The following is a 72089-nucleotide window of genomic DNA, read 5'->3' on the forward strand; positions in this document are numbered from 1 at the left end:
CTTTCGTTTGATGCCCATATTGTACAAAAAAATTCTAAGGTCACCCCTGGTCCAACTTTGTGGCGATATCTCGAAACGGCGTCCACCTATGGAACTAGGGATTACTCCCTTTTAAAATACTCATTAACACCTTTCTTTTGATACCCATATTATACAAACAAATTCTAGGGTCACCCCTGGTCCACCTTTATGGCGATATCTCGAAACGGCGTCCACCTATGGAACTAAGGATTACTCCCTTTTAAAATACTCATTAACACCTTTCGTTTGATGCCCATATTGTACAAACAAATTCTAGGGTCACCCCTGGCCCACCTTTGTGGCGATATCACCAAACGGCGTCCACCTATGGAACTAAGGATTACTCCCTTGTAAAATACTCATTAACACCTTTCTTTTGATACCCATATTATACAAACAAACTCTAGAGTCACCCCTGGTCCACCTTTATGGCGATATCTCGAAAAGGCGGCCACCTATACAACAACCACCACTCCCTTTTAAAACCCTCATTAATACCTTTAATTTGATACCCATATCGTACAAACACATTCTAGAGTCACCCCTGGTCCACCTTTATGGCGATATCTCGAAACAGCGTCCACCTATGAAACTAAGGATTACTCCCTTTTAAAATACTCATTAACACCTTTCGTTTGATGCCCATATTGTACAAACAAATTCTAGGGTCACCCCTGGTCCACCTTTGTGGCGATATCTCGAAACGGCGTCCACCTATGGAACTAAGGATTACTCCCTTTTAAAATACTCATTAACACCTTTCTTTTGATACCCATATTATACAAACAAACTCTAGAGTCACCCCTGGTCCACCTTTATGGCGATATCTCGAAAAGGCGACCACCTATACAACAACCACCACTCCCTTTTAAAACCCTCATTAATACCTTTAATTTGATACCCATATCGTACAAACACATTCTAGAGTCACCCCTGGTCCACCTTTATGGCGATATCTCGAAACAGCGTCCACCTATGAAACTAAGGATTACTCCCTTTTAAAATACTCATTAACACCTTTCGTTTGATGCCCATATTGTACAAACAAATTCTAGGGTCACCCCTGGTCCACCTTTGTGGCGATATCTCGAAACGGCGTCCACCTATGGAACTAAGGATTACTCCCTTTTAAAATACTCATTAACACCTTTCTTTTGATACCCATATTATACAAACAAATTCTAGAGTCACCCCTGGTCCACCTTTATGGCGATATCTCGAAAAGGCGACCACCTATACAACAACCACCACTCCCTTTTAAAACCATCATTAATACCTTTAATTTGATACCCATATCGTACAAACACATTCTAGAGTCACCCCTGGTCCACCTTTATGGCGATATCTCGAAACAGCGTCCACCTATGAAACTAAGGATTACTCCCTTTTAAAATACTCATTAACACCTTTCGTTTGATGTCCATATTGTACAAACAAATTCTAGGGTCACCCCTGGTCCACCTTTGTGGCGATATCTCGAAACGGCGTCCACCTATGGAACTAAGGATTACTCCCTTTTAAAATACTCATTAACACCTTTCTTTTGATACCCATATTATACAAACAAATTCTAGAGTCACCCCTGGTCCACCTTTATGGCGATATCTCGAAAAGGCGACCACCTATACAACAACCACCACTCCCTTTTAAAACTCTCATTAATACCTTTAATTTGATACCCATATCGTACAAACACATTCTAGAGTCACCCCTGGTCCACCTTTATGGCGATATCTCGAAACAGCGTCCACCTATGAAACTAAGGATTACTCCCTTTTAAAATACTCATTAACACCTTTCGTTTGATGCCCATATTGTACAAACAAATTCTAGGGTCACCCCTGTTCCACCTTTGTGGCGATATCTCGAAACGGCGTCCACCTATGGAACTAAGGATTACTCCCTTTTAAAATACTCATTAACACCTCTCTTTTGATACCCATATTATACAAACAAATTCTAGGGTCACCCCTGGTCCACATTTATGGCGATATCTCGAAACGGCGTCCACCTATGGAACTAAGGATTACTCCCTTTGAAAATACTCATTAACACCTTTCATTTGATACCCATATTGTACAAACGCATTCCAGAGTCATCCCTGGTCCAAACAAATTCTAGGGTCACCCCTGGTCCACCTTTATGGCGATATCTCGAAACAGCGTCCACCTATGAAACTAAGGATTACTCCCTTTTAAAATACTCATTAACACCTTTCGTTTGATGCCCATATTGTACAAACAAATTCTAGGGTCACCCCTGGTCCACCTTTGTGGCGATATCTCGAAACGGCGTCCACCTATGGAACTAAGGATTACTCCCTTTTAAAATACTCATTAACACCTTTCTTTTGATACCCATATTATACAAACAAATTCTAGGGTCACCCCTGGTCCACCTTTATGGCGATATCTCGAAACGGCGTCCACCTATGGAACTAAGGATTACTCCCTTTTAAAATACTCATTAATACCTTTAATTTGATACCCATATCGTACAAACGCATTCTAGAGTCACCCCTGGTCCACCTTTATGGCGATATTCCGAAACGGCGTCCGCCTATAGAACTAAGGCCCACTCCCTTTTAAAATACTCATTAACACCTTTCGTTTGATGCCCATATTGTACAAACAAATTCTAGGGTCACCCCTGGGCACGTTTGTGGCGATATCTCGAAACGGCGTCCACCTATGGAACTAAGGATTACTCCCTTTTAAAATACTCACTAACACCTTTCTTTTGATACCCATATTATACAAACAAATTCTAGAGTCTCCCCTGGTCCACCTTTATGGCGATATCTCGAAAAGGCGACCACCTATACAACAACCACCACTCCCTTTTAAAACCCTCATTAATACCTTTAATTTGATACCCATATCGTACAAACACATTCTAGAGTCACCCCTGGTCCACCTTTATGGGGATATTTCGAAACGGCGTCCACCTATAGAACTAAGGCCCACTCCCTTTTAAAATACTCATTAACGCCTTTCGTTTGATGCCCATATTGTACAAACAAATTCTAGGGTCACCCCTGGTCCACCTTTATGGCGATATCTCGAAACGGCGTCCACCTATGAAACTAAGGATTACTCCCTTTTAAAATACTCATTAACACCTTTCTTTTGATACCCATATTGTACAAACAAATTCAAGGGTCACCCCTGGTCCACCTTTATGACGATATCTCGAAACGGCGTCAACCTATGGAACTAAGGATTACTCCCTTTTAAAATACTCATCAACACCTTTCATTTGATACCCATATCGTACAAACGCATTCTAGAGTCACCCCTGGTCCACCTTTATGGCGATATCTCGAAAAGGCGACCACCTATACAACAACCACCACTCCATTTTAAAACCCTCATTAATACCTTTAATTTGATACCTATATCGTACAAACACGTTCTTGAGTCACCCCTGGTCCACCTTTATGGCAATATTTCGAAAAGGCGACCACCTATACAACAACCACCACTCCCTTTTAAAAACCTCATTAATACCTTTAATTTGATACCCATGTTGTACAAACACATTCTAGAGTCACCCCTGGTCCACCTTTATGGCGATATCTCGAAACAGCGTCCACCTATGAAACTAAGGATTACTCCCTTTTAAAATACTCATTAACACCTTTCGTTTGATGCCCATATTGTACAAACAAATTCTAGGGTCACCCCTGGTCCACCTTTGTGGCGATATCTCGAAACGGCGTCCACCTATGGAACTAAGGATTACTCCCTTTGAAAATACTCATTAACACCTTTCATTTGATACCCATATTGTACAAACGCATTCCAGAGTCATCCCTGGTCCAAACAAATTCTAGGGTCACCCCTGGTCCACCTTTATGGCGATATCTCGAAACAGCGTCCACCTATGAAACTAAGGATTACACCCTTTTAAAATACTCATTAACACCTTTCGTTTGATGCCCATATTGTACAAACAAATTCTAAGGTCACCCCTGGTCCACCTTTGTGGCGATATCTCGAAACGGCGTCCACCTATGGAACTAAGGATTACTCCCTTTTAAAATACTCATTAACACCTTTCTTTTGATACCCATATTATACAAACAAATTCTAGGGTCACCCCTGGTCCACCTTTATGGCGATATCTCGAAACGGCGTCCACCTATGGAACTAAGGATTACTCCCTTTTAAAATACTCATTAACACCTTTCGTTTGATGCCCATATTGTACAAACAAATTCTAGGGTCACCCCTGGTCCACCTTTGTGGCGATATCTCGAAACGGCGTCCACCTATGGAACTAAGGATTACTCCCTTTTAAAATACTCATTAACACCTTTCTTTTGATACCCATATTATACAAACAAATTCTAGAGTCACCCCTGGTCCACCTTTATGGCGATATCTCGAAAAGGCGACCACCTATACAACAACCACCACTCCCTTTTAAAACCCTCATTAATACCTTTAATTTGATACCCATATCGTACAAACACATTCTAGAGTCACCCCTGGTCCACCTTTATGGCGATATCTCGAAACAGCGTCCACCTATGAAACTAAGGATTACTCCCTTTTAAAATACTCATTAACACCTTTCGTTTGATGTCCATATTGTACAAACAAATTCTAGGGTCACCCCTGGTCCACCTTTGTGGCGATATCTCGAAACGGCGTCCACCTATGGAACTAAGGATTACTCCTTTTTAAAATACTCATTAACACCTTTCTTTTGATACCCATATTATACAAACAAATTCTAGAGTCACCCCTGGTCCACCTTCATGGCGATATCTCGAAAAGGCGACCACCTATACAACAACCACCACTCCCTTTTAAAACTCTCATTAATATCTTTAATTTGATACCCATATCGTACAAACACATTCTAAAGTCACCCCTGGTCCACCTTTATGGGGATATTTCGAAACGGCGTCCACCTATAGAACTAAGGCCCACTCCCTTTTAAAATACTCATTAACACCTTTCGTTTGATGCCCATATTGTACAAACAAATTCTAAGGTCACCCCTGGTCCACCTTTGTGGCGATATCTCGAAACGGCGTCCACCTATGGAACTAAGGATTACTCCCTTTTAAAATACTCATTAACACCTTTCTTTTGATACCCATATTATACAAACAAATTCTAGGGTCACCCCTGGTCCACCTTTATGGCGATATCTCGAAACGGCGTCCACCTATGGAACTAAGGATTACTCCCTTTTAAAATACTCATTAACACCTTTCGTTTGATGCCCATATTGTACAAACAAATTCTAGGGTCACCCCTGGTCCACCTTTGTGGCGATATCTCGAAACGGCGTCCACCTATGGAACTAAGGATTACTCCCTTTTAAAATACTCATTAACACCTCTCTTTTGATACCCATATTATACAAACAAATTCTAGCGTCACCCCTGGTCCACATTTATGGCGATATCTCGAAACGGCGTCCACCTATGGAACTAAGGATTACTCCCTTTGAAAATACTCATTAACACCTTTCATTTGATACCCATATTGTACAAACGCATTCCAGAGTCATCCCTGGTCCAAACAAATTCTAGGGTCACCCCTGGTCCACCTTTATGGCGATATCTCGAAACGGCGTCCACCTATGGAACTAAGGATTACTCCCTTTTAAAATACTCATTAACACCTTTCTTTTGATACCCATATTATACAAACAAATTCTAGGTCACCCCTGGTCCACCTTTGTGGCGATATCTCGAAACGGCGTCCACCTATGGAACTAAGGATTACTCCCTTTGAAAATACTCATTAACACCTTTCATTTGATACCCATATTGTACAAACAAATTCTAGGGTCACCCCTGGTCCACCTTTGTGGCGATATCTCGAAACGGCGTCCACCTATGGAACTATGGATTACTCCCTTTTAAAATACTCATTAACACCTTTCTTTTGATACCCATATTATACAAACAAACTCTAGAGTCACCCCTGGTCCACCTTTATGGCGATATCTCGAAAAGGCGACCACCTATACAACAACCACCACTCCCTTTTAAAACCCTCATTAATACCTTTAATTTGATACCCATATCGTACAAACACATTCTAGAGTCACCCCTGGTCCACCTTTATGGCGATATCTCGAAACAGCGTCCACCTATGAAACTAAGGATTACTCCCTTTTAAAATACTCATTAACACCTTTCGTTTGATGCCCATATTGTACAAACAAATTCTAGGGTCACCCCTGGTCCACCTTTGTGGCGATATCTCGAAACGGCGTCCACCTATGGAACTAAGGATTACTCCCTTTTAAAATACTCATTAACACCTTTCTTTTGATACCCATATTATACAAACAAATTCTAGGGTCACCCCTGGTCCACCTTTATGGCGATATCTCGAAACGGCGTCCACCTATGGAACTAAGGATTACTCCCTGTTAAAATACTCATTAACACCTTTCGTTTGATGCCCATATTGTACAAACAAATTCTAGGGTCACCCCTGGTCCACCTTTGTGGCGATATCTCGAAACGGCGTCCACCTATGGAACTAAGGATTACTCCCTTTTAAAATACTCATTAACACCTTTCTTTTGATACCCATATTATACAAACAAATTCTAGAGTCACCCCTGGTCCACCTTTATGGCGATATCTCGAAAAGGCGACCACCTATACCAACCACCACTCCCTTTTAAATCCCTCATTAATACCTTTAATTTGATACCCATATCATACAAACACATTCTAGAGTCACCCCTGGTCCACCTTTATGGCGATATCTCGAAACAGCGTCCACCTATGAAACTAAGGATTACTCCCTTTTAAAATACTCATTAACACCTTTCGTTTGATGCCCATATTGTACAAACAAATTCTAGGGTCACCCCTGGTCCACCTTTGTGGCGATATCTCCAAACGGCGTCCACCTATGGAACTAAGGATTACTCCCTTTTAAAATACTCATTAACACCTTTCTTTTGATACCCATATCGTACAAACACATTCTAGAGTCACCCCTGGTCCACCTTTATGGCGATATCTCGAAACAGCGTCCACCTATGAAACTAAGGATTACTCCCTTTTAAAATACTCATTAACACCTTTCGTTTGATGCCCATATTGTACAAACAAATTCTAGGGTCACCCCTGGTCCACCTTTGTGGCGATATCTCGAAACGGTGTCCACCTATGGAACTAAGGATTACTCCCTTTGAAAATACTCATTAACACCTTTCATTTGATACCCCATATTGTACAAACGCATTCCAGAGTCATCCCTGGTCCAAACAAATTCTAGGGCACCCCCTGGTCCACCTTTATGGCGATATCTCGAAACAGCGTCCACCTATGAAACTAAGGATTACTCCCTTTTAAAATACTCATTAACACCTTTCGTTTGATGCCCATATTGTACAAAAAAAATTCTAAGGTCACCCCTGGTCCAACTTTGTGGCGATATCTCGAAACGGCGTCCACCTATGGAACTAGGGATTACTCCCTTTTAAAATACTCATTAACACCTTTCTTTTGATACCCATATTATACAAACAAATTCTAGGGTCACCCCTGGTCCACCTTTATGGCGATATCTCGAAACGGCGTCCACCTATGGAACTAAGGATTACTCCCTTTTAAAATACTCATTAACACCTTTCGTTTGATGCCCATATTGTACAAACAAATTCTAGGGTCACCCCTGGCCCACCTTTGTGGCGATATCACCAAACGGCGTCCACCTATGGAACTAAGGATTACTCCCTTGTAAAATACTCATTAACACCTTTCTTTTGATACCCATATTATACAAACAAACTCTAGAGTCACCCCTGGTCCCACCTTTATGGCGATATCTCGAAAAGGCGGCCACCTATACAACAACCACCACTCCCTTTTAAAACCCTCATTAATACCTTTAATTTGATACCCATATCGTACAAACACATTCTAGAGTCACCCCTGGTCCACCTTTATGGCGATATCTCGAAACAGCGTCCACCTATGAAACTAAGGATTACTCCCTTTTAAAATACTCATTAACACCTTTCGTTTGATGCCCATATTGTACAAACAAATTCTAGGGTCACCCCTGGTCCACCTTTGTGGCGATATCTCGAAACGGCGTCCACCTATGGAACTAAGGATTACTCCCTTTTAAAATACTCATTAACACCTTTCTTTTGATACCCATATTATACAAACAAACTCTAGAGTCCACCCCTGGTCCACCTTTATGGCGATATCTCGAAAAGGCGACCACCTATACAACAACCACCACTCCCTTTTAAAACCCTCATTAATACCTTTAATTTGATACCCATATCGTACAAACACATTCTAGAGTCACCCCTGGTCCACCTTTATGGCGATATCTCGAAACAGCGTCCACCTATGAAACTAAGGATTACTCCCTTTTAAAATACTCATTAACACCTTTCGTTTGATGCCCATATTGTACAAACAAATTCTAGGGTCACCCCTGGTCCACCTTTGTGGCGATATCTCGAAACGGCGTCCACCTATGGAACTAAGGATTACTCCCTTTTAAAATACTCATTAACACCTTTCTTTTGATACCCATATTATACAAACAAATTCTAGAGTCACCCCCTGGTCCACCTTTATGGCGATATCTCGAAAAGGCGACCACCTATACAACAACCACCACTCCCTTTTAAAACCATCATTAATACCTTTAATTTGATACCCATATCGTACAAACACATTCTAGAGTCACCCCTGGTCCACCTTTATGGCGATATCTCGAAACAGCGTCCACCTATGAAACTAAGGATTACTCCCTTTTAAAATACTCATTAACACCTTTCGTTTGATGTCCATATTGTACAAACAAATTCTAGGGTCACCCCTGGTCCACCTTTGTGGCGATATCTCGAAACGGCGTCCACCTATGGAACTAAGGATTACTCCCTTTTAAAATACTCATTAACACCTTTCTTTTGATACCCATATTATACAAACAAATTCTAGAGTCACCCCTGGTCCACCTTTATGGCGATATCTCGAAAAGGCGACCACCTATACAACAACCACCACTCCCTTTTAAAACTCTCATTAATACCTTTAATTTGATACCCATATCGTACAAACACATTCTAGAGTCACCCCTGGTCCACCTTTATGGCGATATCTCGAAACAGCGTCCACCTATGAAACTAAGGATTACTCCCTTTTAAAATACTCATTAACACCTTTCGTTTGATGCCCATATTGTACAAACAAATTCTAGGGTCACCCCTGTTCCACCTTTGTGGCGATATCTCGAAACGGCGTCCACCTATGGAACTAAGGATTACTCCCTTTTAAAATACTCATTAACACCTCTCTTTTGATACCCATATTATACAAACAAATTCTAGGGTCACCCCTGGTCCACATTTATGGCGATATCTCGAAACGGCGTCCACCTATGGAACTAAGGATTACTCCCTTTGAAAATACTCATTAACACCTTTCATTTGATACCCATATTGTACAAACGCATTCCAGAGTCATCCCTGGTCCAAACAAATTCTAGGGTCACCCCTGGTCCACCTTTATGGCGATATCTCGAAACAGCGTCCACCTATGAAACTAAGGATTACTCCCTTTTAAAATACTCATTAACACCTTTCGTTTGATGCCCATATTGTACAAACAAATTCTAGGGTCACCCCTGGTCCACCTTTGTGGCGATATCTCGAAACGGCGTCCACCTATGGAACTAAGGATTACTCCCTTTTAAAATACTCATTAACACCTTTCTTTTGATACCCATATTATACAAACAAATTCTAGGGTCACCCCTGGTCCACCTTTATGGCGATATCTCGAAACGGCGTCCACCTATGGAACTAAGGATTACTCCCTTTTAAAATACTCATTAATACCTTTAATTTGATACCCATATCGTACAAACGCATTCTAGAGTCACCCCTGGTCCACCTTTATGGCGATATTCCGAAACGGCGTCCGCCTATAGAACTAAGGCCCACTCCCTTTTAAAATACTCATTAACACCTTTCGTTTGATGCCCATATTGTACAAACAAATTCTAGGGTCACCCCCTGGGCACGTTTGTGGCGATATCTCGAAACGGCGTCCACCTATGGAACTAAGGATTACTCCCTTTTAAAATACTCACTAACACCTTTCTTTTGATACCCATATTATACAAACAAATTCTAGAGTCTCCCCTGGTCCACCTTTATGGCGATATCTCGAAAAGGCGACCACCTATACAACAACCACCACTCCCTTTTAAAACCCTCATTAATACCTTTAATTTGATACCCATATCGTACAAACACATTCTAGAGTCACCCCTGGTCCACCTTTATGGGGATATTTCGAAACGGCGTCCACCTATAGAACTAAGGCCCACTCCCTTTTAAAATACTCATTAACGCCTTTCGTTTGATGCCCATATTGTACAAACAAATTCTAGGGTCACCCCTGGTCCACCTTTATGGCGATATCTCGAAACGGCGTCCACCTATGAAACTAAGGATTACTCCCTTTTAAAATACTCATTAACACCTTTCTTTTGATACCCATATTGTACAAACAAATTCAAGGGTCACCCCTGGTCCACCTTTATGACGATATCTCGAAACGGCGTCAACCTATGGAACTAAGGATTACTCCCTTTTAAAATACTCATCAACACCTTTCATTTGATACCCATATCGTACAAACGCATTCTAGAGTCACCCCTGGTCCACCTTTATGGCGATATCTCGAAAAGGCGACCACCTATACAACAACCACCACTCCATTTTAAAACCCTCATTAATACCTTTAATTTGATACCTATATCGTACAAACACGTTCTTGAGTCACCCCTGGTCCACCTTTATGGCAATATTTCGAAAAGGCGACCACCTATACAACAACCACCACTCCCTTTTAAAAACCTCATTAATACCTTTAATTTGATACCCATGTTGTACAAACACATTCTAGAGTCACCCCTGGTACACCTTTATGGCAATATTTCGAAAAGGCGACCACCTATACAACAACCACCACTCCCTTTAAAAACCTCATTAATACCTTTAATTTGATACCCATATTGTACAACCAAATTCTAGGGTCACCCCTGGTGCACCTTTATGGCGATATCTCGAAAATGCGACCACCTATACAACAACCACCAATCCCTTTTAAAACCCTCATTAATACCTTTAATTTGATACCCATATCGTACAAACACATTCTAGAGTCACCCCTGGTCCACCTTTATGGCGATATTTCGAAACGGCGTCCACCTATGGAACTAAGGATTACTCCCTTTTAAAATACTCATTAACACCTTTCGTTTGATACCCATATTGTACAAACAAATTCTAGGGTCACCCCTGGTCCACCTTTATGGCGATATCTCGAAACGGCGTCAACCTATGGAACTAAGGATTACTCCCTTTTAAAATACTCATTAACACCTTTCATTTGATACCCATATCGTACAAACGCATTCTAGAGTCACCCCTGGTCCACCTTTATGGCGATATCTCGAAAAGGCGACCACCTATACAACAACCACCACTCCCTTTTAAAACCCTCATTAATACATTTAATTTGATACCCATATCGTACAAACACATTCTAGAGTCACCCCTGGTCCACCTTTATGGCAATATTTCGAAAAGGCGACCACCTATGCAACAACCACCACTCCCTTTTAAAAACCTCATTAATACCTTTAATTTGATACCCATATTGTACAAACAAATTCTAGGGTCACCCCTGGTCCACCTTTATGGCGATATTTCGAAAGGGCGACCAGGTGGTCAACAACCACCACTCCCTTTTAAAAACCTCATTAATACCTTTAATTTGATACCCATATTGTACAAACAAATTCTAGGGTCACCCCTGGTCCACCTTTATGGCGATATTTCGAAACGGCGTCCGCCTATAGAACTAAGGCCCACTCCCTTTTAAAGTACTCATTAACACCTTTCGTTTGATGCCCATATTGTACAAACAAATTCTAGGGTCACCCCTGGTCCACCTTTGTGGCGATATCTCGAAACGGCGTCCACCTATGGAACTAAGGATTACTCCCTTTTAAAATACTCATTAACACCTTTCTTTTGATACCCATATTATACAAACAAATTCTAGGGTCACCCCTGGTCCACTCCACCTTTATGGCGATATCTCGAAACGGCGTCCACCTATGGAACTAAGGATTACTCCCTTTTAAAAATACTCATTAATACCTTTAATTTGATACCCATATCGTACAAACACATTCTAGAGTCACCCCTGGTCCACCTTTATGGCGATATTCCGAAACGGCGTCCGCCTATAGAACTAAGGCCCACTCCCTTTTAAAATACTCATTAACACCTTTCGTTTGATGCCCATATTGTACAAACAAATTCTAAGGTCACCCCTGGTCCACCTTTGTGGCGATATCTCGAAACGGCGTCCACCTATGGAACTAAGGATTAAAATAAATAAATGAACTAAGGATTACTCCCTTTTAAAATACTCATTAACACCTTCCTTCTGATACCCATATTGTATAAACAAATTCTAGGGTCACCCCTGGTTCACCTTTATGGCGATATCTCGAAACGGCGTCAACCTATGGAACTAAGGATTACTCCCTTTTAAAATACTCATTAGCACCTTTCATTTGATACCCATATCGTACAAACGCATGCTAGAGTCACCCCTGGTCCACCTTTATGGCGATATCTCGAAACGGCGTCCACCTATGGAACTAAGGATTACTCCCTTTGAAAATACTCATTAACACCTTTCATTTGATACCCAATATTGTACAAACGCATTCCAGAGTCACCCCTGGTCCACCTTTGTAGCGATATTTCGAAACGGCGTCCACCTATGAAACTAAGGATTACTCCCTTTTAAAATACTCATTAACACCTTTCTTTTGATACCCATATTATACAAACAAATTCTAGGGTCATCCCTGGTCCACCTTTATGGCGATATCTCGAAACAGCGTCCACCTATGAAACTAAGGATTACTCCCTTTTAAAATACTCATTAACATCTTTCTTTTGATAGCCATATTGTACAAACAAATTCTAGGGTAACCCCTGGTCCACCTTTATGGCGATATCTCGAAACGGCGTCCACCTATGGAACTAAGGATTACTCCCTTTGAAAATACTCATTAACACCTTTCATTTGATACCCATATTGTACAAACGCATTCCAGAGTCATCCCTGGTCCAAACAAATTGTAGGGTCACCCCTGGTCCACCTTTATGGCGATATCTCGAAACAGCGTCCACCTATGAAACTAAGGATTACTCCCTTTTAAAATACTCATTAACGTCTTTCTTTTGATACCCATATCGTACAAACGCATTCTAGAGTCACCCCTGGTCCACCTTTATGGCGATATCTCGAAAAGGCGACCACCTATACAACAACCACCACTCCCTTTTAAAACCCTCATTAATACCTTTAATTTGATACCCATATCGTACAAACACATTCTAAAGTCACCCCCTGGTCCACCTTGTGGCGATATCTCGAAACGGCGTCCACCTATGGAACTAAGGATTACTCCCTTTTAAAATACTCATTAACACCTTTCATTTGATACCCATATTGTACAAACGCATTCCAGAGTCACCCCTGGTCCACCTTTGTAGCGATATTTCGAAACGGCGTCCACCTATGAAACTAAGGATTACTCCCTTTTAAAATACTCATTAACACCTTTCTTTTGATACCCATATTATACAAACAAATTCTAGGGTCATCCCTGGTCCACCTTTATGGCGATATCTCGAAAACGGCGTCCACCTATGGAACTAAGGATTACTCCCTTTTAAAATACTCATTAACACCTTTCATTTGATACCCATATTGTACAAACGCATTCCAGAGTCACCCCTGGTCCACCTTTGTAGCGATATTTCGAAACGGCGTCCACCTATAGAACTAAGGCCCACTCCCTTTTAAAATACTCATTAACACCTTTCGTTTGATGCCCATATTGTACAAACAAAATTCTAGGGTTACCCCTGGTCCACCTTTATGGCGATATCTCGAAACGGCGTCCACCTATGAAACTAAGGATTACTCTCCTTTTAAAATACTCATTAACACCTTTCTTTTGATACCCATATTGTACAAACAAATTCTAGGGTCACCCCTGGTCCACCTTTATGGCGATATCTCGAAACGGCGTCAACCTATGTAACTAAGGATTACTCCCTTTTAAAATACTTATTAACAACTTTCATTTGATACCCATATTTGTACAAACGCATTCCAGAGTCACCCCTGGTCCCACCTTTATGGCGATATTTCGAAACGGCGTCCACCTATAGAACTAAGGCCCCACTCCCTTTTAAAATACTCATTAACACCTTTCGTTTGATGCGCGTATTGTACAAACAAATTCTAGGGTCATCCCTGGTCCACCTTTATGGCGATATCTCGAAACGGCGTCCACCTATGAAACTAAGGATTACTCCCTTTTAAAATACTCATTAACACCTTTCTTTTGATACCCATATTGTACAAACAAATTCTAGGGTCACCCCTGGTCCACCTTTATGGCGATATCTCGAAACGGCGTCAACCTATGGAACTAAGGATTACTCCCTTTTAAAATACTCATTAACACCTTTCATTTGAAACCCATATCGTACAAACGCATTCTAGAGTCACACCTGGTCTACCTTTATGGCGATATCTCGAAAAGGCGACCACCTATACAACAACCACCACTCCCTTTTAAAACCCTCATTAATACCTTTAATTTGATACCCATATCGTACAAACAGCATTCTAGAGTCACCCCTGGTCCACCTTTATGGCAATATTTCGAAACGGCGTCCACCTATAGAACTAAGGCCCACTCCCTTTTAAAATACTCATTAACACCTTTCGTTTGATGCGCGTATTGTACAAACGAATTCTAGGGTCACCCCTGGTCCACCCTTTATGGCGATATCTCGAAACGCGCGTCAACCTATGGAACTAAGGATTACTCCCTTTTAAAATACTCATTAACACCTTTCATTTGAAACCCATATCGTACAAACGCATTCTAGAGTCACACCTGGTCTACCTTTATGGCGATATCTCGAAAAGGCGACCACCTATACAACAACCACCACTCCCTTTTAAAACCCTCATTAATACCTTTAATTTGATACCCATATCGTACAAACACATTCTAGAGTCACCCCTGGTCCACCTTTATGGCAATATTTCGAAACGGCGTCCACCTATAGAACTAAGGCCCACTCCCTTTTAAAATACTCATTAACACCTTTCGTTTGATGCGCGTATTGTACAAACAAATTCTAGGGTCATCCCTGGTCCACCTTTATGGCGATATCTCGAAACGGCGTCCACCTATGAAACTAAGGATTACTCCCTTTTAAAATACTCATTAACACCTTTCTTTTGATACCCATATTGTACAAACAAATTCTAGGGTCACCCCTGGTCCACCTTTGTGGCGATATCTCGAAACGGTGTCCACCTATGGAACTAAGGGTTACTCCCTTTTAAAATACTCATTAGCACCTTTCATTTGATACCCATATCGTACAAACGCATTCTAGAGTCACCCCTGGTCCACCTTTATGGCGATATCTCGAAAAGGCGAACACCTATACAACAACCACCACTCCCTTTTAAAACCCTCTTTAATACCTTTAATTTGATACCCATATCGTGCAAACACATTCTAGAGTCACCCCTGGTCCACCTTTATGGCGATATTTCGAAACGGCATCCACCTATAGAACTAAGACCCACTCCCCTTTAAAATACTCATTAACACCATTCGTTTGATGCCCATATTGTACAAACAAATTCTAGGGTCACCCCTGGTTCACCTTTGTGGCGATATCTCGAAACGGTGTCCACCTATGGAACTAAGGGTTACTCCCTTTTAAAATACTCATTAGCACCTTTCATTTGATACCCATATCGTACAAACACATTCTAGAGTCACCCCTGGTCCACCTTTATGGCGATATTTCGAAACGGCATCCACCTATAGAACTAAGGCCCACTCCCTTTTAAAATACTCATTAACACCATTCGTTTGATGCCCATATTGTACAAACAAATTCTGGGGTAACCCTGGTCCACCTTTATGGCTATATCCCTAAATGGCGTCCACCTATAGAACTATGGCCCACTCCCTCATAAAATACTCTTTAATGCCTTTCATTTGATACACATTCCAGGGTTTCCCTCGGTTCATTTTCCTACATGGTTATTTTCCCTTATGTTTTCACCAAAGCTCTCAACTGAGTATGTAATGTTCGGTTACACCCTTAACCTTTACCCTTAACCTTCCTTACTTGTTTTCTATTTATGTAGGAATTGGTATCTAATTAAATAGTACAAGCGGCCCTGACAGATTTCAATCTATTCGAACTTTGGCTTCTATGTATTTAAAAACTTTGCCGTCATCCTACTACGGCCTTCATCTCATTCTCATTTACTTTCACCCTTTCTTTCTGCCTCTCATTTTAATCTCATTATCCCTATCCTTCTCATTTACCCTCTTTCACTTCCACTCCCTATATTTTCAATAAGACGCTTCAGCAAAGAGAAATTGAATGATATAAATATTTGCATAACGAAAACGTGAAAATCTAACTTCTTTTTCAAGCTTTTCTAATGTGGCTGAGGAGGGTTGTATAAAAGGAGGTGCCTATTAAAATAAGAGATTTTCTTCTAAGCCTCTAGAGCGCAAATTTCCAGTATAAGTTCATGTGGTGCAGAGCAACTCTTCGCTTAAATTACTACTTACTTACAAAGTGTTGTCACACAGAACACCGGTTTAAAAAAATTTCGATGGATTTGTATTTTGTTGTTTTTGCCTTTTGGCTTTTTCGTTCCATTTTAACGCCCATGAGTGTTCTGTTTTGACAATCTCTTTTCATATAATCTCACATTACACAAACATTCTTCCTTTGTAATCTTATTGCAGTTTTTTTGTAGTTCGTAGTACGGAAAAATTTCGTCTTCTCATTGAGCTCACATTAATCCTGATTTCCTATTAGCGATAAGGTACTACAACACGTGTGACATATTTTACGCATCGTGTTGCTCTTAATTTGTATTTTCTTTTTTGGTAATCTATATCTGCCACTTGTTCCTCTTGTTGTTGTGTATATATATGGGATGAAATGATACATGATATGGTTTTTTCATTTTTTTTTATACTCAGTTGAGCAGAGCTCACAGAGTATATTAACTTTGATTGGATAACGGTTGGTTGTACAGGTATAAAGGAATCGAGATAGATATAGACTTCCATATATCAAAATCATCAGTATCGAAAAAAAATTTGATTAAGCCATGTCCGTCCGTCCGTCTGCCCGTTAACACGATAACTTGAGTAAGTTTTGAGATATCTTGACGAAATTTGGTATGTAGATTCCTGGGCGCTCATCTCAGATCGCTATTTAAAATGAACGATATCGGACTATAACCACGCCCACTTTTTCGATATCGAAAATTTCGAAAAATCGAAAAATTACGATAATTCATTACCAAAGAGGGATAGAGCGATGAAACTTGGTAGGTGCGTTGAACCTATGACGCAGAATAAAAAATAAGTAAAATTTTGGACAATGGGCGTGGCACCGCCCACTTTTAAAAGAAGGTAATTTAGAAGTTTTGCAAGCTGTAATTTGGCAGTCGTTGAAGATATCATGATCAAATTTGGCAGGAACGTTACTCCTATTACTACATGTATGCTTAAAAAAAATTAACAAATTCGTAGAACGACCACGCCCACTTTAAAAAAAAATTTAATATCTTTACAGTATATAGGTAAATTATGTCAACATTCAACTCCAGTAATGATATGGTGCAACAAAATACAAAAATAAAAGAAAATTTCAAAATGGGCGTGGCTCCGCCCTTTTTCATTCGATTTGTCTAGGATACATTTAATGCCATAAGTCGAACAAAAATTTACCAATCCTTGTGAAATTTGGTAGCGGCTTAGATTCTAGGACAATAACTGTTTTCTGTGAAAAAGGGCGAAATCGGTTGAAGCCACGCCCAGTTTTTATACACAGTCGACCGTCTGTCCTTCCGCTCGGCCATTAACACGATAACTTGAGCAAAAACCGATATATCTTTACTAAACTCAGCTCACATAATTACCTGAACTCACTTTCTCTTGGTATAACAAATGGCCGAAATCTGACTATGACCACGCCCACTTTTTCGATATCGAAAATTACGAAAAATGAAAAAAATGCTATAATTATATACCAAATACGAAAAAAGGGTTGAAACATGGTAATTGGATTGTTTTATTGACGCAAAATATAACTTTAGAAAAAACTTTGTAAAATAGGTGTGACACCTACCATATTAAGTAATAGAAAATGAAAAAGTTCTGCAGGGCGAAATCAAAAGCCCTTGGAATCATGGCAGGATTATTGTTCGTGGTATTACATATATAAATAAATTAGCGGTACCCGACAAATGATGTTCTGAGTCACCCTGGTCCACATTTTGGTCGATACCTCGAAAACGCCTTCACATATACAACTACCACCACTCCCTTTTAAAATTCTTATTAATACCTTTAATTTGACACCATATTGTACAAACACATTATAGAGTCACCCTCGGTCCACCTTTATGGCGATATATCGAAAAAGCGTCCACCTATAAAACTAAGGCCCACTCCCTTTTAAAATACTCATTAAAATCTTTCATTTGATACCCATATCGTACAAACAAAGTCTAGGGTCATCCCTGGTCCACCTTTATGGCGATATCTCGAAAAGGCGTCCACCCGTAGAACTAAGACCCACCCACTTTTAAAATACTCATTAACACCTTTCATTTGATAACCATATCGTACAAATTAATTCTAGAGTCACCCCTGGTCCACCTTTATGGCGATATCTTGAAAAGGCGTCCACCTATAGAACTAAGGCCCACTCCCTTTTAAAATTCTCATTAACACCTTTCGTTTGATACCCATATTGTACAACCGCATTCTAGAGTCATCCCTGGTCCACCTTTATGGCGATATCTCGAAAAGGCGTCCACCTATAGAACTAAGGCCCACTCCCTTTTAAAATACTCATTAACACCTTTCGTTTGATACCCATATTGTACAACCGCATTCTAGAGTCATCCCTGGTCCACCTTTATGGCGATATCTCGAAAAGGCGTTCACCCATAGAACTAAGGCCCACCCACTTTTAAAATAATCATTAGCACCTTTCATTTGATACCCATATCGTACAAATTAATTCTAGAGTCACCCCTGGTCCACCTTTATGGCAATATCTCGAAAAGGCGTCCACCCATAGAACTAAGGCCCACTCCCTTTTAAAATACTCATTAACACCTTTTATTTGGTACCCATATCGTACAAACTAATTCTAGAGTCACCCCTGGTCCACCTTTATGGCAATATCTCGAAAAGGCGTCCACCTATACAACTAAGGCCTACTCCCTTTTAAAATACTCATTAACACCTTTCATTTGATACCCATATTGTACAAACAAATTCTAGAGTCACCCCTGGTCCACCTTTATGGCAATATCTCCAAAAGGCGTCAACCCATAGAACTAAGGCCCACTCCCTTTTAAAACACTCATTAACACCTTTCGTTTGATACCCTTATTGTACAAGCGCATTCTAGAGTCACCCCTGGTCCACCTTTATAACGATATACCGAAAAGGCGTCCACCTATAGAACTAAGGCCCACTCCGTTTTAAAATACTCATTAACACCTATCGTACAAACAAATTCTAGAGTCAGCCCTGGTCCACCTTTATGGCGATATCTCGAAAAGGTGTCCACCTATAGAATTATGGCCCACTCCCTCTTAAAATACTCTTTAATACCTTGCATTTGATACGCATGTCATACAAACACATTCCAGGGTTACCCGAGGTTCATTCTCCTACATGGTGATTTTCCCTTATTTTGTCTCCATAGCTCCCAACTGAGTATGTAATGTTCGATTACACCCGAACTTAGCCTTCCTTACTTGTTTCCAAATTTTTTTTTTTTATTTGTCACCTCTATGGCTGGAATAGTTAAAAATGTCACACGAAATTTGGCCTGTGTAATTGCTTGCAAACACTCTCACAATTTCGTTTCGCCTTGCACTTTTAGTTGGGAAAGCCATTTTTATCCACTCATTCACTTACTGAAACTACTTGCTTTTGTAACTTATTCGATCTTTGTTTAGTAGCGTGTGGGTGAATGTATGTGCTACACGGTTAGATATTTGAACCTATTTATAAAACTTTACAGTTACACGTATATGTATTACCAAACCAAATATAGGTTAAAATTCAAACTTTTCAGTTACAGGCGGAGGGAAGTGTAATAGATAAAGTCATAATTTAAAACATTTTGGCTTTGAATTGAGATCAACCCAAAGTATTTTCTAAATTTGAAACCAATAAAATTTAAACTAAAACCAACATCTAAAAAGAATATTTTTAAATTAGTCTTGAGAATTTCAAAGTTTATTAATTTTATGTTCCAATTTTTACAAAGCTGAAAACTACAACGTGTTCTTACTAGGGCTGTGAACTACATCCCGATTGTTCAACTATCCGGATAAATCGGATATTCGAATAACCGGATAGCTAAGCAAAAATTCCGGCTATCCGGATTCGTAAATGGAAAATCCGGATATCCGTATGTCCAGATACTGGAATATAGAAGTTGAATTCTGCCTATCAGAATTGAACGAAGTAAAGATATAAAAATTATTAACAAAATATGTTTGTAGATTATTAAATTAACGTCAAGAATTAAAAAGCTACAATTCTACAAACATCAACAATTTTAAAAAGCGGCAATTATCTATATATATAAAAATAAGCGCACCTTTTTGGTGGTACTTTATAACTTGAGACTGGCTCCACGAAATTCAACCAAATTTCTACGGTACATTTGGGCTATCATGTAGATGGTTTCTGTAAAGCTTGATTGAATTTGGTCGAGCGGTTTGTGATATACATCACACCAAGCTACGGCTACGTTTCATACCAATAGATGGTGCTCACCGCGGGAAAGTAACATCAAAATTTTAGAAATAAGGGTTTTCAATAAGAAGAAAATTTTTCTAAGCGAGGTCGCCCCTCGGTAATGTTTGGCAAGCGCTCTGCCATGAAAAACTCTCAGCGAAAACTCATCTGCCTTGCAGATGCCATTCAAAATCGGCCAATTTTTAGGGAAAATTAAGAATAGCACGACACAAGTTGGAAGAGAAGCTCGGCCGTAGATCTATTCGGAGGTTATCATGCCTTACATTTATTTTCGATTATAATATCAACATGCATGCGATCGAATCCAATTGAATTATGGAATAAATATAAAGATTACATGGCTGAATGTATTTTAATTCGGATGCGTCGTGTAGCAATGGATCCTGATTTGCTGATTACATTGGAAATGTACAATGAAGCTTTGATAATAATAAAAATAATCTTGCCATTGCCAATAAAGCATTGGGGCAGTTAGCTTTGATTTCACCAAATCGTCCAATGCATGATTTATTTGATCGAGAGTTGCAGCGTGAGCAACAATTCGATTGTGACGATTTAAGTACATTTGTTCAATCCAACATCACCAAATTGAACAATCGACAAAAGGATATATATAAAAAAATCATGCAATCTGTTTCTGATAACACTGGTGGACTATATTTTTTTGATGCACTGGGCGGCACCGGAAAAACATTTGTGTTTCATTGATTTTAGCAAATATTCGATCGCAACAGAAAATTGTTTTGGCACTCGCTTCTTCTCGAATTGCTGCAACTTTATTGGATGGAGGATGAACAGCTCATTCAGCTTTAAAATTACCATTGAATATACCGGTGGTTGAAACTCCAACCTGTAACATATCCAAAAATTCAGCGATGGCAAAAGTTTTGCAACAAGCAGCGGTCATTCTATGGGATGAGTGTACAATGGCAAACAAAAAAATCATTGGAAGCACTAAATCGAACGATGCAAGATTTACGTGGAAACCGAAGGCTTTTTGGTGGTGCTTTAATTTTATTGTCAGGTGACTTTCGGATTGCCCGTTATTCCACGATCAGCACCGGCAGATGAGATCAATGCATGTTTGAAGTCTTCCCTTTTGTGGCGATACGTGAAAAAATTAACACTACACATAAACATGCGTGTTCAGTTGCACAATGATCAGTCTGCAGAGCAGTTCTAGAAGCAATTGTTAGAAATCGGAAATCGCAAAATTCCAATCGACAAAACAAATGGTTTGATTACATTGCCAAACAATTTTTGTACAATTATCCAATCAAAAGAAGAATTAATTGAACGAGTGTTTCCAAATATTGTTCAAAATTACATGAATCACGATTGGTTGAGAGAACGCGCAATACTGGCACCAAAACATGTAAATGTCAATGAAATCAATCATCACATTCTGAAAAAAGTGCTAAGTGTGGTCACAACATACAAGTCAGTGGATAGTGCAATGAATCAAGATGACGCAGTGAATTATCCAGTTGAATTTTTGAATTCATTTGAACCATTTGGTATGCCACCGCATTGTTTAAATTTGAAGGTCGGCTCATCGGTTATTTTATTACGGAATTTAAATGCACCAAAATTGTGTTATGGAACAAGACTGGATGTAAAAAAGTTGATGACGAATTTAATTGAAGCAACAATACTGACCGGCAAAGCGAAATGTGAAATTGTGCTTATACCGCGAATCTCACTGATAACAACAGACATGCCATTTTAATTCAAGCGTTTGCAATTTCCAGTGTGCCTGTCATTTGCTATGTCAGTCAACAAGGCGCAAGGACAAACGCTTCGAGTATGCGGATTGAATTTGGAGGAACCGTGCTTTTCGCACGGACTGCTATACGTTGCCTGTTCCAGAGTAGGCATTCCAAATTGTTTGTTTATTCATATCCCAGATGGAAAAACGAAAAATGTAATGTATCCAAATGTTTTGGATTAAGAATTGAAATAAAGATTAAAAAATTCTATGATATTTTATTCTTTTCCCAATATTTCTATTGGTGTAGCGAAGCACACCGGGGTCCCGCTAGTTTAAACTAATAATGAGTGCTAAAATGGTCAGCAAGATTTGGGATCATTTCCAAAAAAGTGAAAATAAGAACAGTGCCATTTGTTTATATTGCGAAAAACGCTACAAAACAAAGGATCGACATCAAGTCTATGGAGCCATTATCGGTTCTTCCGTCTTCAAGAGAATAGTATGGACGCAGCTTTTTTCTCTGAATCTGCGCCAGAATATAAGCCGAGTAGCAGTTCATCACAAAGTAATTTTGATCACAATTCCGAATATTCAGCACCCCCAACGAAGAAGGTTCGAACATCACGCGTAGCTCAAGCTGTTCGCAATAAGTATGCATATATTCAAAGAACGTCAAGAGATAATAACACAAGCCTTTGATATTATGATTGCTTTTGACTTATTGCCTATTTCATTGGTGGAATGTGATGGACTCAATGTTAATGTCCTCGAACCAGAGTATGTAATTCCTTGTCGCATAACAATTTCCGGTGGAATTCAATCCATGCATAACCGTGAAATAGAGAAACTTAAGAAAAATCTCAGTTCAGCATCTGATATAGCTTTGACCACTGATTGCTGGACATCAAGAGCCACCCGATCCTATATGGGACTTACAGCGCATAATTTAGATTCTAATTGGACACCTCGCGCTTTCAATTTGCTCACTGAAGAAATGACTGAAAGCCATACAAATAAGAATTTAGAAGACTCGCTTCGAGATGTCATGGAAGAAGGGGATATCAAAGAAAAAGCCACAACTATTATACACGACAACTCGAAAAATATAACAAATGCTGTTCCGGGTTTGAGCCCTGACATAACCAGTCATCCATGCAGTGCACATACACTTCAATTGAGTGTTACTTTAGGAATGAAACTACCGGAATATTGTGGAGTTATCCAAAAGGTTTCAAAACTGGTGAGATGAGTTTCAATCATTCGAGTAAACGTACATATGCTCTCGAGAAACATTTAATACAAACTGAAAAGACAGTTAAAAAACTAATCCAATGTTTTCCAACTAGACGGAATTCAGTTCTTTTTATGTTGGAAAGAGTTAAATAGCTTAGATTTTCTATTGTTGCAGTAATTGCTGATCGTTCAATTTTCTGCAACAACGCCGCCCAAATATCGCAATTTCGGACACTGACTGGGATGCAGTTGAAGTTCGAATAGATTTACTCACCCCTTTCGAAATTCCGACAAATGTGCTTAGCAGTGACAGCGAGATTACAATTTCTAAAGTGAACCATAAAATAAAATTATTAATAACCATCTGAAATTTAAAAACATTCGAAGAAAAAGTAGCTGCAGACTTGAGAAGACATTTTTCTTTTGAAGATATAGAAGATCCATCTCTGGAAAATATCAGTATTGCACATATGGCGAGTTGTCTTGATCCGAGGTTCAAACAGTTGAAGCACGTTGAGACCTATGCTTTTCGTAACAAAATAAAAAATCATGTGGAAAAAATGTGCAATAAAATGGGTACTGCTGATATGAATGCCCAAGAGGAAGCTCCGGAAAACAGAGATCATGGCCATGTATATACTCCTAAATGGTAATGACAGTGACACAAGGGAGGAAGACGAGTTGAAGCTCTACTTATTCGAAGATTAACTAAACCACAATCTCAGTGATAGCAATTGGTGGCAAGACCATGAAAAAATATATCCCAATATGTCGAAAATCGTCAAAATATATCTTGCGGTACCTGCCACTTCAACAGATTCTGAAAGGGTATTTTCAAGTGCTCGAAATGTAGTTCGTCCCACACGAAATCGTTTGAGTCGGGAAATGATATCGGCACTTGTTTTCTTATACTGTTTTCACACAGAAACTTAATGATCTCATTTCACCTGCTAATAAAATCGTAAATTTTTTGCTTTCACACAGAAGTAACTGCTCGATTAGTATGAAGGATGAGACAGACAATCATGGCGGAACGCTACAAGGTGGGAGCATGGTGACATACCTACAAACAAAAACGATTCCATGTACTTGTAAATTCGATGGACAAATTTCAAAATCGTACTGCGCCGGTAGTTGATGTATCAAATCAAATAAAAAAGGTTAAAATCAGCTGTTCGATGCGGCCACCTTGTATCGTTCCGCCATGCAGACAATGACATTTGCTTTGACAAATGACATTTTTAAGCACTGAACACACCAAAAACTAAGAAGCGGAAACGGAAGCGGAACGCTGCCAACAGAGTTGCATTGTGCTTTTGACTTCATTAGGCATTCGATTAGCTACTAATGAAATAATAATAGATTCGAATTTTGTAGGGAAGATTGAGCTCAATAAGCGTCTTAATGTAGAAAATTGCCTTTATTATTCAATAAGCCGTCTGTGTGAAAATAGTATTACACCAGAACACAATACGAGCTTTTTTTGTATTCACTGTTAATTGATTTAAATGCCTCATGAATTTATTGTTATTAATATTAAATAAACATATATTGTACATGAGTTTGTTGCTTGCACTGGATATCCAAAAATACGGTTATTACCCGGATCTTCATAAATCCGGATATCCGGATAGTTTTACAAAAGAAATTAACCGGATATCCATGCCGTCCGGATTTTATCAGTGTCAACGGATATCCGTATGGATATCCGGATATTCGAATATATGGATAGTCCCAACCCCAGTTCTAACATATATATATACATGAACACGTACATCATGATAACCTAAAAACGGAGTGGAGTCTGGAATTCTGCTTCATGATATAATATCCAATTGGGACAGTGGGTATTACAAACTGCGAAATTATGTAAGATCTTTATCTGTTTGAACTTGCTAACAAACAAAATTAAAAGTTACGACTTAATAGGTTCAGTATAGCTCTCCGATATTATTACACCATAGGGGAGTTGAGATGGGGTGTATATGCATTTTTAATCCACATTCTACCATTAGGTTATGGAACAACTAAAGGAAACGAAAGGCCATGCAATTTCTATGTATACTATTGAAGTTTATTTAATATTTACGTTGTTTCTTCTAAAGCTCAGACGTTTTACAAAGCCATTGTTAATATTTTTATGGACGTTTTCAAAAAAAGTATAAGCAATTTGACAAACATTTTTTGTGATTAAGTTCATCGCCGACTTTTGCTCTTCGCACTAAATTTGAAGTGTTGAACAACGAGTTCAAACACTCCGGCTAAATTTTGAAACTGTCTTTTTCACTTGTTAAAGTGTTTGGATTGATTATTGAACTATTTGTGGATTAAAGTAGGTTTTATCATTACATCTTAACTTTTGTTTAAAATCTAAATCTGAATATATTCAAAAAGTATGTATTAATTCGAAAGTTTCAAATTTAGTATAGAAAGACTTAAAAAACTACTTAAACTGATGGATGGTTTCAAATTTATACTAACATTTCTAACCGTGTACATATTGTTTATATTCTACGCTCCGCTTTATTTCTCTCCATATTTAAATGTTCCCATTTACTCCAACATTTGATGTTTGTAATGACTCCAGCCACTATTCAAATCTTATATATAAAAAGAAAGCCCAAAATGTGTGTTAGTTTGTAGCCGGTGTTTGAAGAGATGCGCGGGCCGATTTTGTTCAAACTTTCACATAAGTTGCGTATACCTCACGCGGGGGTTTGCGCATAGGTTTGGTTGCGATCGACGCACCTGGACCCGAGTACCCCTAGAATTTGTTTATAGAATATGGATATCAAATGAAAGCTGTTGATGAGTGCTTTAGTACAGAGTAAGTTTTATGCAGCTGGGTGACTAAGGTCTAGAGATATAGTCCCAAACGTGGACCCGGATACCCCTAGAATGTGTGTATAATATGGATATCAAACGAAAGCTGTTACTGAGAGCTTTAAAGTAATTTTCATTGTGATATTTGATTTAGTCGCATCAACCTAGCAAAATTGATAAATATTCATGCGAAGCCGAAATTAAGACATGAATTAATAATACTCACATACCTATTTACATACGACCTTTTTCGATTTGCCTATATTAGTAGTTACGATCGTTTTTTCCAGGAAGTAGACCAGGACGGACTGGGACTGGTATTGGAACTAAGGCTGGGACTGTGACTCGGAGTGGGACTGGGACTGGGACTCGGAATGGGACTGGAACAAAATACATACCACCCTCTGGGACTGGAAATAAGGGATGAAGAAGAATGAGAAGAACTTGAGGGAAGAGAAAGAGAGAAGGAGATGGAGACTGAGAAAGAGATAGAATGAGATGAAAATAGAGATAGATGAAGCGAAAAAGACGGAGGGTGGAGTGAAGAAAAGGATTAGGAAAAAGTGAAGAGGGGGGAGGGCAGAGTTATACGAAAAAGCTTATTAAAATGTATGCAGATAGACCAAATTCAGGGCAGAACAACGTCTGCCGGGTCTGCTAGTAACTTATAAAAGAAAACACCATGATAAACAGTTATTTTTCGCAAAGATATCACCTATTATAATCAGTTACGATCCCGTTTTCAATCGGGACCAAACTTAATATGTGATATCGCCAAATATATTGCCGTCCTGAAAATGAATGTGGGTATCTACATTTTTATACCCAGCTGTACTTGTACACAGGGTATTATAACTTTGATTGGAAAACGGTTGGTTGAGCAGGTATAAAGGAATCGAGATAGATAAAAACTTCTGTCCGAGCGAAATCGGATGATAACCACGCCCATTTTTGATATATATAACATTTTGGAAAACACAAAAAACCCGATTATTTATTAAATAATACACCTAGAATGTTGAAATTTGATGTGTGGACTGATACTGAGACTCTTGATAAAAATTTGAAAACAATTTTTTAAACGGGCGTGGCACCGCCAACTTGTGATAAAACCAATTTTACAAATATTGTTAATCATAAATCAAAAACCGTTAAACCTATCGAACAAATTTCGGCAGAGAGGTTGCTTTACTATAAGGGATGCTTTGAAGAAAAATTAACGAAATTGGTTACGGACTACGCCCACTTTTATATAAAAGATGTTTAAAAGGGTCGCGGACGAATAAAACAAGCTATAGCTTTGCAAAAAAGAGCTTTATGTCAATGGTATTTCCTTTCCTAAGTGGATTTATAACAATAAATAGGAAAAAATTCAAATTTAAAAAAATGGGCGTGGCACCGCCCCTTTTATGACTAAGCAATTTTCTATGTTTCGGGAGCCATAACTCGAAGAAAACTTAGTTCAGAATAGAAACATATGTATATGTATTCTTACGCAGCCTTGTAACACTATTAAGCACACAAAACAAACAAAAACAGCATTTCAAGTGTACAACTGGGTATGTAATTTTCGGTTTCCCCCGAACTTAGACTTCCTTACTTGCTACTTTTAACTTGTGTGTAACATTCCAACGTATGTTTTGTATTTTTTAATTAAAAATAACTATTTTGGACTAATTTGGGTTTGATCTTTCCATTTATGAAAAAAAAGTTCAAATTTTAATTCCTTGTACACGAAATGCAAACGTCTACATTCTTTATTAGGACGGCAGTATAGTTTTACCGATTTTAGGTATTAAGAATTAGAAAATTAATTTGAATTTTTGGCTTGACTTTGATCCTTCTGTGACACCTCTTAATCGTCTCCAATCCTGGCCTAAACTCAAAAAAAAATTTCCAGGATATTTTAAATTATTTTGAACGGAGCTATTTTCAAAATTTTTAAAAATCAAAAGAACCTCAAACACAGTCCTACTGAACAACCCAATGTAAAAAAATACTATTTGATCGAATAGGTTTACCAATTGAGCCTACGGTGTAACTCTTCTCTATTTCTGTGTATTTGGATGCTATTTGTTTACCTTCAAAAGGGGGTTTCCATGCCAATAGGAGCATTTTAATAAATTTATTGTGTTTTTGGTAGAAAAACGAAATAAATTGTACATTCAGAATTTAATTCAGTTTTTTTTTTAATTTAAATTTAGTTAAGACATGGATATTGGTTATAACCTGTGGCCATTTCTTTTAAATTCTGAAAAATTTAAATTATAGAAATTAAAATTTTAAGCCTGCGCTTGTTGCGAGATAATGACGGGTTATACATTTTTTATTACATATCTATTATTATAAAAATGTTCTCAATAACTTTTTGAATAGTTGTCAAACTTGCGTAATTCACGTACAGCTTAAAAATATGGTAAACAAAAAAAACTAATTTTAATGAATAAACTTTTCATCTGATTGTTTTCGGAAGAATTAAGATTAACCGCGCTTTAGTTAAAAATGTGCCGCTGCTATGGCGAAAAAAGAAACGTTTGTCATCCTTCAAACCATGGCGGAATAACACAGACAGCGGCAGGAAATCAGCTGATTTCGGATTTTAAATGTCAGAGGGAGTATGATTTTGATATTAAACAAAAAAAAGGAATATGTCTGTCTGATTGCATGCCACCTTATATGGTTCCACCATGATTCTAGCGGCGAACTGAAAAGTTTCAGTAAAGTTTTACTTCACATTTTATAGAACGAGAGTCCACTGCCAGGAATTAAACCGTCAAAAATACAATAAAAGCTAAATTTCAAAATTTTAAAACCACATAAAACTCTTTGTTCATGTGAAGTGGAAGCAGGTTTATTTACTCTCACGCCTCAAACATACTTATGCCCACTTGCAGAACATCAAGTTTTTTTTTTTAGCTCAGACTTAATCAAAAAATTTTTTTTTTGAATGTATGAGTTTCACCCCTCATGTCAAGTTAACTATGAGTTAAAACAAGTAGGGACGGGACTGTCTTCGGCTGTGCCGAAGACTTCGAGATATCGACCAAAATGTGGACCAGGGTGACCCAGAACATCATCTGTCGGGTACCGCTATCTTATTTATATATGTAATACCACGAACAGTAATCCTGCCATGATTCCAAGGGCTTTTGATTTCGCCCTGCAGAACTTTTTCATTTTCTTCTACTTAATATGGTAGGTGTCACACCCATTTTACAAAGTTTTTTTCTAAAGTTATACTTTGCATCAATAAACCAATCCAATTACCATGTTTCATCCGTTTTTTCGTATTTGGTATAGAATTATTGCATTTTTTTCATTTTTCGTAATTTTCGATATCGAAAAAGTGGGCGTGGTCATAGTCGGATTTCGGCCATTTTGTATACCAATACAAAGTGAGTACAGATAAGTACGTGAACTTAGTTTAGTAAAGATATAACGATTTTTGCTCAAGTTATCGTGTTAACGGCCGAGCGGAAGGACAGACGGTCGACTGTGTATAAAAACTGGGCGTGGCTTCAACCGATTTCGCCCTGTTTCACAGAAAACAGTTATCGTCCTAGAGTCTAAGCTCCTACCAAATTTCACAAGGATTGGCATATTTTTGTTCGACTTATGGCATTAAAAGTATCCTAGACAAATTAAATGAAAAAGGGCGGAGCCACGCCCATTTTGAAATTTTCTTTAATTTTTGTATTTTGTTGCACCATATCATTACTGGATTTGAATGTTGACATAATTTACTTATACACTGTAAAGATATTAAATGTTTTGTTAAAATTTGACTTAAAAAAATTTTTTTTTAAAGTGGGGGTGATCGTTCTCCGATTTTGCTAATTTTTATTAAGCATACATATAGTAATAGGAGTAACGTTCCTGCCAAATTTCATCATGATAGCTTCAACGACTGCTAAATCACAGCTTGCAATGCTTTTAAATTACCTTCTTTTAAAAGTGGGCGGTGTCGCGCCCATTGTCCAAAATTTTACTAATTTTCTATTCTGCGTCATAAGTTCAACTCACCTACCAAGCTTCATCGCTTTATCCGTCTTTGGTATTGAATTATCGCACTTTTCGGTTTTTCGAAATTTTCGATATCGAAAAATTGGGCGTGGTTATAGTCCGATATCGTTCATTTTAAACAGCGATCTGAGATGAGTGCTCAAAATTTACTCAAGTTATCGTGTTAACGGGCTAACGGACATGGCTCAATCAAATTTTTTTCGATTCGTTTATATCTGTACAACCAACCGTTATCCAATCAAAGTTAATATACTCTGTGAGCTCTGCTCAACTGAGTATAAACTTCGTGTGAGGATGCAAAGTTTCACGTTTTTTGTGGTCTGCATGTAAAAACTATGACTACGAATCACGTATTTCAACAATATATGACGTAAAAGTGTGTATTTGATGAAATCTGATGCTTCTAGCAGTAAAAAAGGGGCAAAAATGAGAACTTATATGTGGTATATAATATATGTACCACCGATCTCTATGATTTTTTCAGACAACAATATATGCTATATACGTAAGCATTCGTTGAAATTTGAAGCCTTTAGCTCTTAAAATGGGGTAGTAATTACGAAAAGTTTCTTATCTGAACAATCGGTTGTGGGGGATATATACTATATATACTACCGATCTCATCCATCTTTTTAGACAACAATATGGGCAATATACGAAAGCATATGGTGAAGTTTGAAGCTTCAATATAATAAATTGAGGAAGATATGACAAAAATTCTCTTTTTCTGAGAAAACGGTTGTATGGAGGATATATGCTATAGTGGTCCGATCCGGCCGATTCCGACAAATGTCTAATCGGACACCTAAATACACCCGCTCACCAAATTTTATCTAATCACTTTTTTTTTTTTTTCTTCTAGCTGGCTTGAGGTCTGAGTTGAAATAAAACCACAAGGGTTTTTTATCAAGATATTTATCAAAAGTGAGGGACTAATTTGCATACAAACAAACGGACGGACAGACGGACATGGCTAAATCAACTCAGCTTTTCATCCTGATTATTTCGGTATACTTAATGGTGCGTCTATCTATTTATTTATTTATTTATTACTCATCTTGAAACTGTTACATTTATTACAGATTAATGACATATATAAAGACTTACGCACTAAATTAACATTTGGCTAAGTAACAATTTAAAAGTATTTTCAGAGTAGGAAAAGTTCAAAATTGGCGAATTTGAGAGCAAGTTAAAATCTTTAAGAGCTCTGGAAAGAGGAGCATTTGCAGCATAATTAGTTATTGCCAATCCCATACGCATTATTTCTTAGACATATATGTTGCATAGCAAGGAAAATGCGTTCTTAAAGATAGGGACAATCAACAGCCCCACGGATTAAATTAAAAACAAATATTAAAGAGAGAAAAGTTCTCCTACAGTTCAAAGTCTTAAGATTGCTAAGCAAACATCTGGATTCATAGGAAGGAAAAGGAAGATCAATATGAAGGTGACGTAGAGCGTACTTAATAAATACTTTTTGAATTCTTTCAAGACGATAAATATGACAAGCATAAAACGGCCGCTAAATAAATACGGCATATTCCAATTTCGAACGTACGGAAGTAGTATATAGTGATTTTAAAGTATATGGGCTAGTGAAATCAGAACTGAATCGTCGAACAAAACCCAACTTCGAGTAAGCCTTATTATTGTAAAGTTTAAATGACTATGAAAAGGAAACTTAGAATCAAAGACCTCACCAAGATCAGTGACCTCGGACACAGTGCTTTGTTGCGCACCCCCAATGTGGTAGGAAGTAAGAATGAGTAAACGGGATTTATAATAAGGGACACGATATCATTTTTTTAGTATTTAACGCAAGTTTATTATTTTTGCACCAAGTAACTGCATTATCTAGGTCCTTCTGAAGTTTAATTGAATCGGAGGGGCAAATAATCTTGTTGAAAATCTTCATATAATCTGGCAATATCAATAATGAAAATCACAAAAAGAATAGGGTCCAGTATGCTCCTTGAGGAACGCCTGAAGAAGCTATGAAAGGATATGAGGTCATACCATCAACTACCACGGTACAACTACGGTTGGAGAGATATGATTTAATCCAATTCAAAAAAACAGAATGAAAACGAAAACAATGTAATTTCGATAGTAGAATACTATGATTAACTTTATCGAAGGCTTTTGAAAAGTCGGTATACACGGTATCTACTTGGGCTCGATTAGTAAAAGCGTCGATGCAGTATTCCGAAAACACTGCCAAGTTAGACGTGGTTGACCTTCCCGACATGAAACCATGCTAATCTACAGAGATTAGACGATTTATTGAAAAAATAATTTTTTCTTTTACAATACGTTCGAAAATTTTTGAGACAGTAGATAATTTAGAGATCGGTCTGTAATTAAAAATATTGTTTTTATTGCCAGTTTTGAAAATGGGAGCGATAAACCTAATTTTTCATGCATCAATGAACTACCCTTACGCGAGGATTTATTAAAAAGCAGCCATAGAGGGTAGGCGGTAGCACAACTGTTTTTGAAAAGGAGAGACGACAAGCCATCAATATTTTCCTTTGAGGGCTTACAATTTTGGGATTCGTGACGAAATTAATATACCATTTCATTTTCATGAAAGGTATAAAAATAACTTGGCATTCTGCAATTGGGCCTTAATGGATAAAAAGCATACTGGAGAGGAGAAGTGGTCGGATTGAATCCAGGTAATACACTGCTCACAAGAGAGTACCCCGGGATGACTTAAACGCAACTCTCAAATCAACTGGGATTAAATAAAAACGATTGAAAATATTTAAAAAAAAGTTCCTCATATAAGGAAAAGTAAAAAATTTGTTTCTGATTCCATAGATATTTCCCCCAATTCATAGAATTTTTTTAGGAAGTGGTTTGCTCATTTTAGGTAAGTTTTTTGTGAGTGCAGATACAATCGTCTGGTTTGAGGGCCAGTGAAAAGCACACTGAAAATAAATTTTTAAGTCATGAAGAGTTAGGCAAGCACTACGATTGTATTTTCATACTGAAAAGCTTCTCAGAAAAAATTAATATTGTGCGGAGTGAGCATAAAACTTGTAGACTTCGGAGGTATATAACGCGAAAAATTGCTAAGTTCTACAAACCTTTGCTGATTTACGACTAGCAAACTTTTATATTTTCTTCTACTAAATGTGGGCGACGCCCGCCCATTTTTCGTTAAAAAGTTAACCCACTCTCCAAGTTTTGACACGTAACCAGTATTTTTTAGTGCATTGTCCCATTTTTCGAAATTTTCGATATCGAAGTAATTGGTTTTGACATTTCAGATTTGACCGCGTACTATATTTGGTGAAGGTATCTCAATTTTTGCTCAACTTATCGTTTTATCGGACGGACGGAAGTATGGGCCGAAGGCTGGATGTAAAAAGTGATTTGCCATGTATTTCGGCCATTTTTACAAGAAACGGTTTTTGCAATAAAACTAATAATGTATTATTATATAAAAATTACCAAATTCGTGAGGATTGGTCGATTTGAACTATTGCATATTTCCCATTTTTTCGACATTTTCGATATCTAAAAAGTGGGCGTGGTTGTTGTTCGATTTACTCCGTTTTCAATAGTAATCTACTCTGTGATTTCAGATGAATCAGTATATCCAATTCCGTGAAGATATCTAAATTTGTGATCAAGCCCTCGTGTTAACGGGCGGACGGACGTATGGACGGACGAACATGCCTCAATCAGAACTGTTTTCGATGCTGATAATGTACCGTATTGCAATCAAAATTCTAATACCCTTGTTTTCAAGTACACAGTGAACATAAAAATGTTTGAAAGTTTAACCACAAGATTGTTGTGCTAATTATTCAAAAAAAGTTGTTTGTTCTTTCAACAACAGAAAAGTAAGAACAAGAAAAGCTAAAATTGATAACTTTATTTGAGAATGCCGATATTCGCTGAATGGGCATGCATACATTACCGTGGAGGCTTTCTTCGCCCACTCCATCGCAAAGAGTTTCCTATTAAACAAAATTATATTGTATTTTTCTGCGTTTGCTGTTTATCCGTCTTAAGATTCCCAGGTATGTATATTCCGAAGCGTCTGATACATCAGAGAGCTAATTGTTGGTAGACATCTGCCACTTATAATGACTGAAACGTCATGTGCTGTGAATTTCACTGGACTCGTGTCGGACCACCAAGCGATTGGTCAATGACCAGCGTCCCACCCTGCAGCGTTCTTCTTCTATTTACAGATTTTGTGACCCCGTCAATGACTAGGAAGCACTTAGGGAATAATCCTTGTATACCAGGGTTTTCTCTACGCTCATGCCCACTCTACATATACAGTGCAGTATGGACCTACTTGCCTCTGGGGTACGCATGTTGTCTTAAAGAGAATGTTGTTTCGTTCCATTTGAAGGAACTTATCGAGACGTACGTAGCTGCAGCTGTATATAAGCTAAATTCTTTCCTGAGAACTGTAAAAAAATATCCCTTCATTTCTTAGGATGCTAATATAGATTACAAGTATACAATTTTCGTCTTCAAGTGCATATAAACTTCCTTACTTGTTTTTGGCGAGGCATCGCAACATAGCCGTAGACATACAGACAGTTACAATTTACATTTGTAAGTACATATCAAAATAATGAATATCTTATTTGACACGCGGTCCCAAATAACATTCCAGTACATTCGCAGCCCACGTAAAAGTCTTGTTTAACATTTATTTTTGGTTTCACATCATATCTTACGCTTTGTTTTTAACGCACGAAAAGATTTTCCAAACATTCAAAATATTTACAACTAATTTAGAAATATTTTCCAGTTTTTTTTTTCTGTTTTGAGTCCGTACAAATTGGTTGTCGTCTTATGTAATTCGGAACTTGTATCTCAAACTTGTTTATTACTTGTTGTTGTTTTCTTTGTCTCACCAATAAACAAATCAAATCATTACAAATTATTTTATTTGTCTTGCATAACTTTATTTATATGTAGTTTAGTATTCCCAGCAGTTACGGTGCTGATTTCTACGAAGCTATTCAAAGTCATTGTGATCGTTTGTCTGTACGGAAGTCAAGGCCTTCTCATTTCCGTGCTCTTCAACTGTGTGTTCTCCTGCACGCTAATATAATTCCCAAACTAAACTAAAGCAAATTACAAGGAAACTTCTCCCCACACATCCAAACTCAATGTTTTTCTAAAAATTTGTACGCTTCTTTTTTCAATCACCCTCCGACAAGTACGTGCACCTACAATCATACACATTAGACCGTTTTATGAAAAAACTTGTATTTCTTAGGTGACGGTGAACAAGCTAACAGTCAGTGCCAAAACAAAGTATACACACGTGGAAAGTAACAACATGTAGGTAGAGGTCATAAGGTTTTCTGGGTGACCCAACATAATATTTCATAATTTCTGTTAGGGTCTCTCATAGATTGTCGGTGGGTTAAAAGTGCATTTATTGCGAACGTTGACCTAGCTGCTTGGGGTGTGATAGAGCATCCTTTCTTTGCCAACTTTCGCAGTATGGTCGGGATCATTGTCCCTCTTAAACACACATGATTGAACCAAACTAAATTTTTCGACACCGAATCATTCTTTAACATGTTCAGAAAGTCTAATTTGTTCATGGAACTTCTTTAAAACAAAATTTCCAACAAACACCCCTACACCATTACCTGACCGCACCATGTTTCACTGTGAATATAACATTACGATTCGACAAGTGCCCTATTTATTATTGTCCTCATTTTGTTGCCGCTATAACTATATTCCGAAATAACAAGTTTTAATACTGCTCGTTTTTTTAGGAAAGTTCAAGCTTTTTACTTGGATGTGTATATCAAAAAATATGAATCCAGTGCCGAAAGTCTACTAAGGTGAAGTGAACACATTTACAAAGTAATATATTATCTGTCTCAGGCCCGGTTTTTCAGTAGTTGGTTAAGCTAAGCTTAAACTAACTTTGCTTAAACTTCAGTCAAATTTAAACTCCATTTTTACTACAGGGTAGTTTTTCAGTGACAGTTTAAGGCCGCCCTTCGGGAAGGATTTTGTGAACGCCAACATTGGTTTTTTTATTATCTAGATAATATAAAGATATTAAGGCATCGAGTCCCGGGTATCCCGGGATTATAGTAAAAAAAATCCCGTGATATCGGGATTTCTCCAGGATTTAAAATTGCAAATTTAAATATCGTTTTTTTTTTCAATTTGAAATCACAGGAAGTCCTCTATTCCTGGTAAAGCACAGTCTTCGTAAGGCGTTAAAAATTTAGTGATACAATTTCAAACGAAACATATTTTTTTCTAATAATTTTTTTTATTAAACTACTCATATTTGTATATGTTACCTAGTGACAGTCTCTAGATGAGCCCGAAAAATCCCAGATCCCGGGATTGTCATTCTCAAATCACGAAATCCCGGGATTGAAAAAGATCTTCGGGACTCGATGCTTTAGTATATACGACAACAGCTGGATTATGTTTACCCAACAAACATGGAAAACATATTTCTCCACCTTTAGAGAAATATATGTCTAGCTCTGGAGTTGATATTCTTAAACCTAGTGGTTCTCAAGGTGATATGAAATATCATTATCGAACAACTATCCAACTCTAGAGTTGATCTCCAACATCATTCTCAATTCTGCACCCTTTGAGAGATTTTTAGAAGTAGTTCTCTAATGAATATCAACCACATGTCTCCAGTTAATATCCCACATTGGATATCAAGTGGGGTGGAGTTGAAAAAAAGCGTCTGCAAGGTGGAACAATCACAGCCAAAAGCTATATATTTTGGCAGCAGTAACGAAGTGTTATAAATAAGAAATAAACTAAACATATTTTGTTTTAGTTTCGTGCAAATAGTGTAGTATCAAAACCATACATTTGAGTCTAATTAGAGAACCACACTTGAGTAAAAGCTTAGAACTATGTTTTTTGCTTCATAAAAATTAAATTTTTTGCTGAGATTTTAGAAGTATGCTAGTTATCAACATGCTTGTTGGGTATATTTAGCGCCATGGCGAACGACCGTAAATAACTGATAGTTTAACTAGAGTTTAACTCTGCCAGATCGGGCGCTTAAGCTCAACTCAAGCTTTATGTAAAATAGACTGAGATAACAAATATACTAAAAACTGCAGAATAAGTTTAAGCGTAGTTTAACTGACAACCGGAGTTGAACTTGTACTGAAAACTGAGCCTTAATGTATTCGCTCCGTAACGTCAAAAATGCAGGGTCAGTAGTTACATCTTTAAAAAAAAAAATGTTTCCCACGTACGGGGCACGCCTGTTCGGTAAATATTAAACTCTGGATATATTTGAACACGATATTGAAGGGATTGACTTTAAAAAACCAATTTGCTATTTGATTTTTTACGGACCATCCTAATATACATACATATGTAGTTCCACTTCCCATTGTCTGACAGCGTGTGGATATGCTCTGGTAGAATAAGCGTAGACAGGCGCCTAAAAACTGTCGCTACGTGACTGCTGCAGTCGGATGAGCCTATTTGTATTTCAATTTTCTTACAGCAGGAAAAAGTTCGATGGCAACGATGATAATGTTTTCGCCACAAGAGTTTGGACCAGCTGCGTAGCTGCAGAGAATGAGCGTTCGGTCACCAGCTACCGATACGTGAGGCGTTCAGACGCGTTTGGCCGGAAGGAATCCTACACGTTTAATTGCATAAGTGCTAGTAATGGGCGCGAAAGGAAATTAAAAATTCTGTCAACGCTTGCAGACGTAACGAAAATTGGAGACGAAAAATGTGTTGAAACAAAGAGCAAAATTACAAAAAACAAATTAACGAATTGGAGGGCGCTTTAGCGATAAGATTGATAAAAAAATGTAGTACGCGATAGGCAAGCAAATAGGGAAATAGCCGCTGCTCAGTAAAGGTAAATACGCGAAAGTAAAAAAAAAAACAAATCATTATACCACCGTCAATCATTATGGGGATATTAGTATGCGGCCATCAAATGGCTTGAGTGGCAAGTACTGGATGGCAAATTGCACTTGTCGGTGTGTAGTGGCAGGTGTTTGGCCTTCCACTTAATATCGTTGTAACGTTTTTACATGGGGCGCTCTGCTTTGTGCTAAACCTAAATGACAGCATTATGCGTATTGCTAGCTCCATATTCTAGTTTCCGGACAGTATATAGAAAACGAAACAATGATTGCAGCGGTTCTCATATTGTAAATTAAAATTTTTCGTTCATTACCATAAAAAAATAAATACTTGGCGCTATAGCCTCCGAAGAGATTTTATGTGCATTAGCATAAGTAAAGAAAATGGTAGGATGCGGTTGAATTGTTTTCTTTTCTAGCCTACGGTCCACTAGTTTTAATGATAAGAATGATTTTGTTAGCCTAAGGTTGTAAGACCGGATCATAATGTTCGACACCTGGGTCCACGCCTTTCCTGCATAGTCGATTATGAGCAACTCTCGCTCTCTTTTAATCTCATCCAGTCTGATTGGCTTATCCAATTTTTTCATTCCCATCAATTCTTTTGTGGCATATGGGACCAAATTATAGTAACCTGTTTCTGTCCCAGGGATTGCTGATACTCTAACACACTTTCAAATGTTGTGCTATAAGAGATTATAGCTTTAATTAGCTGCAGTTTCAGATATTTTCCTCCAGTATTTCTACTGTTTGGTTACGGCTATTACTTCCGTCTGAAAAACACTACGGTGATTTGGCAGCTGGTAGGATCTATTTATTACCGAATCACCACAGCATACTGCAGACTTTACTGCTTACATTAATTTGGAACCAACGCTGTACACTAAGACACCAAGTCCCTATAATCCCGAGCCTCCAGAAATCCCGAGATTATATTTAAAAAATCCCCGTGCATTCGGGTTTTCATATTGCAATTTTGAATATCTTTAATTGGCTTATTTTTTAAGTTTCAATTTTGAACCACAGGAAATCCTTTATTCCTGGTAAAGTATAGCCTTCTTTAGACTTTACAAATTTCAATTATCCAATTTCAAAGGAAACAGATAAGTTACTAACAAATTTTTTTTTGTAAAATACTCATTTGGGAGGTTCCATGAGAAAGTGAACATCCTTTTGACCATACTGGAGACCGTGTGGATACAAATGTTGGAAAAATCTTCAATCAACCGAAAAATATTAATATTATTCTTTAAATGCAAAAGGCATTGACACCCTTTTGTTTCCCTTAATGTAAAGTGGTGATTTACTATTTTAATGAAGTAGAAAAAGCTTGTTTTGAAAAAACTGTCAACAAATTTGTGGAATTATTCAACAATAAAGTTTGTCCCACCCTTGACAAGTATGCAGAAACTGATATTAGAAATGAGCAGGCATTGCTTATACGCTTTACAACTCTAAAAGGGATATCAACTAATAACGTCTAGTAGAAATTTTAATCAAACTACAACGTCTATGACGTAGGTTTTTTCATGGCCCTTTAATCTGAGTCAAAGCCTTGAAGAGCGAAAATTCTTAAAATTATCCGTAAATCAAATTTATTTAGTCCATGATTTGATGCCACGACGTGAACGATATTTTGGACCATTGAATTACCTTACTAACCATTATCAAGGTTTTGAATGTTTTTCATTAAAGATGAAATATTGCGAACAAATTTCCCACCCATTACGATGGAACACCTATATCTATTTTAAGCGTGACATAATTATTTTTGAACCAAAATTCAAAATTAGCAGTCTCTGGATGATCGCGAATAATACCAGTGCTGCCAAGCGCCTTCGTATTTAAATAGGGATCATGAGCAAGGTAGCAAAATTAAGTTGCATTTAAATAACTATCTTCAATTGAATGGATAGTGATATCAATATTTTTGTACTCAGTTGAGCAGAGTATATTAACTTTGGTTGGATAACGGTTGGTTGTACAGGTATAAAGGAATCGAGATAGATATAGACTTCCATATATCAAAATCATCAGTATCGAAAAAAATTTGATTGAGCCATGTCCGACCGTCCGTCTGTCCGTTAGTACGATAACTTGAGTAAATTTTGAGGTATCTTGATGAAATTTTGTATGTAGGTTCCTGGGCACTCATCTCAGATCTCTATTTAAAATGAATGATATCGGACTATAACCACGCCCACTTTTTCGATATCGAAAATTTCGAAAACCCGAAAAAATGCGATAATTCATTGCCCAAGAAGGATAAAGCTATGAAACTTGGTAGGGGGTTGACCTTATGACGCAGAATAGAAAATTAGTAAAATGTTGGACAATGGGCGTGGCACCGCCCACTTTTAAAAAAAGATAATTTAAAAGTTTTGCAATCTGTAATTTGGCAGTCGTTGAAGATATCATGACGAAATTTAGCAGTAACGTTACTACTAGTACTATATATGTCCCTAATAAAAATTAGCAAAATCGGATGAAGAACACGCCCACATTTTAAAAAAAATTTGTTTAAAAGTCAAATTTTAACAAAAAATTTAACATCTTTACTGTATATAAGTAAATTATATCAACATTCAACTCCAGTAATGATATGGGCCACAAAATACAAAAATAAAAGAAAATTTCAAAATGGGCGTGGCTCCGCTCTTTTTCATTTAGTTTGTCTGGAATACTTTTAATGCCATAAGTCGAACAAAAATTTAACAAAATTTCTGAAATTTGGTAGGGGCATACATTCTATGACGGTAACTGTTTTCTGTGAATATGGGCGAACTCGGTTGAAGCCACGCCCAGTTTTTATACACAGTCTACCGTCTGTCCTTCCGCACGGCCGTTAACACGATAACTTTAGCTAAAACCGATATATCTTTACTAAACCTAGTCCACGTACTTATCTGAACTCACTTTATCTTGGTATAAAAAATGGCCGAAATCCGACTATGACCACTCCCACTTTTTCGATATCGAAAATTACGGAAAAAGAAAAAAATGCCATAATTCTATACAAAATATGAAAAAAGGGATGAAACATGGTAATTGGATTGGTTAATTGACGCAAAATATAACTTTAGAAAAAACTTTGTAAAATGGGTGTGACACCTACCATATTAAGTAGAAAAAAATGAAAAAGTTCTGCAGGGCAAAATCAAAAGCCCTTGGAATCTTGGCAGGAATACTGTTCGTGGTATGACATTAGCGGTACCCGACAGAAGATGTTCTGGGTCACCCTGGTCCACATTTTGTTCGATATATCGAAAACGCCTTCACATATACAACTAAGGCCCACTCCCTTTTAAAACCATAATTAGTGCCTTTAATTTGATACCCATATCATAAAAACACATTATAGAATCACCCCTGGTCCACCTTTATGGCGTTATCTCGAAAAGGCGTCAACCTATAGAACTAAGGCGCTCTTCCTTTTAACACCTTTCATTTGATACCTATATCGTACAAACGCATTCTAGAGTCACCCCTTGTCCACCTTTATGACGATATCTGAAAAAGGCGTCCACATATAGAACTAAGGCCAACTTCCTTTTAAAATACTTATTAACACCATAAATTTCATACCCATATCGTACAAACACATTCTATAGCCACCTCTGGTCTACCTTTATGGCGATATCTCGAAACGGCGTCCACCTATGGAACTAAGGATCACTCCCTTTTAAAATACTCATTAACACCTTTCATTTGATACCCATATCGTACAAACATATTCTAGAGTCACCCCTGGTCCACCTTTATGGCGATATCTCGAAAAGGCGTCCACCTATAGAACTAAGGCCCACTCCATTTTAAAATAATAATTAAAACCTTTCTTTTGATACCCATATCGTACAAACACATTCTAGAGTCACCCCTGGTCCACCTTTATGGAGATATCTCGAAAAGGCGTCGACGTATAGAACTAGGGATTACTCCCTTTTAAAATACTCATTACCACCATTCATTTGATACCCATATCGTACAAACACATTCTAGAGTAACTCCTGGTCCACCTTTATGGCGATATCTCAAAAAGACGTCCACCTATAGAACTAAGGATCACTCCCTTTTAAAATACTCATTATCACCTTTCATTTGATGCCCATATCGTACAACACATATTCCAGAGTCACCCCTAGTCCACCTTATTTGCGATATCGTGAAATTCCGCCCACCTATAGAACTATGGCCCACTCCCTTTTAAAATACACTTTAATACCTTCCATTTGATACCCATGTCATACAAACACATTCCAGGGTTACCCTAGGTTTATTTTCCTACATGGTGATTTTCCCTTATTTTGTCTCCAAAGCTCTCAGCTGAGTTTGTAATGTTCGGTTACATCCGAACTTAGCCTTCCTTACTTGTTTCTTCTGAATCATTCCTTTGTCTGCATTTTTCACACTAGACACATCTATATATTTTGAAATCCTTTCCTCATTGATCACTTGTAAAACGAATACTTCTAATCGTGGCAAATATTCTAAATAAATCTGTTTAGCTCCAAAAAAATCGCACTTTTATATCATTTTCTGTACTGATAGTGGCGGCTATGATAAAAAAAGTTTACATAGTGGAAACGATAAAATTTATTTTTTCCATTTTCTCAACAATGGTATATAATACAACTACATAAGTTTGTGGGAAGAACCAACCAGTACATACTTATCAATTAGTATATGCGACGAAAAAAATTTCCATAAAGTGGCGCTTACGATACAATCGTAAAACTGGATCATTATGCAGAGCTAAAAGGCTTAAAACCTCGGGGCAGCTTCAGTGCAAGCCGTCTTACTAAAGTATTTAGTAATTTAATTTAAGACCAACTCACTATATGATCCCGTTCTTGGACTGCCAAAGAGATCTTGGATAGTGGTCCAGATCGAGCTGTGATACAAGCAGTTTTTCAAGGTATTGCTCATTGCATGACTGTCTTCTTCTTCATCTAGATAACAGTCATATTGGTTTGTTGTAGTATGGTAACTTAGCATTAGTTGAGCAAAGCTCAAGTGGCAAGTGGGTTCTCTGGCACTCTCCCACCGCTGCCCACATTTGATACGCATGAATAATTAAGCTACAATAACTACATTACATGTGCAGGTTGAAATACAAACCCCAATTTTTTTTTTTAATTTCCAATAAGGGCTTGGAACTGCCTACTTCTGAAAAAAAATGATTTTTCAAATGTTATTGGTTATAAACCAAAAGTGGTTTAATATGTCATCACAGAACTGGGCCAACTAATTAACATTGTCATGAGAAGTGAGTCTGAAAAGAATTTACGAAATGAAAGGCCACTGTTACTTTTAAATAAAATACTTTAAAACAACAAAAACGAAAATTCACATTATATCAATGCCATTTTACTTCTAAAGTGTATTTACCGCATGAAAATGAATATATAAAAAAATTGGAAATTGGCGCGGCACCGCCCTCTTGATACCAAGCATGTTCTCATGTTTCGAATTCCATAACTCGAAGATCAGTTTTGTATCTTGACAATATTTAGGCACATACATATTTCTCCTATATACTTGGCGAATATAATAGCCTATATCTTTGCGAAACATATCTTTATATAAAAATCTTGCTACATTAACTTTTTTCAATAAGAAAATATAAAATAAAAAATAGGTAGGTACTTTGTGAGAGGATGCAAAGCTTCACTTTTTTTGTGACCTGCATGTAAAAACTATGACTACGAATCACGTATTTCAAAAATATATGACGTAAACGTAACTATTTGATGAAATTTAATGAATTTTGAAGCTTCTAGCCGTAAAAAAGGGGCAAAATTGACAGTTTATATGGGGTATATAATATATATACCACCGATGTCTATGATTTTTTCAGACAACAATTTATGCTATATACGTAAGCATTTGGTGAAATTTGAAGCTTCTAGCTGTTAAAATGGGGCAGAAATTGCGCAAAGTTTCTTATCTGAACAATCAGTTATTTGAGATATATACTATATATACCACCGATCTCAATGATTTTTTCAGACAACAATATATGCTATACACGTAAACATTTGGTGAAATTTGAACATATCTAAACGATTTTTAAGATATATATAAAATAAAAAATAGGTAGGTTCTTTGTGTGAGGATGCAAAGCTTCACGTTTTTTGTGGTCTGCATGTAAAAACTATGACTACGAATCACGTATTTCAAAAATATATGACGTAAACGTAACTATTTGATGAAATTTGATGAATTTTGAAGCTTCTAGCCGTAAAAAAGGTCCAAAAATGACAGTTTATATGAAGTATATAATATATATACCACCGATCTCTATGATTTTTTCAGACAACAATATATGCTATATACGTAAACATTTTGTGAAATTTGAAGCTTCTAGCTGTTAAAACGGGGCAGAAATTGCGCAAAGTTTCTTATCTGAACAATCGGTTGTATGAGATATATACAATGTATACCACCGATCTCAATGATTTTTTCAGACATCAATGTATGCTTTACACGTAAGCAATCGGTGAAATTTGAAGCTTATAGCTGTTAAAATGGGTAGGAAATTGCGAAAAGTTTCTTATTTGAACAATCGGTTGTATGAGATATATACTATATATACAACCGATCTCTATGCTTTTTTCAGACAACAATGTATGCTATATACGTAAGCAATTGGTGAAATTTGAAGCTTATAGCTGTTAAAATGGGGTAGAAATTGCGAAAAGTTTCTTATCTGAACAATCGGTTGTATGAGATATATACTATATATACAACCGATCTCTATGATTTTTTCAGACAGCAATACATGCTATATACGTAAGCAATCGGTGAAATTTGAAGCTTATAGCTGTTAAAATGGGGTAGAAATTGCGAAAAGTTTCTTATCTGAACAATCGGTTGTATGAGATATATACTATATATACAACCGATCTCTATGATTTTTTCAGACAACAATATATGCTATATACGTAAGCATTCGTTGAAATTTGAAGCCTCTAGCTCTTAAAATAGGGCAGTAATTACGAAAAGTTCCTTATCTGAACAATCGGTTGTGGGGGATATATACTATATATACAACCGATCTCATCAATTTTTTCAGGCAACAATATGTGCAATATACGAAAGTATATGGTGAAGTTTGAAGCTTCAATCTGTTAAATTGGGTAAGATATTACAGAAATCCTCTTTTTCTGAAAAATCGGTTGTATGGAGGATATATGCTATAGTGGTCCGATCCGGTCGGTTCCGACAAATGTCTAATCGGACACCCAAATACACCCGCTCACCAAATTTTATCAAGGTATCTCAAAAATTGAGGGACTAGTTTGCATAAAAACAGACAGACGGACAGACGGACAGACGGACATGGCTAAATTAACTCAGCTCTTCAACCTGATTATTTCGGTATACTTAATGGTGGGTCTATCTATTTTCCTTTAAGGACTTACAATTTTCGGTTTCGTGACGAAATTAATATACCATTTCATTTTCATGAAAGGTATAAAAATACATCCAGGAAGAGGCTTGATAATGAGCATAGTTATATTCCATAAGAAAGTGCTTGTCGAATTGGGTGTCATGCCACTGCTAGAACAACAGGGATGATTATATTTGATGTTGTGCTACACCCGAACTTAGATACCCTTATTTCTGTTTGCATTTTAACAATGCCACTGTCCTTACCAAGCCATAGGGACGTCATATTTCTACCGAATATCCTTTTATTGCCAAACCTTTGTCTTTTAGATTTATGTGAGCGGGCGTGAGCCATAGAAAATTAGATGGATTCAAAATTACAGTTGGAGAACTGCTAGCTTTTAAGCTAGTGTGTCTTTAAACCGAAACTGCAGCCCACGGGCATTTCTGAGACCAGTTTCTGTAAGGTTTGCTACTCTGCCTCCTATTTGTCCCCTGCAAACATGAAACCATACCGAAAGCCCTTTTCTATTGCTAATAACGGTTACTTGCTTTTTATTAAGTACTGCAGACTGAGTATACTCTACCTAAAAAGATATCAATGATATATCGAAAGTTAATTCAAAACTATCGCAATTTATCGACAACATTGGCTACTGATAGTTTGCCAACGCAAATACTGGAGCTACATGTAGAGGTTTGGAGCTAGAGAGCGGAAATATCTGAGTATATGATACACGTGTGTGATTTCCAAACTAGCAGAATGGAAGAGGTTTGCGGTCATATCTTTCAGGCGGAAATTGTATCCGTATAGGGCGGAATGTCTTAGACTAATAAACACTCGGCGGCCGCCGTGGTGGGATGGTAGCGTGATCCCCCTATCACACCGAAGATCTTGGGTTCACGTCCGGGCAAAGCAACATCCAAATTTTAGAAACAGTTTTTTTATTAGAAAAAAAATTTTCTAAGCGGGGACGCCCTCGGCAGTGTTTGAGCATATTTTGTGTTCCAGAGCCTTTAAATGCAAGAGGTGACCGAATTATGAAATCTCGGGGCAGCAATTTAGCTGTGTCTCTTTCCATGGTAGTTGGAGTTTGTGTGGGAGCATGAGTTAGTAAGAGTGAAGAGAAGAGAGTGATATGGAGGGGATGGTCCCTCTTCCTCTAATTTAGGCAAGCCAATTTTTGTGCAAGGCAAACGTGTGCAGAGTTCTGAGTTAGTTATACAATCGACTTTGCTAAAAATAAATTAAAAAAATAAAAATTATAATACTAAAATTTAATATCAAATTAAGCCAAAGCTCTAAAGTGGCAACACTGGACATCTGAAAATTTTATTGCGATATGTATTTATTTCAAACAGGCGAAGTACTTAGTACACACTGCTAGAGTTGCCAACTATGCGAGAAGGAGAAACTTGAAAATATTTTGAATATTCTCTCTATGGAAACGCACAACTTTACTCCAAGGCCACTAAAAAGTTGGTATCGAAGAAAACCAAATGCCTTATGGATATATTTATTCTTAAGTTATTGATTTATATCAGCTGTTGTAAAATTACGCTACTGTGGGTTTATTACGTAAGAACATGCAAACTACAGCGAAATATAATGAATTTTTATGTGAAAAGTTTTCCCTTTTTAATGCATATTGTATTCACTAAAATACGAATAACAGATAGGCGCCTAAGATGCAAACTACTTTTACTTGCATAGTATTAACTAAAACAACTCGAAAAAATATTGCAGTTTTGCTTACTAAGTTTAACCAAATTGAGCAGATACGGAAGGAATAAAAAGAAAGTTAGTAAAACAAAAACAGAAAAAACCCTAAGAATGAGTAACGGGTATAGAAAATGTAAAATCTTATGGCTTAATCTGGAAAAAACCTCAGTAATCAAAAACTCAAATATACATAAATAACTGACTTTTTAAAATATTTTTGTCTTACTATTCAACAAAGTGGTGGATTTTATATGCCACTCAATTACTTGCTGATAGATACTGCTTTAATTTAACTTAAAAGAGTCTCAATGCTGGACTCTAAAAAATGTGAGTTACCTGTAAATAAATAAAAAACAGCTCAAAATTAATCTTAGCGAATACTTACCATCAGTTCTCGCTGAATGCCAAATACGAAATGAATTTTCAATTGATCTATATGCTTAAACTTAGATTAAAGGTTCTATTAATTGAAGTATTATTTGCTGATTGCATGAAATAATTCGATATTGCTCAGAGCGCAGATCAGTTACTTGAGCTCGAGCGGGGGTTGTGGTGGCCTTCACTAACGGTTGAGTGGTAATGCAAAAAAAAAAAGTCAGCTTCAGACAAACAAAGTGTGCAAACATTTTTCTTCACTCTTTTGAGTGGAGCACAGAAAATTGCCTGGGGGCAGCTTGAGTGCAGGCCATATGGTCATAGTTGTATAGCGCCATTAAATAAAGCGCGAACGGACTACATAGTGCCGTGCCTTGGATTTCAAAGAGATCTTGGGGCCACAATAGAGCCGCAGGGTTGGCGCAGGGCTGGAGAAATGACAGAACATATTGTAACGAATTTGCTTGCAAATCCTCTTATTTGCCTTTTTGCTAAGTTCGTATCACTAAACTGTTGAATAAATAACTCCAATATTGAATAATGGAAAAATGGCCTTTATTAAAGTACTTCACAATAACACTTATACTTTGCAACTAGCTGGCTTAATGACCAAACTTATAGCTTAAATGAAACTGACTTTCAAAATAATACTGCTATTGCTCGCTAGATATCGTCTTAATCGAAACTGCTTGACAACTCAAATCAAACTGAATTCCAGCGCCTCTACAATTGCCCCTTTTATACTCTTTGATTTGAATCTTCGCATCTTCTAGGCGCTTCCAGAATCTACTAGTCCAGCAGCTCTCAAACTTCTCAGCTGTAACTACAATTGCACAACCTTATAGTTTTTCTCATTGCATACTTATAGGAGTATCTCAGATATATGCATGTGTTTGTGCATTGACTCTCCGCTGCTCGCACACGTACATGGCACATATGTGTAGACGCAATTATTGTTTCGTTTATGTAAATACACAATGATTGATCTATGGATGCGAATTCACGTCACTGCTTAGCATCGTCCCGATCAGACAAATCTCTCGATCTAAGCGTTGCCAGCCTTTCCAAATGGACCACTTTCATTTTGGTTCGTGGTTTACGCATGGTTTGTATGCGGTACACTACATCGTTGATCCGTTTTACAACTTTGTATGGGCCTTCCCACTGCAATTTCGGGGACAAACCTTTTTACGTTGTGGGTTGTATAACAGTACCAAATCTCCCGCCAAGAAACCTTTCGAATTAGTGTTCTCATGGTACCTGTGTTTCATCATACTACTTAATACCCTGGTTCGTTCCTTCGCACTCTGTTGTTTGGCCAATGAACTACTTCGTAGAGCTTGCTCTGGACGGAGTTGCTTTGCATAATCGGTATCGTTCCCACGTTTCCCCACAGTAGTGTGCTCTGGCTTGAAACTACCCTCGCATTCTTTCTGGGAATTTCGTTGCGTCCATTAGGTTTTGTCAATGCCAGTGTTTCTCTCGCAGGTACTTTTGATTTTGATTTATTTGGCCTATTCGATCTATCAACTTTTGCCTTTGACTTTCGTGGTCTTTGTCGAGTCTTTTCCACCAGTACCCTATTAGTGCTGAACCCTTTCTCCAAACTAAAGTTAAGTGGTATATCCTGGTTCTTATAACGGATCACCCTTCTCTGCATATCGATCTTGATGTCATGGTCAACCAAGAAGTCCACTCCCAATATGACTTCATCAACGATCTCTGCCACAACGAATTTGTGTAGAACCATGACCTCCCCAATTAAGACTTCACATACCACTTCTCCCTGGACTTGGTTATACTCGCCAGTAATCGTACGCAATCTTGCTCCAGGTAATGGCTTTACTTTCCTGTTGACCAAATCAGATCGGATCAAGGAATGAGATGCGCCCGTATCTACAGTCAGTACACGCTCCTTGCCATCCACATTTCCTTTGACGATAAGACTGCTCGATTTCCTTGCAGTTTTCGAGATAGGTATCACACGACGTTCAATAGCTGGGGCAAGTCCTCGATCTTTACCTTTTACTCGCTCTTGTTTATCTCCTCCAGCTTTGCGTTTACGACCAGCCAAGTTGGAACTACCATGACCGGTGCTGCAATGACGTGCAATGTGACTTGGGTTACCGCACTTGAAACACTTCATAACACCGGCATTGTTTTGTTGTAATCCCTTCAGGGCTTCCAAAATTGTGTCTACCCAATCTGGCCTTTCCACTTCCACGCGATGAGCTTTGTATGCGGGCTTACTCAAAAGTGACGCTGTTTCCTGAGTCAGTGCATGGGATACCGTTTCAGCAAATGTTGGCTTTGGGTTCGCGTATGTGGCTTGCTTCGTTTCGACGTCCCGTATGCCGTTAATAAAGCTCTGAATCTTTACCCTTTCAGTGTATTCCACGGGTGCGTCCGCATTTGCAAGATGAGCCAATCTTTCAACATCCGACGCAAACTCCTGTAATGTTTGATTTGCTTTTTGATAACGGTTTTGCAACTCAATTTGGTATGTCTGTTTTCTATGCTCGCTTCCATAACGTCTCTCGACAGTGGCCATCAATGCTTCATAATTATTCCGCTCTCCCTCGGGAATCGTCTGTAGGATTTCGGCTGCTGGCCCCTTCAAAGCTACGAATAGAGCAGCAACTTTATCTTCAGCATTCCAATTGCTCACTGCTGATGTCTTCTCAAATTAAAGCTTCAATACCTCGAAAGGAACATAGCCATCAAAAGATGGAGTTTTTACCTTCGGATTGCTCGCTGGAACAGCTGGCCGATTTAGTTGTAACTGTTGCATAAGACCTTTCAACGCTTCTATCTCGGCATCAATTTTGTCCTCGAGTTGTAAAATTTTTCATCCTGCTCTTCCAGTTTCGCAAAGAGCTGCGATGATACCTGTTCCGAAATTTTTGTCGACATTCCAGATATACGTGCCTCTTGCGCTTCTAGTTGAGATGACATTTATGTCTTCTTTTTTTCCAATTGAGATGACCTTTGCGACGCTATTTCTGAAATGCGTGCCTCCTGTGACTCCAGCTGAGATGCCATTGTCGATGTTTGTACAGATATTGTGCTCGTCACTGTCTGCGGTGTTTCGTTTTTTTCTTTCATTTTTGTTGTTGTTTTGTCGCTATCATAATGAAAGACATACTCCTCAGCATTGTAGATTCCTTCAAATACCATAGCTACACTTAGTCGGTTTTGTAGCTGGGATTTATCGCCAGAAGTAGCCAATCCACGGACATCCAACTCCTCCTTCAGTTGCTGGATTGTCAACTCACTCAACTTTGCCATGTCAAAGTTGCATTCCCAATCTTCGGAATTTATTCAACAATTCCTCTTCTGACACCAATTGTAACGAATTTGCTTGCAAATCCTCTTATTTTCCTTTTTGCTAAGTTCGTATCACTAAACTGTTGAATAAATAACTCCAATATTGAATAATGGAAAAATAGCCTTTATTAAAGTACTTTACAATAACACTTATACTTTGCAACTAGCTGGCTTAATGACCAAACTGATAGCTTAAATGAAACTGACTTTCAAAATAATATTGCTATGGCTCGCTAGATAGCGTCTTAATCGAAACTGTTTGACAACTCAAATCAAACTGAATTCTAGCGCCTCTACAATTGCCGCCTTTTATACTCTTTGATTTCAACCTTCACATCTTCTAGGCGCTTCCAGAATCTACTAGTCCAGCAGCTCTCAAATTTCTCAGCTGTAACTACAATTGCACAACCTTATAGTTTTTCTCATTACATCTCAGATATATGCATGTGTTTGTGCATTGACTCTCCGCTGCTCGCACACGTACATGGCACATATGTGTAGACGCAATTATTGTTTCGTTTATGTAGATACATAATGATTGATCTATGGATCGAATTCACGTCACTGCTTAGTATCGGCTTAGAGACGATAGCATCGCTCAGTGCTTCTAACATTCGTTACAATATTATACAAGTTTAAAACGATAGTTCCAAAACGACATAAAATGTATAGTCTGCTGTTTACTGAGTCGATGTAGAAATAAGTAGATTCTACATGCTACCAGATTGATATATTGTCGTTCAGGCATAAACTATAGCAGGGAAAAAGGCAGCAGGAATTCGGGAGGAATCGTGTTTAAGCTGCAGTCGAGTCTATGTATATATATATATTGATATGCGATTAAGGCAATCATCTCACACAGTACTTCATCAAGAAGTGTCCTGAAATGCAAAGAACCAAGACTTCGCTCAGGCCGGACCAACATCTATACAAGATTCCCAGTCACAAAGGGATAGAAGTTAACAAACAGGCTGTAAATCGTCTATTTGTTGGGGAGGATGATATCCGAGCCTCCGAGGGCGAATCCGCCAAGGATGGGGTGGGGAAGAAGAGTCGTGTTGATGATAATCCGTCAAATCAATCCTCAGCACTCTAAGGCGGCTTCCACAAATTTGTTGCTCTGCCTTGAAAAAGGCGGAGTGGATATAGTCCTTGTCCAGGAATAGTGGCTCAGTAGTAACGGCAGAAATATTTCTGGATTAAGGACGGGAAAATTCAACACCTTGGTGCATGGGGAGGCAGGTAGGCCTAGATCCTGTGTGCTTGTTAAAAAGGAATTTAAAGCTTTTATTCTCTCTAATTTCAGCAATGCTGACGTAACCGCGGTCTGCCGCGGGCGAGGCAGAAACGAATTATGGGTGGTCTCAGCGTACATGCCCCATGGGACGTAGCGGGGCCAACACCTGCGATACTGGACGAAATCACCACTGAAGCTAGGCGGAGAGGTGACCCGACTTTTATTACTGCGATATGGGAGGAGGTCCTGGACCTCACCCTGGGTAGTAGAGAACTGGAAGATCGCATATCTGCCTGGAGGGTTCTCAACGAGCACTCCTTATCTGATCACCGATACATTCAGTTCTGGTTAAACAAAGACCGTGCCGTTAAAATATCCTATAGGAACCCTAAAAGTACTAACTGGGACTTGTGTTGTAGGAAGCTGGGAGAGCTATTGCCTGCGGCGTCTACCGTTATTTCGGACCTTTCCGAATCTGAGATAGACGTTCTGGTGGAAAACTTCACCTCGGCAAGCAATAGCGCCTTTCAACTGTTCTGTCCGTTGAAAACTTAGGGGGAAGGGCAAGCCGCCCTGGTGGTCTGATTCTCTTGACGACCTAAGAGTGTCCAGTCGGCGGCTCTTCAACATAGCCAGGAGGAGTAAATTACCCTCGGACTGGGAGCTCTATAAGGCGAGTCTGGAGATTTATATATGTGAAATAAGGATAGCCAAGCGAGAATCACGGCGAAGCTTCTGCGAAAACGTAGAAGCCTGCAATGAATCCGCGAGGCTTAAGAAAATACTCTCTAGGAATCCCGCACTCTGGGGTATCTGAGAGAGGATGGTGAGGAGCGGTCGATGAGTAGCTAGGAATCCCTAAGGAATCTATTGGACAATCATTTTCCCGATATCCCAGTTGCGCAGGGGTCTTCGCCTGCATCTACGGTGGTCGCTGCCCATGCAGAAATGCCTGCCATTCCACTACGGGAAAGCCAAATTACCTGGGCTATATGTTCGTTCAAGCCCTATAAGTTTCCGGGCCCAGGTGGCATCATTCCTGCGAAACTTCAAAAGTCTTTAGGGATTTCCTGCCACTGTTTGGCCATCATCTATACTAACAGCCTCAGGCTAAACTATATCACGAACTCTTGGCGAACGGTTAGGGTCATCTTTATTCCGAAGGCCGGCAGAAGCTCTGATGTATCACTTAAGGATTTTAGGCTAATCAGTCTCTCGTCGTTTCTTCATAAGACGTTTGAGCGGCTGATTGACCTGTACCTACGGGAAAGGATTCCACGGGGGTTACTCTCAGCTCGACAGCATGCCTACTGCAACGCCAGATCGATAGAAGCGGCTCTCCATTCGATTGTAAAGCAAATAGAGTGGTCCCTGGAACACAAAGAGTTTGCTCTGGGTTCCTTTCTAGACATCGAGCGGGCTTTTAACAATGTCTTACCGGGGGAAATCGAAAGAGCTCTGGTGGGTTTAGGAGTCGAGGCGACTCTGATTGAATTTATTAGTAAACTTCTATGCAGCAGAATTGTCGCAGCGGAGTGGGGAGGGGCCATAATTGAGAGGAAGGTGTGCAGGGTCACGCCACAGAGGGGTCCTATCTCCTCTGCTCTGGGTTGTGGTAGTCAACGAGCTCCTTGTGGAGCTGGAAGCCAATGGCTGTCGGGTGGTTGCCTATGCAGATGACCTCGCTATCCTAGTCAGAGGCAAATTTCTAGGCACCGTGCGCGATGTTCTGCAGGGCTACCTGGATACTGTGGCTAGGTGCGCTGAATCATGTGGATTGGCGGTCAACCCGGCAAAAACGGAATTATTTCTTTTTACAAGGAGATATAAGATGTCCGATTTCAGAACTCCCTCGATTGAAGGGGTCCGTTGGTACTTTCTGATAGGGTTAAATATTTGGGGAATGTTTTGGACAAGAAACTATCCTGGAGACCCAATGTGGAAGATAGGGCCAGGAAGGCCGCGGTTGCCTTATACTGCTGCAGGGGGCTATCGGAAGGAGATGGGGACTCTCGCCAGGAGTAGTACACTGGCTTTATGAGATTGTGGTCAAACCGATTCTGCTCTATGGGGTGCTGGTCTGGTGGAAAGCACTGGACATGGCAAGCACCTCTAAAATGTTAGAGTCAGTGCAACTGACGGCGCTGATCGGTATCAGTGGCACTCTCAGAACAACACCTACTTTGGCACTGAGCGTCATGCTGAAAATATATCCAGTAAATATTGCGGGAAAGTGGGCCGCGGTCGCGGCTCGGTCGTTAATCAGGCTTCGTGATATGGGCTATGTGTTTTTTGATTTCGGACACTCTATCCTTCTTACCTGTTTCGACTTTATCCCGGACAGCACGGACTATTGTATGCCGATAACTGCTCCCTATACAACCTCCACCTCAGTCATTCCACCGAGAGAGGAGTGGGGAAGAGAAATTATCTGGGGCATGGGACCGGTTAACTTGTTCACAGATAGGTCGAAGTTGGACGGAAAGGTTGGTGGGGGGGGGGGGGGTGATCTTTTGTCAAGAGCTAAATGTAAGCCGCAAGTTTAGGTTGGCTGATCACTGCAGTGTATTCCAAGCAGACGGCTACTACGGTTAGGGAATTTAACATCTACTCTGATAGGCAAGTGGCTATCAAGGCCTTGAGCTCAACTACAGTGCGACCCAGGGTGGTCTGGGAGTGCCGGACCTCGCTTGCGATTGCATCGAATTATTTTACAATTAAGATTACCTGGGTCCCGGGCTATAGTGATATCCCGGGTAACTGTCAAGCGGATCTCTTAGCCCGTAATAAACAACTGCACCGGATGAAGATGGCTGTAGGGATTTCGGGATCCCGTTGGCCACCTGTGGATTGCTCCTCCATAGCTGGGCCTCTAGTCAGCTCAGCAAACGTTGGGCAGACACCACGTCTTGCAGGGTAGCAAGATCTTTCTGGCCGAAAGTGGATTGCAGGAGGTCTGCTGAAATAATTGGGTTCACTAAGGCTTACCTATCAATGGTCATTGGGGTCCTGACAGGGCACTGTCCCATGGGTATCCATGCGGTACATCTCAATATAATACAAACTCCAACACGCTGCAGCTGGAGGACGATGAGGTGGAATCATCACATCACTTTATGCTTGATTGCGCAGCTTCGCCCAACGATTCTCTAAGTAGCTTTATCTACGTCACCGGTACTTTATTTTATTGTATATGGTATCACAACGGACCTTCATGTTGTCCAAGTGAGCTTCCCCTATCAGGGTAGCTACCACCAAACCTAACTTAACCTAAAAAGGCCTATGAGTTGGCAGAGGAGGGTGCAGCACTAGATGATTTGACGGTGACTGGAAAATTTGTAAAATCATGTGTAAATCCTACGACGTTAGATTCACAAAGTTTCTCATATATCTGAAGAGAAAATACTTAAGAGTCACGATGGGCATACTAACTGGACAGTACCTTTTGGCGTCACATGCTTATAAGTTAACAGCAGATATCCTGCTCTCGCGAGACCAGGGCTCCAGCTACTAGTGGAAGCAGCAACTAAGCTAGGTTCTAGTATTTGCCACGAGATCGAAGTTATTCCTTTCCACAAGCCTTGGTACCTATTTGGTGTTTTCTTGTTTTATCGCCAAAAAAATTCTGGTAACACTGTGGCCACATTCTGTCTATGAGAGTTCCTTGTTGACCGGCCTGTTGAACCTTACCTACCCAGTGAGAAAAATCAAAGAAATTCTGCATGAAAACTATTGGAAGTTAATATTAAGTCAAAAGTAAGTAAAGCTTTTTAAAGTAACGTTTGGCAACGTATGTACATATGTATGTTTATATGTTTATTAGACCGCCAACAAAATGTATGGGATTTGCAAAAGTTTCAAATTATGTTGCTCCGCCGGAGAGAGAGAAATCCTCTATTGATTTCATGTAAACAAAAAAATTCTAAAAACTTAAAAAAATTAGGTCATTCGATAGAAAGTCCTACATCCACCAAAATTTGGGCGCATCTCTTAATACGGCCCTGAAAGCATATATGAAAATTGGACGAAAGGAAGTTAAGAAAGGGAAAATAGCAAACATATTCAGACAATATCAGAAAAAGGCAGTGAGCCGCATCAGCAACAACAATTAGCGATACAATAAACTGCAACATGACCGTGAACATGAAAATGAACAAACGGATATTTTGTTAACAAAAAAGTGCATACAACAGAGCAATTCGATATAAAACAGACAACAAAGTAATTGCTGGACGATGTTCTATTTGCCGGTGGCAACAGAAAACGTGATGCAAACACACAAAGCAAAATGGCGTCAACACAGCTTAAAGTGAAATGAACACTCAATTTCCAGGATACGAAACTACTCACAAATAGGGATGCAACATCGACCATAATGATAAAATATCGATGTCTAAAAGATCGAACTTTATGAACGATTCATCGTTTTCGTTTCGATGTTGTTGGTTCATGCTTGTTGTTTCATTGTTATTGTACACATCATGAAAAAGTTCAGGCAAGCATACCCAGTAGAAAAAGGAAGGAGTAAGAAGCAATTACAGAAGCTTTTCTCCGGAGTCTAGACGGCCTTACCATCTCGATGAATTCCTTAATTATTTTTTATATGAAATGGGCCAAATTGCAAGGCCTTGCCTTTCCGCTTCCGAAGAAATGGCTTTTAGAAGCAGTTCGTCTCAAGCACTCCATATACGCCTCGTTCTAAGGCTTTACCGCCTCGCTTCCTGAGGAATGGCTTATAGAAGGAGTTCGTCTCAAACACTCCATATACGCCTCGTTCTAAGGCATTACCGCCTCGCTTCCTGAGGAATGGCTTACAGAAGGAGTTCTTCTCAAGCACTCCATATACGCGTCGTTCTAAGGCATTACCTTTTCGCTTCCGAAGGATAAGTTTATAAATGAAATATTTAAATAAAAAAAAGTAAAACTAAATATTAATTCAGCGTAAATTAAATGTTATAAGATTGTCTTTGGAATGGTACTCAAAAAATAATGTGATTTTAGTGCCTTGAGTAGCAAATCCGCCGAACTTCCCAGAACTGAGACCAATCGAAAGATACTGGGCTTTGGTAAAGAGGGAAATCAAAGCGACCAAGAAAGTGGCCCGGAACGCTGAAAATTTTCGGGAGAAATGACGTTCTGCAGCTCAAAAATTAGGAAATAGTACAATAAAATCGTTAATGGAAGGGGTACCCGAAAAATTAAAAAATTTTACAAAATAAAAATAAATGAAGAAGTTTAAACATATAATAAAAATTGTAACTGAATATACATGTAAATATGACATTTACTTCTAAAATTGGTCTACTGGTTTAGAAAGTTTTTCGTATTTAGTGATGGACAATTTTTTCAAACGCAGTCTTATGTATGTATGAACATATATGTTACTCCATACGGAAAAAAACGTAAAAATTAATATTATTAATTTAGTTAAATAAATAAATATGTATTTATACATTTAGAAGAACATAAGAATAAGACTGCATTCAAGTATTTTTTTTTAACATTTTTCCCAATTAGTGTATGTTATTTGATATACTAACAAGTAAGGAAGGTTAAGTTCGGGTGTAACCGAACATTACATACTCAGTTGAGAGCTATGGTGACAACATAAGGGAAAATAACCATGTAGGAAAATGAACCAAGGGAAACCCTGGAATGTGTTTGTATGACATGTGTATCAAATGAAAGGCATTAAAGATTATTTTATGAGGGAGTGGGCCATAGTTCTATAGGTGGACGCCATTTAGGGATATCTCCATAAAGGTGGACCAGGGCTGACCCTAGAATTTGTTTGCACAATATGGGTATCAAAAGAAAGGTGTTAATGAGTATTTTAAAAGGGAGTGATCCTTAGTTCCATAGGTGGATGCCGTTTCGAGATATCGCCATAAAGGTAGACCAGGGGTGACCCTAGAATTTTTTTGTACGATATGGGTATCAAATTAAAGGTATTAATGAGGGTTTTAAAAGGGAGTGGTGGTAGTTGTATAGGTGGTCGCCTTTTCGAGATATCGTCATAAAGGTGGACCAGGGGTGACTCTAGAATGTGTTTGTACAATATGGGTATCAAACGAAAGGTGTTAATGAGCATTTAAAAGGGAGTGGGCCTTAGTTCTATAGGTGAACGCCGTTTCGAAATATCGCCATAAAGGTGGACCAGGGGTGACTCTAGAATGTGTTTGTACGATATAATAATTATAATTGAACATGATACCCTTAATACGGGTGCACCTCATAATCCCGACAATTTTCAGAAATCCCTACAAGACACAATCCAGAGATAACAAAATCCCGACATAACGAAATCCCGACAACACATTATCCCGACAACTCAAAATCCCGACAGCACATAATCCAGACAAATTTACTAAAATTTCGTTATTAAACAAATTTTAGATTAAATTGTTAGAAGAATAATAGAAAATTATAAAATTATTATTATTTCTAAATTTTATTCAGATTATGAAATTACAAGTCAACGTACATGAGAAAATTAATTAAGAGAAAACTTAATAATGGAAATACATATATGTAGTAAATAATATAATATCGGCTAAGGGTTATTTTTTAAAGTGCGGCCGAAGGCCGCCTATACAGAAGGGTATGCTACGCAGAGGGACATCACCCTGGCGGTAGCCACTGTTATTCCATACACCCGGACTTGGCATGGGTTATTTTTTATAAGCGCGGCCGTATGCCGCCTATGCATAAAGGTGTTCTACGCGGAATTACTGTGCATTGCGCAGCTGGATTGGATCGGCTAAGGATTATTTTTATGAGTCGCGGCCGAAGGTAGCCTAGGCAAAAGGGGTGCCTAAAATAATAGAATAATACCGAAGATGTGTATTTTTTATGGCATCGTTTTATCACTGAGTGAAAACTGAATCCAGCTTATTAAAAAATACTGACAAAATATATAAAAAATGTTAAAGTCCCCAATTTACATGTTGTCCGGATTTTTGTCGGGATTTGGTCGTGTCGGGATTATGAGTTGTCGGGATTTGGTCGTGTCGGGATTATGTGTTTCGGGATTTAGTGTTTCGGGATTTTGTAAGTCGGGATTAAGTTGTACACCCCTTTAATACATTTTAATTTACGGCTTGCAAAACTTTTAAATTTTCATTTAATAAATATGATTCGGTGTCATTCCAAACTCTAACCAAATGTAATGGTTTATAGCAGGGACCCAAACTGTTGTTCCTTTTATAATAAAAATTCCTTCAAAAAAAAAAAATTATTTTCGGCTTTTATTTTAATAGTTCGAAAATAAAAGTCAAATCCGGACTCTTATTTTTTAAGGACAGAATAAAAGTGCGGCCCTATACCTATTGAACGGCTCTTCGAAATGAGAAGAATTTCTGGTATTACTAAAAAAAATTTCAAGCGGCCATAAGGGTTTCAAATATAGGCATTTGGAAAAAACTTTTGGTAAAAAATTTGTTTTATTTGGATGAACCGTTTCATAGTTATAGTGCCGGACTTTTATTTGCTTATAAAATATGAAAATCCGAATTTAATTTTTATAATTAGTTTTATAAAACAAAAGTTCGGATTTTACTTCTGTTTGTGGATTTTTTGAAAAAAGTTCGAAAATGAAAAGGATGCATTATTTGTCATAAAAACCCTACGGGTATCCGGGATCCCATAAAATTTCGCATGGTACAGTTTTTTGAACGGGCTTTTTCGACTCAAAAAAAGTAAAATAACTATTAAAATCGTGATGACATTTATTAAGAAAAAATAAAAATAAATAACTAATCAGTCTTAATTTCTCGTATTTTATAAATTTGCTTGAAAACTTGCAAAAATTTTGGAATTCAAAAATCTTCAGTGCACCCACATTTAATAAATTGCATATTAAGCGTTTTTGAAATGTTTTAGTGAATTGATGGCAACAGACAGTTGGGGTAGTAATTACAAAATACCAGTAACTGTGCATATGCAAAAAGTGAAAAATTAATTAAAATCCTAGACATTGCAACAGTCTGAAAAAATGTGTTGCGTGTAACAGGAACACCTAAAAAATACGTTTGTTGTTATTATTGTTATATCAGTTGGTATTCTGCTGTTACCGACATTGCTGGTGGCTGATGTTTTTGGCACGATGGAAAAGTCAGTTGAAGTCAGCGCGTTTGCGGAAACTAAACTTGCACTGTACGTAAATACATAAGAGTGCCACAGCCAAAAAACAGTTGCACCCTCTCCTTGCGAACCATGCAGTTTTTAAGTTAAAAATGTAGAAAAAATGTAAAAAAGAAACGAATTATCCTTAATCTTTATTTACTAAAATAATACTTAAGATAATAATTTTTTATAATTTGCTTTTCTTTGTACGCAAGAAAAACTTGCCATTATATGTATTCGATTGCGCCTCTACCGCCAATGCTTTTATACTCTGTGATTTCCTCGTGGCATCTTATAGGTGCTTCCAGAATTTTACTTAGTTAGTTATAAATTTCTCAGCTACAACTACAGATGTACAATCTTTATAGCTTCTCTCATACCCCATGCGCTTTTATGTGTGAGCGACACTTCCACAATCACAATTGCATACCTTTAGGAGCATTTCAGATAAGATATCTGCATGTGCTTGTGCTTTGCTCTCAGCTGCGTGTAGCTACATACGTGTAGACATAATGATTGATTCGTTTATGTAGATACATAATGATTGATCTATGTATGTGCATGCAAGGCGCTGCTTAGCATCGGCTTAGAGATGGCAGCACCCCTTAGTTTTGCTAATATTCATAACACTGCCCTCAACCTAAGTCTGATCGTCCCGATCAGACAAATCTCTCGATCTAAACGATGCTAGCACATCCAAATGAACCACCCTTCTACTTCGTCGTTTCCCAATTGTTTGTATGCGGTAGATGGTATCACTGATCTTCTTCACAGCTTTGTAAGGGCCATCCCAACTGCACCGAATCTTGGATGGAACACCTTTCCACAGGTGAGGGTTGTATAGCAGTACCAAATCTCCCTCCCGGAAACCTTCTGAATTATTTTCCTTCTCGTACCTGTGTTTCATCTTACTACTCATCATCCTTTCCCTCGCACTCTGTTGTTTGGCCAATGAACTACTTCGTAGAGCTTGCGCTTGACGAATTGGCTTCGCATAATCTGTATCGTTCCCACGTTTCACAACAGTAGTGCGCCCCGGCATGAAACTACCCTCGCATTCTTTCTGGGAAATTCGTTCCTTCGTTTTTGTGCGTCCATTAGGGTTTGCCAATGCCAGTGTTTCTCTCGCAGGTACTTTTAATATCGCTTTATTTGGCCCATTCGATCCATCAACCTTTACCTTTGACTTTCGTGGTCTTTGTCCAGTCTTCTCCATCAGTACCCTATTACTGCTGAACCCTTTTTCCAAACAAAAGTTAAGTGGTATATCCTGGTTCTTATAGCGCATAATCTTTCTCCGCATATCGATCCTGATGTCATGGTCAACTAAGAAGTCCACCCCCAATATGACTTCATCAACAATCTCCGCCACAATGAATTTGTGTAGAACCATGAACTTTCCAATTAATACCTCACATACCACTTCTCCTTGGACTTGGTTATACTCGCCAGTGACCGACGCAACCTTGCTCCAGGTAACGCTTTTACTCTCCTGTTGACCAAGTCAGATCGAATTAAGAAATGAGATGCGCCCGTATCTACAGCCAGTACACGCTCCTTGCCATCCAGCTTTCTTTCGACGGCAAGACTGCTCGATTTTCTTCGAATTTGCGACACAGATATCACAGGGCATTCAATAGCTGGGGCAAGTTTTCGTTCATTACATCTGACACGCTCTTGCTCATCTCCTCCAGCTTTGCGTTTACGGCCACCCACATTGTTGGAACTACTAGGATCAAGATCGCAATGACGTGCAATGTGACCGGACTTCCCGCATTTGAAGCATTTGATAACTTTTTCACTCCGCTTATGCGATCCTTTCAGCTCCTCAAATATTGCGTCTACCCACTCTGGCCTTTCTACTTCCACACGGCGTGCTTTGGAAACTGGCTTACACAGAAGCGACGCTGTCTCCTGAATCCCTTTCAACGCCATGAACAGTGCAGCAACTTTATCTTCAGCATTCCAGTTGTTCACTGTTGCCGTCTTCTCAAACAGTAGCTTAAAGACCTGGAAAGGAAGAGACCCGTCAAAGGATGGTGTTTTTACCTTTGGATTACTCGCTGAAACAGCTGTGCGATTTAATTGTAACTGCTCCATACGACCCTTCAAATCATCGACTTCTGCCTGAAATTGAGCGATTTTTGCATCCTGTGCTTCCAGCTTTGATGTTACCCTTGCTTCCTGTGCTTCTAACTGTGAAGACATTTGTGCCACCTGCAATGATAAGCGCTCCTCTTGTTCTTCCATCTTGGATGTTATGCGTGTCTCCTGCGATTCCAGTTGGGATGCCATATATGTCTTCTGTTCTTCCAGTTGAGTTTCCATCTTGGATGTAATCTGTGTCGACATTTCTGACACACGCGTTTCTTGTGCTTCAATCTTCGATGTTATTTCTGATGACATTTCTGCAATATGTGCCTCCTGTGCTTCCATCTTCGGTGTTATCTGTGTCGACATTTCTGACATACGCGTTTCTTGTTCTTCAGTATTCCATGTTATTTCTGACGAAATTTCTTTTACTGTCGATGTTTGTGCAGATATTGCAGCCAAAATCATGTTCAAGTCTGTGCTCGAACTGTTCTCTTCAATTTTTGTTGTTGTCTCGTCCCCATCAGGAGAAAGGACATACTCATCCACATTAATTCCTTCTGCTTCCATTGCCTCTCGTAGCCGTGCCTGAATTTCGAGTTTAACGCCGCTTGTATTCAATCCACGGCTCTCCAACTCCTTCTTCAGTTGCTGTATCTTCAATTCACTGAACTTTGCCATTCCCTTGTTGTCCTCTGGAATTTATTCAACAATTCCTCTTCTGACACCAATTGTAACGAATTTACTGCAAATCCTCTTATTTGCCCTTTTGCTAAATTCGTATCACTAAACTGTTGAATAAATAACTCCAATATTAAATAATGGAGAAATGGCCTTTATTAAAGTACTTCAACACAACACTTATACTTTGCAACTAGCTGGCTTAATAACCAAACTGACTGATGAAACTGATCTATTGCCCGACAGATAGCGTGCTTAACTGAAAACTGATCTATTGCGCCTCTACCGCTAATGCTTTTATACTCTGTGATTTCCTCGTGGCATCTTCTAGGCGCTTCCAGAATTTTACTTAATTAGTTACAAATTTCTCAGCTACAACTACAGATGTATAATCTTTATAGCTTCTCTCATACTCCATGCGCTTGTATGTGTGAGCCACACTTCCACAATCACAATTGCATATTTTTAGGAGCATTTCAGATAAGATATATGCTTGTGCTTGTGCGTTGCTCTCAGCTGCGTGTACCATACTTATGTGTAGACATAATGATTGATTCGTTTATGTAGATACATAATGACTGATCTATGGATGTGCATGCAAGGCGCTGCTTAGCATCGGCTTAGAGACGGCAGCCCCCCTTAGTTTTGCTAATATTCGTAACAATATCTTTAAATGACGGTTATTGCAAAAAAACGGGTGATGATGACCCCACGGACAAACGGCTGACGAATAGACCGACGAATGGCTGAGCAATGCTAGCATAAATTTTTTGGGTTGAGAATATCGATTTTTCCGGCTGACTTAAGTAGGATATAAAACAAATCCCTAGGTGCCACCACCGATTAAGCCGACAGTGGCTAACGAAAAAACCGAATTTTTTTCCGAGAAGTTACCCTATAAAAATGCCTCTCTGGATCCGCCCATGCTGTACAGAGATGTTGTTGTTGTTGTAGCAATGCTCGCCCCACCTAATAGCCGCGATCGATCACAAATTGTCATCAATATCCTCTAACGGGAGTCCAAGGAAACTTGCCGTTTCAACAGGGGTGGATCATAAAGAAACGGGTGTTAGAGGCGTTGGTTCCACATTACAATTGAAGAGATGGTTGGTGTCATGTGGGGACACGTTGCAAGCGGGACATACATTTTGTATGTCGGGGTTGATTCTGGATAGGTAAGAGTATAACCTGTTACAGTATCCAGAACGAAGTTGAGCAAGAGTGACACGCGTTTCCCTGGGGAGTATGCGTTCCTCTTCCGCAAGTTTTGGATAATTTTCGTTAAGCACTGGATTCACCGGGCAATTCCCGGCATAAAGGTCCGACGCCTGTTTATGGAGTTCACCAAGGACCTGCTTGTGTTTTTTCACTTCATACGGCTGGGTTCTCAGGTGCCGTATTTCCTCAAAATGCTTACGGAGATGACTACTTAAGCCCCTAGGCGGTGCTGGTTCATCAATCAGATGTCTGTTGGGATGCCCAGGTTTCTGGGTATTCAACAGGAACTGTTTGGTCAGCATCTCATTTCTCTCCCTGATGGGGTGTATTCTCGCCTCATTATGCGGATGGTGTTCTGGGGACATAAGAAGACAGCCCGTGGCGATTCTGAGAGCAGTATTTTGGCAGGCCTCTAGTTTCTTCCAGTGGGTGTTTTTTAGGCTTGGCGACCATACGGGTGACGCGTAGCACGTAATCGGCTGGCTAATTGCTTTGTATGTAGTTATGAGCGTTTCTTTATCTTTTCCCCAAGTACTGCCAGCGAGGGATTTGAGGATTTTGTTACGGCTCTGAGTTCTCGGAACGCTGTACAGAGATAAATACATTAAGTATTACAAATTAAAATCCTTTCAAATCAGTAAATATTTAGAAAGTTTTTTGTTTATTAATCAAACTGCAAATGAAAACGAATGAAGTTGGGAATTTCTTTTACGACAAAGTGTTATTGAAAGCAATCAGCCAACAATTTGTTACACGATATTGGAAAGCCAACAGCAACTATGGTAAAAACAAAAAATGAAGTTGATATACTGTGGAAATAAAAAAAAATTAAATTAGCATCGAAAAAGCATCCTTAATAAATAAAGCCGGCCAAAGTAATCCATCAACAAGGCTTTGACATTGAATGTGTTGCCAAAATATAGCGAACACATGCAGAATGGGAAATAACCGAAACAAAAAAAAAAAAGCATTCAAAACAACCTTTTACTTGCTCCGTAACGCTTACATGGCGTTTGAAATTAGAGACGAACGCCCTCGAGCATCCACTTGACCAGCTTGCCATGAGAGCGTTGCCATCTGCCACCATTTGCTTACTTTTTTGTTTTATTAACTCTTTACTAAATGGGTAAGACAAGACAGACAGTATGATGGCTTGGTATAAAATCAAATTGCCCAACACTAAAATAGTATGATTTTGTTGTTATTTTTCGACCTAAATTTTAGACTTTAGTGTATTCTTGTTTTTACTCAGCAAAAACTTGTATACCTATAAGGGTATTATAACTTTAGTTGAGTAACGGTAGTACGTAATTGCATAGAGGAATCGAGATAGAGATAGACTTCTTTGTATAAAAGTTATCAGCATCCAAAAATATTTAGATAAAGCTATGCCCGCCCGCCCGTTATCACGATAACTCGAACAACACCCGGGACTTTATCGATATCGAAAATTTAGAAAAATGTAAACAAGTCATTAGTAAATACCGAAAAAGTGTTGAAACTTGATATGTAGGTTGACAAGAAATATACACCTTCATTTAGAATAAGAGAATTCTAAAGTTTAACAAGACATACTTCTTAAGCCCTCGTAGATGTCGTGTTGAAAATTGACATAGAGGTCATTCACTTTATGAAAATTAACAAAATTGGTTGGCAACCAAATTTCGAAAAACGGAAAAAAGCGGACATTCATCACCAAATATAGATTAGGTGCTGTTATTTGGTATTTTGGAAGAAAGCCTAAGTTCGGGTGTAACCGAACATTACATACTCAGCTGAGAGCTTTAGAGACAAAATAAGGGAAAATCACCATGTAGGAAAATGAACCTAGGGTAACCCCGGAATGTGTTTGTATGACATCGGTATCAAATGGAAGGTAGTAAAGGGTATTTTCTTTTTGCTTAGTATAAATAATAAATGTTAAGTGAACAATATAAATATTAAAAGATTAAACAATTACAACATTAATCAAAACTTACATGTAGTGAAGCTACAAATTTGGCTTTAGGGCTAAATAAATCATAGGCAAAAGAATCCGATGGAGTGTTAAGTTCCCTTAAAGCTCTATAGATAGGTGCATTGGTAGCATAAGCACTTCTGAGTTGTTTTAAGAAAAAAAAGATCGTTATTCCTAAGACAACGCTGCGGGACATGGAAAAATATACGTTCAAGTAAAAGAGGGCAATCTACTATACCATTTGTTATGTCGAACACTTTCGAGAGGGAGAGAATAGTTCTTCTGGATTTTAACGACTTCACGTCGATTAATTTGCATGTGGCATTATATGATGGAAGTGGGTCTATACAATTTAATGAACGTAGAGCATAGTGCAAAACCACCTTTTGAACACGTTCAAGTCCTTTGATATGACAATCAAAATAAGGTCTCCAAATGAAGACGGAATATTCAAGTTTGGAGCGAACAAGTGACGTGTATAAGAGCTTCAGCGTATACGGATCACTAATGTACGAACTAATCTGACGGATGAAAGCAAGCATAGCATACGATTTTGCTATAGTGCTGTTGATGTGGCTCAAGAATGAAAACTTAACATCGAAAATAACATCCAGGTCGGATACTTCAGGGTGGATAGATTAGAGTTGCCAATGGAATAGGAAGTGGGAATAGAGGAACGAGACTTCGAAAACGACGCATAGAAACATTTACTAACATTAAGAAGAAGTCGATATGTTTGACACCACAAAACTACTTCGTTTATATCATTCTGAATTCTAGATGAATCAGACAGAGAACGAACAGAGGAATAAATTTTAAGTTCGTCAGCGCATAGGAGAAAATTGGAGAAGGTAAAACACTCACAAATATCATTAATAAAAATAATAAAGAGTAAGGGTCCCAGATTGCTACCTTGAGGCACACCAGAGGAGGCAATAAAGTCATAAGATGATAAATTGTCAACAACAACAATGCAGTGCCGAGAAGAAAGGTACGATTTTATCCAAAATAAAAAAGTAGAGTGAAAGCCGAAATGAGCCAACTTTTCAACTAAAAGTGTGTGACTCACTTTGTCAAAGGCCTTAGAAAAGTCTGTATAGACAGTGTCAACTTGCAGGTGATCATTAAAAGCAGATGTGCAGAATTCGGAAAACACGGCAAGGTTGGTAACCGTGGATCGGTCAGACATGAAGCCATGCTGGTTGATAGAAATACAAAAACATCTTTTGCTTGACAATATATTCAAACAATTTAGATACGGTTGAAAATTTTGAAATTGGCCTGTAGTTGGTAATATCTTTTTTATTACCTTTTTTGAAAACAGGCGTGATAGAGGTAATTTTCCAGACATCACCCGAATGAAGTGATTTATTAAAAATTATCAAAAGAGGATAAGCAACAGCAGTGCAGTTTTTGAAAAGGTAAGTTGAAAGCCATCAACATCAGAACTCGTAGAGGACTTAATATGCAGAATACAATTGAGCACATCATCAAGCGAATAGGGAAAGTGATCCAAAATTAATTGGGGAATTGGTATCTGGTAAATAGTTGTCACCCAGCGGCTCAGACGACGACCCGAAGTTAGAGCTGAAAAAGTCAGCAAAAAGATTAGCAGCCTCTTGCGGGGAGGATGCACTGGTTCCATTGTAGAACACATCCGATGGTATGCTAGAACATATTTTTTGGATTTAACAAAACGCCAAAAAGACTTCGATTTTTGCTTGATTTCAAATTCAAAATTGTAAACATAATCTCGGTATAAGTCCTTATTTAGGGATTTAAACTCTTTGCGATAGCGGTGAAACTTTTCCATCTAAAGGAAAACCGAAAATTTGCCTCGCACCCCCCAAAATGAGTTCTAAAGTTTATAAGGAATTATTGGACGACGCTCTCGTTTGATTTTCAGATGACAAAATGGATGAAGACAGCATTTTTCAACAGGATAACGCTGCAATTTATGTTTCTAAGGGGTCTTTGAAATGGCTTGCAGAACACAACATTCCACTTATGAAGTGGCCTATATGCAGTCCCGATTCGAAGCCGGTAGAAGAACTTTGTAGAGCAAAATTTATGGACAAAAAGTTCTAGGACACCTCTACAGGACTCCATTAGAGTTGAAGTTGGATATTAAAAAAGCTTGGGAAAATTTAGGCAGTATGCTCCTGCAAAATTTAGCCAAGTCAATACCCAATCGAATATATGACGCCATTAATAAAAACAGAGGACCAATTAATTGGTAAAAATTTAATAAATGAATAAATATTTAAAAATAAAATTGCAGCGTTTAAACGAATATGCACCTGTTCGTAGTAGTATTTTTGAATATGTGATGATAAGAGTACAACAACAACAACGAAAACAGGTTTTTGGGCCTGTCAAATTTCCATTAGATTAACAAAGAATGTGGGCTAGAATTTGCTTTTATGAATGCATAAACAAAAGAAAGCCAAAGTGGTAAAGTTAAAATTAAGAGTGCGTTTAAATGAATATGTACCACTGCATGTAATACCACGAACAGTATTCCTGCCAAGATTCCAAGGGCTTTTGATTTTGCCTTGCAGAACTTTTTAATTTTCTTCTAATTAATATGGCAGGTGCCACGCCCATTTTATAAAGTTTCTTCTAAAGTTGTATTTTGCGTCAATAAACCAATCCAATTACCATGTTTCATCCTTTTTTTCATATTTGGCATTTTTTTTAATTTTCCGTAATTTTCGATATCGAAAAAGTGGGCGTGGTTATAGTCGGATTTCGCCCATTTTTAATACCAAGATAAAGTGAGTTCAGATAAGTACATGAACTAAGTTTAGTAAAGATATATCGATTTTTGCTCAAGTTATATTGTTAACGGCCGAGCGGAAGGACAGACGGTCGACTGTGAATAAAAACTAGGCGTGGCTTCAAACCGATTTCGCCCATTTTCACTGAAAACAGTTATCGTCATAGAAGCTATGCCCTTACCAAATTTCACACGGATTGGTGAATTTTTGTTCGACTTATGGCATTAAAAGTATTCTAGACAAATTTAATTGAAAAGGGCGTAGCCATGCCCATTTTGAAATTTTCTTTTATTTTTGTATTTTGTTGCACCATATCAGTACTGGAGTTGAATGTTGACATAGTTTACTTATATACTGTAAAGATATTAAATTTTTTGTTAAAATTTGACTTAAAAAAAATTTTTTTTTTAAGTGGGCGTGTTCGTCATCCGATTTCCCTAATTTTTCTTAAGCACATATATACTAATAGGAGGAACGTTCCTGCTAAATTTCATCATGATATTTCCAACGACTTCCAAATTACAGCTTGCAAAACTTTTAAATTACCTTCTTTTAAAATTGGGCGGTGCCACGCCCATTGTCCAAAATTTTACTAATTTTCTATTTTACTACCTTTATATTAAGTCCCTTTCATGTTTGTCCACTCATTTCCATACGAATTTTTGACCCACGGAAAAGTCTTTTTCGGTAACTTCCAGTTGAGCTAGAGACTTGATACTTAGAACATAGTTCAGATCTGGGGTACATTACAATGCAAGTGAAAAAAAGATCCGCTACGTGGCGCACGGATCGAGATATACACAAAATTAATTGTAAAACGGAAATTTTGCGATCGACTTTTAACTAACTTCTCACTGATTCAGAGACTTGAGACATAGCACGTAGTTTGCGAGTCGATGGCACTACAATTCGTGGAAAAAATACCGCCAGGTGGCAGACGAATCGAGATAAACGAAAATCCCTGAAAAAACGCCGGGAATTTTGCGATCGATTTTTAAGTAACTTCCCGGTGAGCTAGAGACTTGAGACATTGGCCGTGAGTCAACCCGGTGACAACGCAATATTTGATCAAAACAATTTCACTAGGTGGCGCATAGATAGAGATATTGAGAGAATTAATTTTGATTTGGAAATCCATCTTTAACTAACTTCCCTGTGACCTAGAGACTTGAAACTTGGCACACAGTTCGAGGCTTAGTGACAATACAATTCACAGTAAACAGAATTCTGCTAGGTGGCGCGCTAAGTGAGATAACTATAAATCCTTTAAAACGGGGGGAATTTTACGAACGATTTTCGAGTAACTTCCCGATGAGATAGAGACATGAAACTTGGACCGTAAGTCAGAACCCGACGACAATGCAATATTTTATGAAAAAATTCCGCTAGGTGGGGCATGGATCGAGATATTAGAAAAATTAATTTTAATTTGGGAACCTTTCCATCCATTTTTAACTAACTTCCTGGTTATATAGAAACTTGTAACTTAGCACATAGTCGAGACCCGGTGACAATACATTTTATAGAAAACAAAGTTCCGCTGGGTGGCGTGCTCATTGAGATAACTACATATACCTGAAAAACGAGGGAATTTTGCGATCGGTTTTTGAGTAACTTGCCGGTGAGCTAGACACTTGAAGCTTGGGCCGTTGGTCAGAACACGGTGATAATGCAACATTTGATCAAAAAAATTCGCTAGGTGGCACGCGAATCGAGATAGTAAGAAAACAAATTTTAATTTGGAAATATTTCAATCCATTTTTAACTAACTTCCCGGTTACCTAGAGACTTGAAACTTGGCACTTAGTTAGAGGCCTGGTGACAATACAACTTATAGAAAAAAAAGTTTCGCTAGGTGGCGCGCTAGTCAAGATAACTGCAAATATTTTAAAAACGGGGGGAATCTTGCGATCGATTTTCGAGTAACTTCCCGATGAGCTAGCCTAAGCCGAATATAGATATAGACGTAGTACATCCGATTAACGCCAAAGAACGGGTAGCTATTTTGAACAAATAAATAAAGATACGAATTTTCACTTAGGAATTACTTAAATTACTAATCAAAGTTGCAATTGCCTTTTTGTAGGCAGTACTAAAAAATTTAAAACAAAAGGTGATAAAAAAAGTTTAAGGACTCCCTTTATATAAATAGACCAAAAAATAGAAGGCTATTTTTCCTTTAATACAGATATAGTCTTGTTGAATTTTGACTAAAAAACTTTAACAATAGCTTTTGTAAAAGAATTTTGGAGATTTAAAACGATAAAGGTGGCGCGAATCTTTCAATTTAAGGCAAACCATGTACTTGGGATTAACAAATTGGTTATTTAAAATTTAAACACGCGCTCTACCTTTATAATTTTTAATCCCAAAATTCTTTTACAAGAGCTATTATTGTTAAAGCTTTTTAGTCAAAATTCATCCACTATGTCTGTTTTAAAGGAAAAATTGCCTTCTATTTTTTGTTCCATTTATATAAAGGTAGTCCTTAAAATTTTTTTATCAT

Source organism: Eurosta solidaginis, chromosome 5, assembly GCF_040869045.1.
Source record: "Eurosta solidaginis isolate ZX-2024a chromosome 5, ASM4086904v1, whole genome shotgun sequence".
Classification (NCBI taxonomy): Eukaryota; Metazoa; Arthropoda; class Insecta; order Diptera; family Tephritidae; genus Eurosta; species Eurosta solidaginis.